The 63051-nt window shown below is 46.8% G+C and overlaps 1 protein-coding gene across 1 annotated transcript; it reads left to right on the top strand.

Annotated features, from left to right (window-relative positions):
- The first annotated feature begins 13013 nt into the window (after positions 1-13013).
- On the top strand, positions 13014-43478 carry bloc1s3 (biogenesis of lysosomal organelles complex-1, subunit 3). Its single transcript, XM_084318701.1, has 5 exons — positions 13014-13048; positions 13399-13517; positions 20128-20311; positions 28126-28226; positions 42840-43478. The coding sequence occupies exons 2-5, from the start codon at positions 13401-13403 to the stop codon at positions 43053-43055; spliced, it is 618 nt and encodes a 205-aa protein (XP_084174827.1). The 5' UTR covers positions 13014-13048; positions 13399-13400; the 3' UTR covers positions 43056-43478.
- The last annotated feature ends 19573 nt before the right edge of the window (positions 43479-63051 follow it).

The following is a 63051-nucleotide window of genomic DNA, read 5'->3' as shown; positions in this document are numbered from 1 at the left end:
AAAAAAGAAACAGCGCGACTCCCGACATCATCACAACAACACGCGTTAGGTTACAGGTTGTTTCTGTTTCGGCATTATATTTTCGGTGAAAAAACTCTTTCGGCCGAAAACTTTCGGTAGCCGAAATTTCGGTGCATCCCTAATTTTTTTATCATTCCATTTGGGCTGTGGGGGGTGCTTAACACTTTAACTGCCACACACGAGATATCTCGGGTTTATTTTTATGTGGTTGAAAGCCACTCACGAGATTTCTGATTTTTTTTTTTTTTTTGCGATCTGAAATCATATTGCATCACGCGAGCCTACCCAAGTATACACGAGCTCCGCCGGAGATCGTATGTGGAAAAAAGCGCCCCCTATCGTCTTTCAGATGACATAAGGGATTTTGGAATGGACTCAATGAAAATGGATGGGGAAAAAAATCCGGTACTCCACATTTTCCAGTCCACTGATCCAGCCGGGGTTACCACAGTTCATTCTGGAGACTCTGAGCCCCGCTGATCATGGAGTTCTACTGTATCGCGTTGGATCTATACACTTATCGATTTTTTCGAATGGTGATCGGGAATTGGAATATACCAGTTGGATACCATCTGATGTCAGGTAAGGACTCTATGTTATCAGTGTTAGGATAATCAGAATAATTTTGATGAAGTTATAAGCTGTTTTGTAAAATGTCCTCTTTCGGTTTCACTGTAAAAGTCCGAGAGGAAATCAACGCGGCGATTATCCGTGCACGGCCCGAATGTGCTTGCGTGCACGTATAATATTGATCATCTAGCGTTTATTTGAAAACGATTCATAAAAAGGCAGACGAATATCAACGTTGTGGAATATTCCAGTAAAAGACGATTTTCATAGAATGGTCCAGAATGGGCTGTTTTTTTATCTCAAAACGGGTGCTCTTCTAAATGCTCTGAAACGGAAATGACGCGATAAAAAAACAATCTGCCTTGACAGCACTGACTGGAAAATAGTCTTTGATAATGCGATGGGCAGATTAGACACATAGCCATAATTTAAAACATAGATTAGGCGATATTAACGTTAACATTGGCGCCGATGGTGGCATTCAGGGGGTAAAAAGGAAAACCCGGCGTGGCGCTCAAAGTGTTAATGTCTGAAGGAGTCAACTGAAGGCTTCTTGTCCTCTGCAAAAGCATGCAATTAGTCCACTGATGGATACATCTTGATATTTGTCTAGTCTAGTGTGTTCATTAGACGGGTGAAATCCTCTTTCAGTGCCTCTGTGCCTGTTTTTGTAGGCAGTTAACCTCTGGTATGCGTGCCATTAGCGTTAGCCACGCTTCTAGGCCTCTTTTCTTTTGGAAAGAATGATAAATTTTTTTTTAACTCTTGTATTCGACTAAGAGGTTGGCAGTGGACTACGGCTCCAGGGGAGGAAATTAGGCCACTTTACTGGCCAAATGCTAGTATTTTTTACGTTTGGCTGGTAAAAAAAATCAGATACCCGCCAGTTGGCTGGTAAGCCAAAAAGTTAGTTTCCTCCCCTGCTGGCGAGTATACAAAAAAATAAAACATTCTGCAATCACTGCACTGGCAAACGGTGCGCGTCTTCTGAGTGTTCGCTTTAGTTGACAGTGCCACGAGAGCACTGCACAAGACCACCCGCGGACATATAATGTTTAATAAAAGTTCGCGCAGTACTGGCCAACCCGCGGACATATAATAATAAAAGTCCTGCGGTACTAGGCTAGCCATCAGGAGCACTCGCAAACAGATAACGTTAAACACAGCAGAAGATGGAAAACAGACAGACTGACCAACGGGGAACTGCATCCAACCCTAGTACAACCCTCGAGTATAAGTTACTAAGGACACATTTAAATCACAGAGGTGTAATGTTAGTCTACTGGAACTGTATACAGTGGTTAGCTTCTAGTTAGCGTTTTAGCTATAGCTGCTTGCTAGCTAACGTTAGCCCCGTGTGCTCAAAGCAGCCAGCTAGGTGTATCTGTTATGACTATAATGTTTCTAAAAAAGCACCGGACTACGACGTAAGGTTAGACAATTCATTTCATGCTCAAAAGCCCCTGGCTTGCACATCGCAGTCACGAAAGGGGCTAGCTCAACCAGTGCACTGTGCACAACAACCCAACTGACGTTACCACAACACTTGACGGTACTTCACAGCACTGTCGTAAGACCACCGTGCTGTCTTAAAGGCACAGTGTGCCTACCCAGATACATACACAACATTGACGCGGCTTGACATACAAAGAAGTAATTATCACAATTAGCGATTTTTTTTGTCTGGTAAAAAATCTGTTTGGCTGGTAAAAAAAATCAGATACTCGCCAGTTGGCTGGTAAGCCAAAAAGTTAGTTTCCTCCCCTGTACGGCTCCTTTCGACCGATTAGTCGACTATTCGACTAATAGGGGTCAGCCCTAATTTGGAGTCTGTTGATGAGTTTGGTGGGAAGGCCGGTGAGGAGAGTGTTACAGTAATCGATCCGGGATGTGACAAATGAGTGGACCAGGGTTTCTGTATTTGATTGGGACAGGGATGGGCGGAGTCTGGAGATATTACGGAGGTGAAAGAAGGCAGACCGGGTGGTATTATCCTTTGTCATGCACGCATGCAATGTGATTTAGACCTGCGCCCCCCCCCCCCCCCCCTCCTGCAACCCTCAGCCAGACACATAAAACCACATATAGCTTCAATCGCAGTAGAAATAAATATCAGATCAACGCAAGCTTTCATATATGGTGTCCTTACCTGGTCTCTGAAGTAATGCAAAAAAAAGAATCCAATAATCTCATTGCCATTCCAGTTATCCACAGCGATCCTGCCTCCAACGTTGTTGGGCATTGCACTTCAACGGGCGGGCGGGGTCAGTAGTCCAAACCATCCCTACAAGCGTGTGTTTTGCCGGAGTGTTTAGGACCCGCCCCCATGCCGCAGCTCGGTAGAGAAAATAAACTAACCCGTTTCTAACGGGGTGCAATAATGCCGGAGGGCGGTATAAGACCGTCTGCCAGCTCAGACACACTCAGAACAGTATGCACAAGGTGTCCCGCTGAATTATGAATGGCAATAGATAATAAAAGAAATACCGTGACTGAAACGTAGATCTACGTTTCCGGCACTCAACGATCGGGCGACAGAAACGTAGATCTACGTGAACGGCAATCAAAGTGTTATTTTTTTTTGCTGTTTTCAAGGAATTGTCAAAAATCAAGCACTTTTAACACTTTGGTCGCCAGGCTTATATTCATAATAAACCATCCCACGCCAGCTCTATTTGTCTATGGAGAAGTTCCCCTTCTTTGCAGGGCTATAACTTTTTAAATTGTATTGCTAAATTGACATTACTATGGCCCATTCAACGTCAAGTATCTATTGTTCAGGGTGTAGCAACGTTATAGTTTTTCATTCACATATTCATACTAAAATACGGTCTAAAGTATAAGTATGTTTTTATCGTTTTCTGCAGCTTTCTCCAGAACGTGATTTATAGCCCTAAATGCATTATATTGATGATCAAATACAGTTTGATAGCGATCTGCGCGAGATAAAAAATGTCAAATGGACGTGCTTCTAGAAGTAACTACTATCATCTGATGTTGACCGGATGGGGGGGGGGTCGTTTATAATTCCGTGGCCAACGTTAGATGATTCATCTAGTGTGGGTGATATGATCATTAGAGTTTGTATCGAACACGTTAAAAAAAAACGCTGAAACTCACCGTAGCTTCCTCGTAGCGTTGGCCGATGAGCGTGGAGCAGAAATATTCCTATTATGGGATGTTGAAATATGCGATCCATCTCCAGGTTGTATAATAGTATATACGTCCAAATCATGTTGTTTATCGAGTTATTGGTAACGGATTGCTATCCATTGTGTCTTAGCGAGTGATCGGACCGAATTGGAATGAGCACCAGCTTCCGTTTCCGGTTTCCGGTTTGAGCGATCCGCCAATCCGCCACCAGATGGCGCTCTTGAACCGTTGGAGAGTTGAGAGGGGATCAACAGTAGATCTCAAGTCTCCGGGGGAGAAATATGATTGCGATCACAGATTTTTGAAATATTGATCTCAATGACGTGGTACGGCGTCTTTGGCAGAATGAGCATGGCGGGGAATGACGTGGTAAGGCGTTTTTGGCGACCAAAGTGTTAAGCACTTCAAGGACCTTGTGTGAACCTTGCCTACAGGATAACCGTGCAGGCCTGAACTGTTACCTGAATGAGCCCCTGGTCAGTCGGTTACTTTGCTTAATGAGAGATGTGGACTTTACAGCCAACAATGTCTTCATAGTCAGTAATGACTTTGAGCTCAGAAGGCCTGTGCAACACGGCCCAACTCCCGGAACTGTCCAAGGTGCAGACGACCTTCTCCGACTTTCCCTTGCATTAGACTAATACGTCATTAGTTTGCGTTGCCAAGCTTGTTGATTATAGCCTGCTCCATTTGAAACTCCATAGCAACGAGACATCTTTAGGAACTATTTTTCTACACCAAGTTCACTGAAATCGATATAAAATACCCTAGATTTGTCTGTATTCATCCTATATTTTTTTCCAGACGGTGCAACCGGCTGTATAAAAGCAATAACACACGAGAAGTTGTGGTATGTTCGCTCTCGTGCCTGCCGGCGCATCACAGCCGTGGCAATATTCAGGACATACCACAGCTTCTCGTGTGTTATTGCTTAACCCTTTCACTGCCACACGACAGAAGGTTAGCCCTTTACTATCACTATCACGCATCCGCGGAGCTAATGACTAATGATGGAGCATCGCCGTCGGTTGTGTGATAGTAAAGGGCTAACGTTCTGTATTGTCACAGTGTGAAAGGGTTAACCTTCTGTCGTGTGGCAGTGAAAGGGTTAGTTGTACCTGGTGGTTGGTCCTGAGGTTGTCAATCTGTTTCCTGAAGACCAGCGTCCAGAAGTCCTTACAGATGAATTTCATTACATCCAGCTCATCCTTAAAGCTGGAGAGTCCTTGGTACATCTAGAGAGGGGGGAGAGAGAGAGAGAGGGGGGGGGAGAGGGGGGGAGAGAGAGGGGGGGAGAGAGAGAGGGGGGGGAGAGAGAGGGAGAGAGAGAGAGAGAGAGGGGGGGAGAGAGAGAGAGAGAGGGGGAGAGAGGGGGGGAGAGAGAGAGGGGGGGAGAGAGAGAGAGGGAGAGAGAGAGAGAGATGGAGAGAGAGACAGAGAGAGAGATGGAGATGGAGAGGGATGGAGAGAGAGATAAAGAGAGAGATGGAGAGAGAGAGAGAGAGGGGGGGAGAGGGAGAGAGAGAGGGGGGGGAGAGAGGGAGAGAGAGAGAGAGGGGGGGGAGAGAGAGGGGGGGAGAGAGAGAGAGAGAGAGAGAGAGAGAGAGAGAGAGAGAGAGAGAGAGAGAGGGGGGGGAGAGGGGGGAAGAGAGAGAGAGGGGGGAGAGAGAGGGGGGGAGAGAGAGAGAGGGGGGAGAGAGAGGGGGGGAGAGAGGGGGGGGGAGAGAGATAGTGAGAGTGGAAAGAGAGAGAGCGAGAAGGGGGGAGAGAGAGAGGACAGGGAGAGAGAGGGGGGAAGAGAGAGATACAGGGAGAGAGAGAGAAAGAAAGAGAGAGGGTGGGGGGGGGGAAGAGATAAAGAAAATAGTATTTTATATTTCAATATTATGTCCCTATGCAAACTGAACGCATAGAAAGAAAGATTTTCTGCAAAAAAAATACCCATCTTAACAAGTACGCTTATGCTGTGTTCGCTTCCGTGTGTAATGGCCGGATTGCTATGAAATTTGTTGTGCGCATTCATGACTCCCAAGAGGAAGAATGCGAGCAGAACGAGTTTTGACCCCATGACCTTTACTCTAGCGTCACCATCAGACCAAACCTTCCGTTTTCAAATTAACGTGTCTCCTGACCTGTTAGTCATACAGTCACAATCGATTCTCTTATTTCCTCATCAGCGATCGCGCACAAACAGACACATCACACATAGGGCAAACGCTGAGATCTCAGCGAATACAACTCTGATTATCCCAAGACTGGTAAAATAGATTCCTTACCTCAGATCAGATGTTCTCCAAAAAGATCATTCCAATTCCTGATCGCCATTCCAAAAATCGATCACTACTGTCTACTATCGATTGGCTACTGTGAATATATATTCCAGGCTGATTCCCGTCCCGCGATGACTTCCATGTTGAGCAGACAGCTTGCCAGCTCAATGAGCCAGCTGGCTCCGCCTCTACATATCACTGATCCCAGGTCAGTCTAAGCGACTGACGTGCAGTTTTCAGGGATAGACGATAGGGGGCGCTTTTTTCCATTCTGAGCTGCTGGAGGAGCTGTTGTACCAACGGGAGACTCGGTTGATGAAATATGAATTCAGATCGCTAATAAAAAAATAAAGCGATAATAGTCGTCGTGGGCATTCAGGGGGGGGGGGCTGATAAAACGTCATATGGGCATTGAAAGTGTTAACATGAAATGTTTTCAGACAAACATTTTCTCTTTATTTGCCCATAATGGTAAATTGCAGGGACATAACTGTATACAAGACATCAATAATGTTACACTTCAAATTAGCGGTGAAAATCTGTTTAAATTTGTCATACAATGTTTTTTTATTGAGTGTGTAAATCACTAATGGAACAAAAACTACAAACTGTGTGTGTGTGTGCGACTGTAGTGCTCCTTGAATGAGATCATCACACAGACCATTGCATTAATCAGGAGTACAAGGAACTCTGCATACCTTTGTTTCACAATGAAAAGTGCTTTATAAATCAAATGAATTATTATTATTATTGTAAATAACCCCATGAAAGGTTTACTCTTTTTATGGGTAATTACCTGCTTCATATGCGTGATGTTACTGGTTTCAGTGTGTGCCTAAAGTGATCAATGTGTTGGGCCGTTTATAGAGATCTATGCCAATTAATTAATTAAACTGCAAACCATCCAGAATAGCGCTGCTAGGATTCTGATGAGGGTGCGCAAATATGATCACATCACCCCCACCCTCAGATCACTTCACTGGCTCCCCGTGGAACACAGGATCGAGTACAAGGTCTCCCTCCTCACTCACCAGTGCGTACACGGTGGTGCCCCTGCCTACCTCAAGGAACTCCTCACCCCCCAGTCCTCCTCACGTTCCCTCCGCTCCGGCACAGCCTACCTCCTCAAAGCCCCCAGGACTAAGCTGCACACCATGGGCGATCGAGCCTTCTGCTCTGCCGCACCCAGACTGTGGAATGCTCTCCCCATCCACCTGAGAGCACCACAGTCCGTCGAGGCTTTTAAAAGGGGCCTAAAAACATTTATTTTTAACAAGGCTTTTGCCTGAATTTCTCTTTTACTTTCATTTTTACTTCTATTCATTTTTTTTCATTATTTTAATCTATTTTATTTTTTATGTTCTTCCATTTCATTCGTTGTTTTATTCATTTGAATTGTTTTATTCATTTAACTTTTTGTTTTTATCTCCTGTAGCACGTTGAGATTTTTACAAATGTAAAGTGCGGTACAAATTGAATTTATTATTATTATTATGTATATCCGGGGCTTTTATTATAATAATTGATAGAGGCCTACTACGGTATGTGTATATGTGACCTTTATTTTGAAAACCGTGTCGCCGTGTTGTGACGCAACCGTGTTTACGTTCAACTTAGCTGGAAGGAAAGGCGCTACTCAAAAAGGTTTAATCAAAAAGGTTTAATCGACCCTTATGAGGCCATAGCTCTTACGGTGGGACTGATTGTTTATAGAAGAGGAATGTAATACTATGCAAAACGAGAAATAAACAGTGATTTTACCAGCAGTAAGTTACAAGCCACTTTCATATACGGGGAACCGTGACAATTATTAGTATTACCTTATTTGCATATTGTCTCATTATTAGATAGAGATAGAGATAGATAGAGATAGATATAGATAGATAGATATCTATATACTTTATTGATCCCCGGGGGGGAATTTAAGTAGACAGTATTTAAGTATTGAAAAACGTCCTAATAGTGTCTACTCACCTAATGCATGGCTGTGCTCTAGTTCCTGTTGCCCGATCAGCTTGTACGTTGGCTTACCATTTATAAATAAATAAATTATAAATGGAAAGCCAAGCTGATTGTAAATTGTAATGATTAGAACGTAGACCATTTCACATCATTTGTTAGAAGTGTCCGTGTCCCCGTCAATCATCACTGCCAGGTCCGACTTAATTTCATCGGCTATGGTCTCTTATCATCTCTCCACATCGGACGTGGTTGTCATAAGATGGACCGATATCCGCTCCGTTCTTCTTGCAGAGCAAAATTAGCAGCTTAAACTTATTGAAAGGAAGTTCTTCTTTGGCCACATTCATTTTCATCTTCAGAGTTTCGTTTCGATTGTTCGCTAGGAATGATGGGATTTGGTGTTGGATGTATGGACTCTACGCAGACGGGGACATGGTCTTTAATCGCACGATAGACTACAACTACCAAGTAGAATAGCGTGGCCCAAGCCCATCGATTCACTTCACATGCAAATTCTTTTCACACACACACACACACACACACACAGTCAGGCCATCGCACGGGTGCTACGCAGTAAATTCATTCATCGCACAGACAGATTTTTGTTATATATGTCACACTGTACAGCCCTGCCCCTACTAGTCAGTGAATATCCATGACCCCTACTAGTCAGTGAATATCCATGACCCCTACTAGTCAGTGAATATCCATGACCCCTACTAGTCAGTGAATATCCATGACCCCTACTAGTCAGTGAATATCCATGACCCCTACTAGTCAGTGAATATCCATGACCCCTACTAGTCAGTGAATATCCTTGACCCCTACTAGTCAGTGAATATCCATGACCCCTACTAGTCAGTGAATATCCATGACCCCTACTAGTCAGTGAATATCCATGACCCCTACTAGTCAGTGAATATCCATGACCCCTACTAGTCAGTGAATATCCTTGACCCCTACTAGTCAGTGAATATCCATGACCCCTACTAGTCAGTGAATATCCTTGACCCCTACTAGTCAGTGAATATCCATGACCCCTACTAGTCAGTGAATATCCATGACCCCTACTAGTCAGTGAATATCCATGACCCCTACTAGTCAGTGAATATCCATGACCCCTACTAGTCAGTGAATATCCTTGACCCCTACTAGTCAGTGAATATCCTTGACCCCTACTAGTGATAGTGAATATCCATGACCCCTACTAGTGATAGTGAATATCCATGACCCCTACTAGTGATAGTGAATATCCATGACCCCTACTAGTGATAGTGAATATCCATGACCCCTACTAGTGATAGTGAATATCCTTGACCCCTAGAGGGAGAAACCTGTTGATGTTGGTGACCCTATGACCTTTCTTCTAGCACCACCATATGGCCATATCGTGAACTCTTGTTTGCATGTGAAGGTAAGTTAAGAGAGAACGTGTTGGGCCTTGGTGGAGGGCTGCTCTCTACCGAGCGCACTCTTCTAGTATTGAGTCTTAAAATCCTATTTTCAGTAAACAAACAACAGGCTGAGAGAAATTTTATTACAATGTTCAAAGTTAGGCAGGTGACTCCTTATGTCTCCCGACATGAGACATTGGTCATAGTAGTAATGGAATAACAAAAGCCCCCCTACCTCTCAATGAGGCCCTGTCCGACCCTGAAGCCCATGCTCTCCAGGATGGAGACACAGGTGGCTCTGTCCTGCAGGAACAAACAACACATCAACACCAGACGACCTGTGGGATCTGCCCGGCAACATGTGATGCTGTTTTCTGTTCTCGAAATAAAATGATGATGATGAAAATCAATGGACTGATGATGATTAACATGAACGTCAGACGGATGGGGTTAAATCAGTGGTTCTCAGCGTGGGGTTCTGGGGGGGTCCTTGAGGGGATTCCAGGGGGTCCCCAGAAAAATGGAGAGTAGTTTAATTTCACTATTTCAATGGACGTGAGAGAATAACGTGTTGTCTCCGTACTGACAGTTATGGAGTTCTGGACTGCATCATATCTAATAGAGCCTGATAGACTGATTAATAGACTGATTAATAGGCTGATAGGTGCCAGGCCATGTGAGCGGATCGGAGCGTGAGCGGCGCAGGGCGCGGAGCGGGCGGTTTTGACGTGAGCGAGGAGTGGGTTTTAAAATGAGTCGGCGCGACGTCCGGAGCGAGAGTTCTCCTCCGCTCCAATCCACTCCAGGCCGCTCACAGTGGTTTAACACTGTTGATGTAATATATACATGCAGTACAATGCCAAAGCAACAGATGGCGATGTACAAACATGAAGGCCATTTTCAACCAATGAGAAGGGTTCAGGCTTCGTCACTGTAGAGACGGCGCCCACCATAGATATCTATGACGCCCACACTCACTCCTGTTAGAAAAAGTATCGACGCCATTGTTGTTGACGTTAGCTTACATGCTAACGTTAATGGCAGCGACCATAGCATTGTGGCTCGGCTAGCCTATCATCGCTTAATAGAGCTAGTGAATGGATAAACAACGTTATTTAACATTGCAGAATGGCTACAATTACAATGCGGCTCAATACAAACAATTGTTAAGGGGCCCAGGGGGTGTAGACTGTTGTAGTTTGAGCTCATTTACACCATGCTCCAAAAAAGAAAAAGAAAAACTGCCGAGCGATCTGGCGCGGGGAGCGGGGAGCGCTCGATTCAAGGTGAGTGGGGAGCGAGCGGAGAGCGACTTGGGGGCGGGGTCAACATGAGCGATTAGCGGAGCGGACCAAGCTTTAAAGAGCGAAGAGCGGATTTCTCGGCCGCGCCGATCCGCTCACGTGGCCTGATAGGTGCCAATATTGCTTGGGGTAATTTAGAAATGGTGTCATCACCATTTGTCCAATAGAGCGTGCTCTGACTGTTGTTTACAATTTTACATATAACTCAGTCATAATACTCAGTTATTGTTTACATATAACTCAGTCATAATACTCAGTTATTGTTTACATATAACTCAGTCATAATACTCAGTTATTGTTTACAATACTCTTAGCAGACTCAGCAGCACTGTCTGCATACATCTCATAGCTACTGTAGCTTGATAGAAGAGAATACATGGTTTAAAGTTAGTAGAGAACATCACATCAGATACATCTATCAGTGAAGATTAAGCTATTTAGAATAGAATAGAACATGCAATGCAAACTAGTTCCAGCTCAAACATAATTCACTTAATGTCTTACACTTTTTATTTATATATCTTTTACAGGTGGAAGAAGTAAGGTGAGGGACTACATTAAGAAATATATATATATAAATGAACTGCATTTATATAAACTCCTTTATCCAAAGCGCTTTACAACTTTTGCCTCACATTCACTCACACATTCATGTGTTGGAAATGGGGGACCCTGATGTAAACAAGACGAAAGTCTTTCTCTGGTCTGCGTGTATTGAGCCGTACTGTATTGTACCCATTCTGCAATCTGTTAAATAAAGTTTTCATTTATTCATTCACACACCGACGGCAGAGGCTGCCGGGTGGAGCCTCCAGGCGACCACCACTCCTGAGCCACTGTCGCCCCATAATATACAGTAAATATATATATGAAGAATATCTCCCAATATATATATCAGAATATTTTACTCCCTAATATAGGAATCGGTCAGGCTCTAATATCCAGCAACAAAAATCCTCCCAGATTATCCAAAATCGTATCAAGTTGGGGCTTGACATGAATGAATGAAATTAATGAAAACTTTATTCAACAGATTGTAGAATGGGTACAATACAGTACGGCTCAATACACACAATTGTTAAGGGGATGCAGACCAGAGAAAGACGTTTGTCTTGTTTACATCAGGTTCCCCATCTCATAACTGTGTCACTGAAATATCCACTCTCTGTCCCTCTCCGAGTTTATCATTAGTTTATGTCTTGAAACTCCCTGCTGGTTAATGAAGACATACAGTAATAATCACCTTGCTCTCCATCTGTCCCCTGCTGGTTAATGAAGACATAATAATTACCTTGCTCTCCATCTGTCCCCTGCTGTTAATGAAGACATAATAATTACCTTGCTGTCCATCTGTCCCCTACTGGTTAATGAAGACATAATAATAATAATTACCTTGCTCTCCATCTGTCCCCTGCTGGTTAATGAAGACATAATAATAATTACCTTGCTCTCCATCTGTCCCCTGCTGGTTAATGAAGACATAATAATAATTACCTTGCTCTCCATCTGTCCCCTGCTGGTTAATGAAGACATAATAATAATTACCTTGCTGTCCATCTGTCCCCTGCTGGTTAATGAAGACATAATAATAATTACCTTGCTCTCCATCTGTCCCCTGCTGGTTAATGAAGACATAATAATGCTCTCCATCTGTCCCCTGCTGGTTAATGAAGACATAATAATAATAATCACCTTGCTCTCCATCTGTCCCCTGCTGGTTAATGAAGACATAATAATAATCACCTTGCTCTCCATCTGTCCCCTGCTGGTTAATGAAGACATAATAATAATAATAATCACCTTGCTCTCCATCCCTCCCCTGCTGCTCTGCTCCTTGTGGACATGGGACACCATCTCCATGTGGAGGAACTCGAACAGAACCTCGTCCGCCATGATACCTAACAACACAACCACCACACAGTTGTTATTATCACACCATATATAAAGTGTTTTAGTAGTTTAGTCACCAGGTAGCTGGTCGGTGTTCGCTGCTTCAAACAGTGACAGCAGCTCGACGTGCAGCTAGCAGCGAGCTACAGGCAGTTAACACGTTAATATTAGCGCTCTCCTGGTCTTCTAGCCGAGCCGTGAGGCTCTACGTTATAATGCATGTTTAAACTGTACACGACACATTACGAAACAATGATTATTTAAGACCTTGTGGTGAGTTCTTCTCGCTGGTTAGCACCTGTTTGTCCGAGACGTCTCTCCACACAGAGGTAAACAAGCCGTCTGCTTCCGGGGAGGGGGGCGGGCCCAGGCGCTGCACCAATCAGCACGAGACGCGTCACCCCCCAGAGGCGTTCTGATTGGAGACCGTAAAACAAGCAACTTCCTGACTGATCACGTGATTTGTTTTTTGTTTACGGTTCAGGTAAGTACACATATACGTTACTGTGAAGCCTCGACTTAATACTTAATACTGACGACTAGCGTTCATAGTTTATCATAAGTTAGTAACACTGTCAAGTCGTAGACCCATTGCTCTATTGATGTAGTTGTCTTCTTAAGCCTCCATTCGTTGGTTGTAGCTTGGCTGCTAACGTGTGTCTGTGTGTCTGTGTGTGTGTCTGTGTGTGTGCGTGTGTCTGTCTCTGTGTGTGTGTCTGTGTCTCTCTGTGTGTGTGTGTGTCTGTGTCTCTCTGTGTGTGTGTGTGTGTGTGTCTGTGTGTGTGTGTCTGTGTGCGTGTGTCTGTGTGTGTGTCTCTGTGTGTGTGTGTGTAGTGATGTCCAGCAGGTACCAGATGGTGGTGCAGGGCGAGGCCTCAGAGACGGACTCGGATGATGAAGTTTACATCACCTCGCTGTCCTCCACTCCACAGCCAGCCTCAGTGGGAGTCAAGGTGAGGGGGAGTGTGAGAGAGAGAGAGGGAGAGAGAGAGGGAGAGAGGGGGGAGAGAGAGGGGCAGAGTGCACATGAGAGAGTGAAAGAGAGAGAGGTAGTGTGCACATGAGAGAGTGAAAGAGAGAGAGGTAGTGTGCACATGAGAGAGTTGCTTATCAATGACTTGTTTGCAGTCAACATTGTCGAAACGGATTGTTTTTTAATCGGTTCATATCCTTTTTTTAGCATTTCGAAAAGCTATCGTTTTCTCAAAATTTTTCGGAAAATAGAAAGATTGACACGTTGTCATTTGTCGGCCTATTTATGAATCGTTTTCAAATAAACGCTAGATTATCGATAGTATATGTGTACTTATGCACGCTATAGAAGCGGGCTGAGAAATCGTTTCTCTTATTTCCTCAACATCACACACATACACACGCACACACACATATACACATACGGGACACGCTGTTATCTCAGACAGCTCTGATTATCCTAAAACTGGTAACATAGACTCCTTACCTTAGATCAGATGTTCTCCAAAAAGATTATTCCAATTCCTGATCGCCATTCCAAATATCGATCGCGTTTATTGATTGATTATTGGCTGCTGTAAATATATAGTCCAGGCTGCTTTCCAACTCGCGATCACTTCCATGTTCATCAGACGGATCTAAGGTAAGGAGTCTATGTTACCAGTCTTGGGGTAATCAGAGCTGTATTCACTGAGATATCAGCATGTGCCGTGTGTGTGTGTGATCTTGAGGAAATGGATAATAGATTTTTCAGCCCGCCTCTATAGCGTGCATAAGTACACATATACTATCGATAATCTAGCGTTTATTTGAAAACTATTCATAAATAGGCCGACAAATGACAACGTGACTAGTGTATTCGAGAATATTCCAATAAATGCCGTTTATGGGGGAATTTTTTTTTTTTTATTATTATTTTTTAAACAAACACATAAACAAACATGACAACACAAGATTAGATATACAAGCATTAATTAACAGTGCACATCCAATGAATCACCATTTAGATAAATGTCGTATACAAGATATACCCCTAATACCTGCTATCTAATACCCTACACACATATGCTCTTGCTCGCACCCCCCCCCCCCCCCCCCCTGGACCCCCCATTGGATAATCCATCCATTATCATTCGCTCCTAACCAGACACTACCATTATATGCTAGCTTTTATTCTCTCCACCACTTCTAACCACATTGTCATTTTGGATTCATTGAGACCCAAAATTCTTGCTGTCGATATTTCTAGATAAATCACATCGAGATATGTAAGAATCCAGACCTTCCGGCACATTTTTTCCGGTTGAAACCATCGTGATGCTATCAGCTTTTTAGCCACTGTGATACCAGATAAAACCAATCTCTTTAGCTGTGGATGTACTGCACACTCAAAAACATCATTCAGCAGTAATACAGAGGGGTGTACAGGTATATGTAAGGGATAATGTATGGCTACGAGGTCATTGTCGCAAAATAATTGACCGACACGGAGTTTAAAATACCGAGGCGCCGCGCCGAGGTGTTTTAAACGTAGTGAAGGTCAATTATTTTGCGACAATGACCGAGTAGGCTATACATTATCCCGCTTATTACATGGCTAACTTACTAACAATATACCTAATTCATTTTACATCGACTCGCAACACTAGTTAACTTCTGGCTGCGTTCTGGCTCCGCTCGTCGCTCCGCCCCCTGTCATCGCCGGCAGCAGAACACCGAGTGTCTAATTGCACTGAAACTGTGTGTGTCAGTGGGCTTGATTGCGAACAGCTGCGCACTGCGGTCATTATTGAAAAAACAGCGGTCATTATTTTTCGGGGGGCTATTGACCAATCACAAGCAAGCATTTCGGCGAATGTGAAAACGCCATGTAATAATCAGAGTTAAGAGATTTGATAATTGCTGGGTCACTTCTTTCCAGAATATCTTAACTGGTGGGCAGTCCCAGTACATGTGCATAAATGTCCCCTCGTCCCCATTTGTACATAAGGAGCATTTGGAGTCTTGTTTAAGACCCATTCTGTTCAGTCTTATAGGAGTCAAGTATGTCCTATGAATTAGGGCTGGGCGATATGACGATATTATATAAATATCGGGTACAGTTCATTAACGATACACTTTTTAAACGTATCGTGGATATCGTGATGTTTTGCCCAAGAGGCTTGTGTCGCGTCAATCTGGTCCACACGTTGACACTTTTGAACAGCGCCGCCCCACACACACACTACTGCATCAAAAGTTACTACTTATGATAACAAAGGCATTAGTTTTGTGGCATTAACGTTATATAGTTACACTTTCAATAACATCAGCGTATTTACATAGCAACGACCGAGGTCGACCTAGATATAGCAAGCATTAGTCGTTCATATCTCAGCCCGTGCTGACTCAGTTGTGCCCATTCTGCGGTCTGTTAATAAAGTTTTCAATCAGACAGATGTATGGAAAGGCTTTTATTATAACATCCGTTGCAGTAAAATCATTATGCCTCCAGTCGTTTAGTCCTTCTGCGGAGCTAAAAGCTAAACGTCGGCCGCGGCGAGCTACCGCTGCCATTGTTATTGTCATTGAGCTCTCCAATGGCGGAAGTAAAAAATGAATACGCGCTTGCCGATTGGTGCTAAGAACAGCAGGGCGGGTGCAAGCGATGTGACGTAATTGGCAGACGCGACTGTCAATCAAAATGATTCTGTTTGCCGACTGAATGAATGAGAACGTTATTAACAGATTGCAGCATGGGTACAATACAGTACAGCTCAATACAACAACAGTCAACAGCGGACTGGAGGATGCAGACCAGAGAAAGACTTTCGTCTTGTTTACATCAGGGTCCCCCATTTTCAATTCATCATATTTCATATCTAAATCATATAATATCTCATTGCTAAATATATGCAATATATAATCTAATAATCCAAGAATCTAAATCTAATATATAATATAAAAATGCTAAATGCATGGGTATTTTATTTTGTCTTTAATGTTAGCTTGCAAACTCAAATACTGTCTTGGTAAGCCTCATAATGAATTTTGGGGAAAAAAAGAAAAACATCGTGATGTGTATCGTGTATCGCCGAAAGGTCAGAAAATATCGTGATATCATATTTAGGCCATATCGCCCAGCCCTACTATGAATATAGTTAAGATTGATTTGTTGATGGTCCGGGTTCCTTGATGCAAGTCGAACATTTGCCCAGGCTTCAGCCACTCAAAGTCTGTCTCCAGGTCTGGTATATCCCTCCTCCAGACTGAGTCTAGATGGAGGGTTTCATACGAGGCCGTTAGTAATTGATGATAAAGATCTGATACAAAACCTCTCGATGTCTCTCTTTCGTAGAAAAATGTGTGGTATCTGTGGTGTACAATTGGTATCCTTAATGGAACACCGTGAGCCTTCAAACATAACAATAACTGTGCGTAAAAATAATATGTGGAACCGGTGAGATACATTTTTTGTGTATTTCATCATAACTACAAAAACCCTGTTTGTTGAAAACATCTCCTAATGTGTTATGGGGAATCTTCATTAAAAATTTCAGAAAATTTTCGAGAAAATGATAGCTTTTCTAAATGTTATAAAAAGGATATGAACCGATTATAAAAAAAAAATACGTTTCGACAATGTTGACTGCAAACAAGTCATTGATAAGCGACGGGCAGATTAGACACATAGCCATAATTTAAAACATAGATTATGCGTTTTTAACGCTAACATTGAAGTGGATGATGGCATTCAACGGGGTAAAAAGGTAAACAAGGCCAGCACTGATAGTGTTAATGTATCGCATAATTTCAATGTGGAATTAAGGAATATCAAAATAAAAGCACACGTTGAACTTGATCATGCATATTTATTTGAAAATGTTATTACAGCAGTATGTTATCAATACACATTTATAAAACGAGGCATATTTAGCCAAAATATGTTGCCAGAACATTGCATGTTTTTTACTTGCCAATGCGCGAACCCACTGTCACCTACCCACGACCCCACTTTGTGTCGCGACCCGTACTTTGAGAACCGCTGGTGTAAAGAAAGCTTTACGTTTGAAGTATTCTTTGGTGTGATATCTCCTCTGCTTGGCGAGGGCAGGTGTGTTCTCTCAGTTTAAACTGTGATATCTCCTCTGCTTGGCGAGGGCAGGTGTGTTCTCTCAGTTTAAACTGTGATATCTCCGCTGCTTGGAGAGGGGCAGGTGTGTTCTCATAGTTTAAACTGTGATATCTCCACGCTGCTTGGAGAGGGCAGGTGTGTTCTCATAGTTTAAACTGTGATATCTCCTCTGCTTGGAGAGGGGCAGGTGTGTTCTCATAGTTTAAACTGTGATATCTCCTCTGCTTGGTGAGCGGCAGGTGTGTTCTCTCAGTTTAAACTGTGATATCTCCTCTGCTTGGTGAGCGGCAGGTGTGTTCTCTCAGTTTAAACTGTGATATCTCCTCTGCTTGGCGAGGGGCAGGTGTGTTCTCATAGTTTAAACTGTGATATCTCCTCTGCTTGGCGAGGGCAGGTGTGTTCTCTCAGTTTAAACTGTGATATCTCCACGCTGCTTGATGAGGGGCAGGTGTGTTCTCTCAGTTTAAACTGTGATATCTCCTCTGCTTGGCGAGGGGCAGGTGTGTTCTCATAGTTTAAACTGTGATATCTCCTCTGCTTGATGAGGGGCAGGTGTGTTCTCATAGTTTAAACTGTGATATCTCCTCTGCTTGATGAGGGCAGGTGTGTTCTCATAGTTTAAACTGTGATATCTCCTCTGCTTGGCGAGGGCAGGTGTGTTCTCATAGTTTAAACTGTGATATCTCCTCTGCTTGGTGAGGGCAGGTGTGTTCTCATAGTTTAAACTGTTATATCTCCACGCTGCTTGGTGAGGGCAGGTGTGTTCTCTCAGTTTAAACTGTGATATCTCCTCTGCTTGGCGAGGGGCAGGTGTGTTCTCATAGTTTAAACTGTGATATCTCCTCTGCTTGGTGAGGGGCAGGTGTGTTCTCATAGTTTAAACTGTGATATCTCCTCTGCTTGATGAGGGCAGGTGTGTTCTCATAGTTTAAACTGTGATATCTCCTCTGCTTGGCGAGGGGCAGGTGTGTTCTCTCAGTTTAAACTGTGATATCTCCTCTGCTTGGTGAGGGCAGGTGTGTTCTCTCAGTTTAAACTGTGATATCTCCTCTGCTTGGTGAGGGCAGGTGTGTTCTCTCAGTTTAAACTGTGATATCTCCTCTGCTTGGTGAGCGGCAGGTGTGTTCTCTCAGTTTAAACTGTGATATCTCCTCTGCTTGATGAGGGGCAGGTGTGTTCTCATAGTTTAAACTGTGATATCTCCTCTGCTTGGTGAGCGGCAGGTGTGTTCTCTCAGTTTAAACTGTGATATCTCCACGCTGCTTGGTGAGCGGCAGGTGTGTTCTCTCAGTTTAAACTGTGATATCTCCACGCTGCTTGGAGAGGGGCAGGTGTGTTCTCATAGTTTAAACTGTGATATCTCCTCTGCTTGGCGAGGGCAGGTGTGTTCTCATAGTTTAAACTGTGATATCTCCACGCTGCTTGGTGAGGGCAGGTGTGTTCTCTCAGTTTAAACTGTGATATCTCCTCTGCTTGGCGAGGGGCAGGTGTGTTCTCTCAGTTTAAACTGTGATATCTCCTCTGCTTGATGAGGGGCAGGTGTGTTCTCTCAGTTTAAACTGTGATATCTCCACGCTGCTTGGAGAGGGGCAGGTGTGTTCTCATAGTTTAAACTGTGATATCTCCTCTGCTTGGCGAGGGCAGGTGTGTTCTCATAGTTTAAACTGTGATATCTCCTCTGCTTGGTGAGGGCAGGTGTGTTCTCATAGTTTAAACTGTGATATCTCCTCTGCTTGGTGAGGGCAGGTGTGTTCTCATAGTTTAAACTGTGATATCTCCTCTGCTTGGTGAGGGCAGGTGTGTTCTCATAGTTTAAACTGTGATATCTCCACGCTGCTTGGCGAGGGGCAGGTGTGTTCTCATAGTTTAAACTGTGATATCTCCTCTGCTTGGCGAGGGGCAGGTGTGTTCTCTCAGTTTAAACTGTGATATCTCCTCTGCTTGGTGAGGGCAGGTGTGTTCTCATAGTTTAAACTGTGATATCTCCTCTGCTTGGTGAGGGCAGGTGTGTTCTCTCAGTTTAAACTGTGATATCTCCTCTGCTTGGTGAGGGCAGGTGTGTTCTCTCAGTTTAAACTGTGATATCTCCTCTGCTTGGCGAGGGGCAGGTGTGTTCTCTCAGTTTAAACTGTGATATCTCCTCTGCTTGGCGAGGGCAGGTGTGTTCTCTCAGTTTAAACTGTGATATCTCCTCTGCTTGGTGAGCGGCAGGTGTGTTCTCTCAGTTTAAACTGTGATATCTCCTCTGCTTGGCGAGGGGCAGGTGTGTTCTCATAGTTTAAACTGTGATATCTCCTCTGCTTGGTGAGCGGCAGGTGTGTTCTCTCAGTTTAAACTGTGATATCTCCTCTGCTTGGTGAGGGCAGGTGTGTTCTCATAGTTTAAACTGTGATATCTCCTCTGCTTGGTGAGCGGCATGATGCCCACGGTGAGGGGCAGGTGTGCGAGCTGATGGCGTGCTCCTCTCCTCCCCCCAGGTCCCAGGGGAGGCGTCGGAGACGGACAGCGAGGGCGAGCTGGAGCGGGTGGACCGAGCGAGGAGGAACGTCATGGCGGCAGCGTCGAGCCCGGAGGACCTGCCACCTCTCATCGTGGTCAGAGACCACCCGGACATACAGTCTGTAGTGGAGGACCGGCCCAGTCCCACTCACAGGGGACACGGTGAGACCCTCACAGAGAGACCACCCTCACAGAGAGAGACCACCCTCACACAGAGACCACCCTCACAGAGAGACCACCCTCACAGAGAGACCACCCTCACAGAGAGACCACCCTCACAGAGAGACCACCCTCACAGAGAGAGACCACCCTCACAGAGAGACCACCCTCACAGAGAGACCACCCTCACAGAGAGACCACCCTCACAGAGAGAGACCACCCTCACAGAGAGAGACCACCCTCAGAGAGAGAGAGAGACCACCCTCACAGAGAGAGACCACCCTCAGAGAGAGAGAGACCACCCTCACACAGAGAGACCACCCTCACACAGAGACCACCCTCACAGAGAGAGACCACCCTCACAGAGAGAGACCACCCTCACAGAGAGACCACCCTCACAGAGAGAGAGACCACCCTCACAGAGAGAGACCACCCTCACAGAGAGAGACCACCCTCACAGAGAGAGAGACCACCCTCACAGAGAGACCACCCTCACAGAGAGACCACCCTCACAGAGAGACCACACTCACAGAGAGAGACCACCCTCACAGAGAGAGAGACCACCCTCACAGAGAGAGAGACCACCCTCACAGAGAGACCACCCTCACAGAGAGAGACCACCCTCACAGAGAGAGACCACCCTCACAGAGAGACCACCCTCACAGAGAGAGACCACCCTCACAGAGAGAGACCACCCTCACACAGAGACCACCCTCACAGAGAGACCACCCTCACAGAGAGACCACCCTCACAGAGAGAGAGACCACACTCGCAGAGAGAGACCACCCTCACACAGAGACCACCCTCACAGAGAGAGACCACCCTCACAGAGAGAGACCACCCTCACTCAGAGACCACCCTCACAGAGAGACCACCCTCACAGAGAGACCACCCTCACAGAGAGAGACCACCCTCACAGAGAGAGACCACCCTCAGAGAGAGAGACCACCCTCACACAGAGACCACCCTCAGAGAGAGAGACCACCCTCACACAGAGACCACCCTCACACAGAGAGACCACCCTCACAGAGAGAGACCACCCTCACAGAGAGAGACCACCCTCACAGAGAGAGACCACCCTCACAGAGAGAGAGACTACCCTCACAGAGAGAGACCACCCTCAGAGAGAGAGACCACCCTCACAGAGAGAGACCACCCTCACAGAGAGAGACCACCCTCAGAGAGAGAGAGAGACCACCCTCACAGAGAGAGACCACCCTCAGAGAGAGAGAGACCACCCTCAGAGAGAGAGACCACCCTCAGAGAGAGAGAGACCACCCTCAGAGAGAGAGACCACCCTCACAGAGAGACCACCCTCAGAGAGAGAGAGACCACCCTCACAGAGAGAGACCACCCTCAGAGAGAGAGACCACCCTCACAGAGAGAGAGACCACCCTCACAGAGAGAGACCACCCTCACAGAGAGACCACCCTCACAGAGAGAGACCACCCTCACAGAGAGAGACCACCCTCACAGAGAGAGAGACCACCCTCACAGAGAGAGACCACCCTCACAGAGAGACCACCCTCACAGAGAGAGACCACCCTCAGAGAGAGAGACCACCCTCACAGAGAGACCACCCTCACAGAGAGAGACCACCCTCACACAGAGAGACCACCCTCACAGAGAGAGACCACCCTCACAGAGAGAGACCACCCTCACAGAGAGAGACCACCCTCACAGAGAGAGACTACCCTCAGAGAGAGAGACCACCCTCACAGAGAGAGAGAGACCACCCTCACAGAGAGAGACCACCCTCACAGAGAGACCACCCTCACAGAGAGAGACCACCCTCACAGAGAGAGACCACCCTCACAGAGAGACCACCCTCACAGAGAGAGAGACCACCCTCACAGAGAGACCACCCTCACACAGAGAGACCACCCTCACAGAGAGAGACCACCCACACAGAGAGAGACCACCCTCACAGAGAGAGCCACCCTCACAGAGAGAGACCACCCTCACAGAGAGACCACCCTCACAGAGAGAGACCACCCTCAAGAGAGAGACCACCCACACAGAGAGACCACCCTCACAGAGAGAGACCACCCTCACGAGAGAGACCACCCACACAGAGAGAGACCACCCTCACAGAGAGAGACCACCCTCACAGAGAGAGACCACCCACACAGAGAGAGACCACCCTCACAGAGAGAGACCACCCTCGAGAGAGACCACCCACACAGAGAGAGACCACCCTCACAGAGAGAGAGACCACCCTCACAGAGAGAGACCACCCCACAGAGAGACCACCCTCACAGAGAGAGACCACCCTCAGAGAGAGACCACCCACACAGAGAGAGACCACCCTCACAGAGAGAGAGACCACCTCACAGAGAGAGACCACCCACACAGAGAGAGACCACCCTCAGAGAGAGACCACCCACACAGAGAGAGACCACCCTCACAGAGAGAGACCACCCACACAGAGAGAGAGACCACCCTCACAGAGAGAGACCACCCTCACAGAGAGAGACCACCTCACAGAGAGAGACCACCACACAGAGAGAGAGAGAGACCACACAGAGAGAGAGACCACCCTCACAGAGAGAGACCACCCTCACGGAGAGACCACCCTCACAGAGAGACCACCCTCACACAGAGAGAGACCACCCTCACAGAGAGAGAGACCACCCTCACAGAGAGACCACCCTCACAGAGAGAGACCACCCTCACAGAGAGAGAGAGACCACAGAGAGAGAGACCACCCTCACAGAGAGAGACCACCCTCACAGAGAGAGACCACCCTCACACACAGAGAGAGACCACAGAGAGAGAGACCACCCTCACAGAGAGAGACCACCCTCACAGAGAGAGACCACCCTCACAGAGAGAGAGACCACAACAGAGAGAGACCACCCTCACAGAGAGAGACCACCCTCACAGAGAGAGACCACCCTCAGAGAGAGAGAGACCACCCTCACACAGAGAGACCACCCTCACACGAGAGAGACCACCCTCACACAGAGAGACCACGCCTCACAGAGAGAGACCAACCTCAGAGAGAGAGAGACCACCCTCAGAGAGAGAGACCACCCTCAGAGAGAGAGAGAGACCACCCTCAGAGAGAGAGACCACCCTCACAGAGAGACCACCCTCAGAGAGAGAGAGACCACCCTCAGAGAGAGAGACCACCCTCAGAGAGAGAGACCACCCTCAGAGAGAGAGAGACCACTCTCAGAGAGAGACCACCCTCACAGAGAGAGACCACCCTCACAGAGAGAGACCACCCTCAGAGAGAGAGACCACCCTCAGAGAGAGAGACCACCCTCAGAGAGAGAGAGACCACTCTCAGAGAGAGACCACCCTCACAGAGAGAGACCACCCTCACAGAGAGACCACCCTCACAGAGAGAGACCACCCCTCACAGAGAGAAGAGAGAGACCACCCTCACAGAGAGAGACCACCCTCAGAGAGAGACCACCCTCACAGAGAGACCACCCTCACAGAGAGAGACCACCCTCACAGAGAGAGAGACCACCCGCACAGAGAGAGACCACCCACACACAGAGAGAGACCACCCTCACAGAGAGACCACCCTCACAGAGAGAGACCACCCTCACAGAGAGAGACCACCCTCACACAGAGACCACCCTCACAGAGAGAGACCACCCTCACAGAGAGACCACCCTCACAGAGAGAGACCACCCTCACAGAGAGACCACCCTCACAGAGAGACCACCCTCACAGAGAGAGACCACCCTCACAGAGAGAGACCACCCTCACAGAGAGAGACCACCCTCACACAGAGACCACCCTCACAGAGAGAGACCACCCTCACAGAGAGAGACCACCCTCACAGAGAGAGAGACCACCCTCACAGAGAGAGACCACCCCCTCACAGAGAGACCACCCTCACAGAGAGAGACCACCCTCACAGAGAGAGACCACCCTCACAGAGAGAGACCACCCTCACAGAGAGACCACCCTCCCAGAGAGAGACCACCCTCACAGAGAGACCACCCTCACAGAGAGAGACCACCCTCACAGAGAGAGACCACCCTCACAGAGAGACCACCCTCACAGAGAGAGACCACCCTCACAGAGAGAGACCACCCTCACAGAGAGACCACCCTCACAGAGAGAGATACCACCCTCAGAGAGAGACCACCCTCACAGAGAGAGACCACCCTCACAGAGAGACCACCCTCACAGAGAGAGAGACCACCCAGAGAGAGACCACCCTCACAGAGAGAGACCACCCTCACAGAGAGAGACCACCCTCACAGAGAGAGACCACCCTCAGAGAGAGAGAGACCACCCTCAGAGAGAGAGACCACCCTCAGAGAGAGAGAGACCACCCTCAGAGAGAGAGACCACCCTCACAGAGAGACCACCCTCAGAGAGAGAGAGACCACCCTCACAGAGAGAGACCACCCTCAGAGAGAGAGACCACCCTCACAGAGAGACCACCCTCACACAGAGAGACCACCCTCACAGAGAGAGACCACCCTCACAGAGAGAGACCACCCTCACAGAGAGAGACCACCCTCACAGAGAGAGACCACCCTCACAGAGAGACCACCCTCACAGAGAGACCACCCTCCCAGAGAGAGACCACCCTCACAGAGAGACCACCCTCACATAGAGAGACCACCCTCACAGAGAGAGACCACCCTCACAGAGAGACCACCCTCACAGAGAGAGAGACCACCCTCACAGAGAGAGACCACCCTCACAGAGAGACCACCCTCACAGAGAGAGACCACCCACACAGAGAGAGACCACCCTCAGAGAGAGACTACCCTCACAGAGAGAGACCACCCTCACGGAGAGACCACCCTCACAGAGAGAGAGACCACACAGAGAGACCACCCTCACAGAGAGAGACCACCCTCACAGAGAGAGACCACCCTCACAGAGAGAGACCACCCTCACAGAGAGAGAGACTACCCTCACAGAGAGACCACCCTCAGAGAGAGACCACCCTCACAGAGAGACCACCCTCACAGAGAGAGACCACAGAGAGAGAGACCACACAGAGAGAGACCACCCTCACAGAGAGAGACCACCCTCACAGAGAGAGACCACCCTCACACAGAGAGACCACCCTCACACAGAGAGAGACCACCCTCACAGAGAGAGAGAGACCACCCTCAGAGAGAGAGACCACCCTCAGAGAGAGACCACCCTCACACAGAGAGACCACCCTCACAGAGAGAGAGACCACCCTCACAGAGAGAGACCACCCTCAGAGAGAGACCACCCTCACACAGAGAGACCACCCTCACAGAGAGACCACCCTCAGAGAGAGAGACCACCCTCACACAGAGAGACCACCCTCACAGAGAGAGACCACCATCACAGAGAGAGACCACCCTCAGAGAGAGAGACCACCCTCACAGAGAGAGACCACCCTCAGAGAGAGAGAGACCACCCTCACAGAGAGAGACCACCCTCAGAGAGAGAGAGACCACCCTCAGAGAGAGAGACCACCCTCAGAGAGAGAGAGACCACCCTCAGAGAGAGAGACCACCCTCACAGAGAGACCACCCTCAGAGAGAGAGAGACCACCCTCACAGAGAGAGACCACCCTCAGAGAGAGAGACCACCCTCAGAGAGAGAGACCACCCTCAGAGAGAGAGAGACCACCCTCAGAGAGAGACCACCCTCACAGAGAGAGACCACCCTCACAGAGAGACCACCCTCACAGAGAGAGACCACCCTCACAGAGAGAAGAGAGAGACCACCCTCACAGAGAGAGACCACCCTCAGAGAGAGACCACCCTCACAGAGAGACCACCCTCACAGAGAGAGAGACCACCCGCACAGAGAGAGACCACCCTCACAGAGAGACCACCCACACACAGAGAGAGACCACCCTCACAGAGAGAGACCACCCACACACAGAGAGAGACCACCCTCACAGAGAGAGACCACCCTCAGAGAGAGAGACCACCCTCACACAGAGAGAGACCACCCTCACACAGAGAGAGACCACCCTCACAGAGAGAGACCACCCTCACAGAGAGACCACCCTCACAGAGAGACCACCCTCACAGAGAGAGACCACACAGAGAGAGACCACCCTCACAGAGAGAGACCACCCTCAGAGAGAGAGACCACCCTCACAGAGAGAGACCACCCTCACAGAGAGACCACCCTCACAGAGAGAGACCACCCTCACAGAGAGAGACCACCCTCACAGACCACCCTCACAGAGAGAGACCACCCTCACAGAGAGAGACCACCCTCACAGAGAGACCACCCTCACAGAGAGAGACCACCCTCACAGACCACCCTCACAGAGAGAGACCACCCTCACAGAGAGAGACCACCCTCACAGAGAGACCACCCACACACAGAGAGAGACCACCCTCACAGAGAGAGACCACCCTCACAGAGAGACCACCCACACACAGAGAGAGACCACCCTCACAGAGAGAGACCACCCACACACAGAGAGAGACCACCCTCACAGAGAGAGACCACCCTCACAGAGAGAGACCACCCTCAAACCACCCTCACAGAGAGAGACCACCCTCACAGAGAGAGACCACCCTCACAGAGAGAGAGACCACCCTCACAGAGAGAGACCACCCTCACAGAGAGACCACCCACACACAGAGAGAGACCACCCTCACAGAGAGAGACCACCCTCACAGAGAGAGACCACCCACACACAGAGAGAGACCACCCTCACAGAGAGAGACCACCCTCAGAGAGAGAGACCACCCTCACAGAGAGAGATACCACCCTCACAGAGAGAGACCACCCTCACAGAGAGAGACCACCCTCACAGAGAGACCACCCTCACAGAGAGACCACCCTCACAGAGAGAGACCACACAGAGAGAGACCACCCTCACAGAGAGAGACCACCCTCAGAGAGAGAGACCACCCTCACAGAGAGAGACCACCCTCACAGAGAGACCACCCTCACAGAGAGAGACCACCCTCACAGAGAGAGACCACCCTCACAGACCACCCTCACAGAGAGAGACCACCCTCACAGAGAGAGACCACCCTGAGAGACCACCCTCACAGAGAGAGACCACCCTCACAGAGAGACCACCCTCACAGAGAGAGACCACCCTCACAGACCACCCTCACAGAGAGAGACCACCCTCACAGAGAGACCACCCACACACAGAGAGAGACCACCCTCACAGAGAGAGACCACCCTCACAGAGAGAGACCACCCTCACAGAGAGACCACCCACACACAGAGAGAGACCACCCTCACAGAGAGAGACCACCCACACACAGAGAGAGACCACCCTCACAGAGAGAGACCACCCTCAGAGAGAGAGACCACCCTCACAGAGAGAGACCACCCTCACAGAGAGAGACCACCCTCACAGAGAGAGAGACCACCCTCACAGAGAGAGACCACCCTCACAGAGAGACCACCCTCACAGAGAGAGACCACCCTCACAGAGAGAGACCACCCTCACAGAGAGAGAGACTACCCTCACAGAGAGAGAGACCACCCTCACAGAGAGAGAGACCACCCTCACAGAGAGAGACCACCCTCACAGAGAGAGACCACCCTCACACAGAGACCACCCTCACAGAGAGACCACCCTCACAGAGAGACCACCCTCACAGAGAGACCACCCTCACAGAGAGAGAGACCACCCTCACAGAGAGAGAGACCACCCTCACACAGAGACCACCCTCACAGAGAGACCACCCTCACAGAGAGACCACCCTCACAGAGAGAGACCACCCTCAGAGAGAGACCACCCTCACACAGAGAGACCACCCTCACAGAGAGACCACACACAGACCACACACAGAGACCACAACAACTGGTAATAATAACTGGTAATAATAACTGGTAATAATAACTGGTAATAATTACATGTGTTGCAGGCGAGACGCTGCTTCAGCAGAAGCTGCAGGAGTCGAACGGCCGGCTGTGTTCTGATGTGGGACAGACGCTACGACAGGTCTACAGCCAGGCCAGCCGAGAGGTAGGACTACAACATCCATCTATAGACAGGCTTACAGCTGAGAGGTAGGACTACAACATCCATCTATAGACAGACTTACAGCTGAGAGGTAGGACTACAACATCCATCTATAGACAGGCTTACAGCTGAGAGGTAGGACTACAACATCCATCTATAGACTTACAGCTGAGAGGTAGGACTACAACATCCATCTATAGACAGGCCTACAGCTGAGAGGTAGGACTACAACATCCATCTATAGACTTACAGCTGAGAGGTAGGACTACAACATCCATCTATAGACAGGCCTACAGCCGAGAGGTAGGACTACAACATCCATCTATAGACAGACTTACAGCTGAGAGGTAGGACTACAACATCCATCTATAGACAGGCTTACAGCCGAGAGGTAGGACTACAACATCCATCTATAGACTTACAGCTGAGAGGTAGGACTACAACATCCATCTATAGACAGGCTTACAGCCGAGAGGTAGGACTACAACATCCATCTATAGACAGGCTTACAGCTGAGAGGTAGGACTACAACATCCATCTTTAGACAGGTTTACAGCTGAGAGGTAGGACTACAACATCCATCTATAGACAGGCTTACAGCTGAGAGGTAGGACTACAACATCCATCTATAGACTTACAGCTGAGAGGTAGGACTACAACATCCATCTATAGACAGGCTTACAGCCGAGAGGTAGGACTACAACATCCATCTATAGACAGGCTTACAGCTGAGAGGTAGGACTACAACATCCATCTATAGACAGGCTTACAGCCGAGAGGTAGGACTACAACATCCATCTATAGACAGGCTTACAGCCGAGAGGTAGGACTACAACATCCATCTATAGACTTACAGCTGAGAGGTAGGACTACAACATCCATCTATAGACTTACAGCTCAGAGGTAGGACTACAACATCCATCTATAGACTTACAGCCGAGAGGTAGGACTACAACATCCATCTATAGACAGGCTTACAGCCGAGAGGTAGGACTACAACATCCATCTATAGACAGGCCTACAGCCGAGAGGTAGGACTACAACATCCATCTATAGACTTACAGCTGAGAGGTAGGACTACAACATCCATCTATAGACTTACAGCTGAGAGGTAGGACTACAACATCCATCTATAGACTTACAGCTGAGAGGTAGGACTACAACATCCATCTATAGACTTACAGCTGAGAGGTAGGACTACAACATCCATCTATAGACTTACAGCTGAGAGGTAGGACTACAACATCCATCTATAGACTTACAGCTGAGAGGTAGGACTACAACATCCATCTATAGACTTACAGCTGAGAGGTAGGACTACAACATCCATCTATAGACTTACAGCTGAGAGGTAGGACTACAACATCCATCTATAGACAGGCTTACAGCCGAGAGGTAGGACTACAACATCCATCTATAGACTTACAGCTGAGAGGTAGGACTACAACATCCATCTATAGACTTACAGCTGAGAGGTAGGACTACAACATCCATCTATAGACAGGCTTACAGCCGAGAGGTAGGACTACAACATCCATCTATAGACAGGCTTACAGCAGAGAGGTAGGACTACAACATCCATCTATAGACAGGCTTACAGCCGAGAGGTAGGACTACAACATCCATCTATAGACAGGCTTACAGCCGAGAGGTAGGACTACAACATCCATCTATAGACAGGCCTACAGCCGAGAGGTAGGACTACAACATCCATCTATAGACAGGCCTACAGCCGAGAGGTAGGACTACAACATCCATCTATAGACAGACTTACAGCTGAGAGGTAGGACTACAACATCCATCTATAGACAGGCTTACAGCCGAGAGGTAGGACTACAACATCCATCTATAGACTTACAGCTGAGAGGTAGGACTACAACATCCATCTATAGACAGGCTTACAGCCGAGAGGTAGGACTACAACATCCATCTATAGACAGGCTTACAGCTGAGAGGTAGGACTACAACATCCATCTTTAGACAGGTTTACAGCTGAGAGGTAGGACTACAACATCCATCTATAGACAGGCTTACAGCTGAGAGGTAGGACTACAACATCCATCTATAGACTTACAGCTGAGAGGTAGGACTACAACATCCATCTATAGACAGGCTTACAGCCGAGAGGTAGGACTACAACATCCATCTATAGACAGGCTTACAGCTGAGAGGTAGGACTACAACATCCATCTATAGACAGGCTTACAGCCGAGAGGTAGGACTACAACATCCATCTATAGACAGGCTTACAGCCGAGAGGTAGGACTACAACATCCATCTATAGACTTACAGCTGAGAGGTAGGACTACAACATCCATCTATAGACTTACAGCTCAGAGGTAGGACTACAACATCCATCTATAGACTTACAGCCGAGAGGTAGGACTACAACATCCATCTATAGACAGGCTTACAGACGAGAGGTAGGACTACAACATCCATCTATAGACAGGCCTACAGCCGAGAGGTAGGACTACAACATCCATCTATAGACTTACAGCTGAGAGGTAGGACTACAACATCCATCTATAGACTTACAGCTGAGAGGTAGGACTACAACATCCATCTATAGACTTACAGCTGAGAGGTAGGACTACAACATCCATCTATAGACTTACAGCTGAGAGGTAGGACTACAACATCCATCTATAGACTTACAGCTGAGAGGTAGGACTACAACATCCATCTATAGACTTACAGCTGAGAGGTAGGACTACAACATCCATCTATAGACTTACAGCTGAGAGGTAGGACTACAACATCCATCTATAGACTTACAGCTGAGAGGTAGGACTACAACATCCATCTATAGACAGGCTTACAGCCGAGAGGTAGGACTACAACATCCATCTATAGACTTACAGCTGAGAGGTAGGACTACAACATCCATCTATAGACTTACAGCTGAGAGGTAGGACTACAACATCCATCTATAGACAGGCTTACAGCCGAGAGGTAGGACTACAACATCCATCTATAGACAGGCTTACAGCAGAGAGGTAGGACTACAACATCCATCTATAGACAGGCTTACAGCCGAGAGGTAGGACTACAACATCCATCTATAGACAGGCTTACAGCCGAGAGGTAGGACTACAACATCCATCTATAGACAGGCCTACAGCCGAGAGGTAGGACTACAACATCCATCTATAGACAGGCCTACAGCCGAGAGGTAGGACTACAACATCCATCTATAGACAGACTTACAGCTGAGAGGTAGGACTACAACATCCATCTATAGACAGGCTTACAGCCGAGAGGTAGGACTACAACATCCATCTATAGACTTACAGCTGAGAGGTAGGACTACAACATCCATCTATAGACAGGCTTACAGCCGAGAGGTAGGACTACAACATCCATCTATAGACAGGCTTACAGCTGAGAGGTAGGACTACAACATCCATCTTTAGACAGGTTTACAGCTGAGAGGTAGGACTACAACATCCATCTATAGACAGGCTTACAGCTGAGAGGTAGGACTACAACATCCATCTATAGACTTACAGCTGAGAGGTAGGACTACAACATCCATCTATAGACAGGCTTACAGCCGAGAGGTAGGACTACAACATCCATCTATAGACAGGCTTACAGCTGAGAGGTAGGACTACAACATCCATCTATAGACAGGCTTACAGCCGAGAGGTAGGACTACAACATCCATCTATAGACAGGCTTACAGCCGAGAGGTAGGACTACAACATCCATCTATAGACTTACAGCTGAGAGGTAGGACTACAACATCCATCTATAGACTTACAGCTCAGAGGTAGGACTACAACATCCATCTATAGACTTACAGCCGAGAGGTAGGACTACAACATCCATCTATAGACAGGCTTACAGCCGAGAGGTAGGACTACAACATCCATCTATAGACAGGCCTACAGCCGAGAGGTAGGACTACAACATCCATCTATAGACTTACAGCTGAGAGGTAGGACTACAACATCCATCTATAGACTTACAGCTGAGAGGTAGGACTACAACATCCATCTATAGACTTACAGCTGAGAGGTAGGACTACAACATCCATCTATAGACTTACAGCTGAGAGGTAGGACTACAACATCCATCTATAGACAGGCCTACAGCCGAGAGGTAGGACTACAACATCCATCTATAGACTTACAGCTGAGAGGTAGGACTACAACATCCATCTATAGACAGACTTACAGCTGAGAGGTAGGACTACAACATCCATCTATAGACTTACAGCTGAGAGGTAGGACTACAACATCCATCTATAGACTTACAGCTGAGAGGTAGGACTACAACATCCATCTATAGACTTACAGCTGAGAGGTAGGACTACAACATCCATCTATAGACAGGCTTACAGCCGAGAGGTAGGACTACAACATCCATCTATAGACTTACAGCTGAGAGGTAGGACTACAACATCCATCTATAGACAGGCTTACAGCAGAGAGGTAGGACTACAACATCCATCTATAGACAGGCTTACAGCCGAGAGGTAGGACTACAACATCCATCTATAGACAGGCCTACAGCCGAGAGGTAGGACTACAACATCCATCTATAGACAGGCCTACAGCCGAGAGGTAGGACTACAACATCCATCTATAGACAGGCCTACAGCCGAGAGGTAGGACTACAACATCCATCTATAGACAGGCTTACAGCTGAGAGGTAGGACTACAACATCCATCTATAGACAGGCTTACAGCCGAGAGGTAGGACTACAACATCCATCTATAGACAGGCTTACAGCTGAGAGGTAGGACTACAACATCCATCTATAGACAGGCTTACAGCCGAGAGGTAGGACTACAACATCCATCTATAGACAGGCTTACAGCCGAGAGGTAGGACTACAACATCCATCTATAGACAGGCTTACAGCCGAGAGGTAGGACTACAACATCCATCTATAGACAGGCTTACAGCCGAGAGGTAGGACTACAACATCCATCTATAGACAGGCTTACAGCCGAGAGGTAGGACTACAACATCCATCTATAGACAGGCTTACAGCCGAGAGGTAGGACTACAACATCCATCTATAGACAGGCTTACAGCCGAGAGGTAGGACTACAACATCCATCTATAGACAGGCTTACAGCTGAGAGGTAGGACTACAACATCCATCTATAGACAGGCTTACAGCCGAGAGGTAGGACTACAACATCCATCTATAGACAGGCCTACAGCGTGTTTTCAGCCTTTTGTTGATTGGTATCAGCATTCATCTGCCCTTCCATGAAATCTCTGCGTTGTGTTTAATTATTTACTGCTATCAACATGTGAAATGTCTTAATACTGATGTAGTCTAAGAGGCCAAACCACACTTTGCCTTAATTAAAAGGTGTTATGGCACTATAGGTATAATATCTAATCTGTCCTGATCAATGAAAACACCCAAATCCTCCCCACCGCTTGTGAGTGATAGACGCAATAGTAGGGAGTGGTGTACCGGGAGGGGACCATGTGTGGGGCCCCTAAACAAACACCTTGTCTCTGGTCTGCTTTGCTTTTCCTGCAGAAAACTCAGGCCTTTCATGGAATATGTAGACGCCCATTCGTCCTCCATGTTGGAAGAGACAACAGTTGCTATATTATTACAAACATTTTATAATGTGGTGTTTTATTACTGGATCCTGTAAACTAAGGCTGAGACCACTTATCGATTTATTGATCATTATCAATAACTGCGTGAAATCGATAAGTGGCATCACACAGGTGATTGATTGAATGAAATTTTTATTAACAGATTGCAGAATGGGTACAATACAGTACGGCTCAATACACACAATTGTTAAGGGAATGCAGACCAGAGAAAGACTTTCGTCTTGTTTACATCAGGATCCCCCATTTTCAATTCATAGTGACATACATAATAATAATAATAATAATAATAACTTTATTTGTATAGCACTTTTCATACAGAGGTTGCAGTTCAAAGTGCTTCACAACAGTAAAAAATACAGGCATAAGCGAGCATAAAAAGATAGACAGGTAGAATCACAGTGTTTCACATTAGGATCTAGTATCCCAATAGGCTCTCCGCTTACAGTTTTCATTAACACAAATAGTAAAAATAGTTTAAAATGATTCAGTTTAAAAATAGTAAAATAAAAATAAAATAAAATAAAATGAAATAAAAATTATAAAATAGAACGGACATAAAAAATACAGGCATGAGCGAGCATAGTAAGATATGGCTACTACAGCCAGGACACAGTTAACCTGGTTCTACAATGCTACAGCCAGGACACAGTTAACCTGGTTCTACAATGCTACAGCCAGGACACAGTTAACCTGGTTCTACTACAGCCAGGACACAGTTAACCTGGTTCTACTACAATGCTACAGCAATGCTACAGCCAGGACACAGTTAACCTGGTTCTACAATGCTACTACAGCCAGGACACAGTTAACCTGGTTCTACAATGCAAGTGACAACAATGCATAGAGTTTACAGACAATCCATGCTGATTGATCTGCCATAAGCAAGTGAAAGTTTACAGACAATCCATGCTGATTGATCTGCCATAAGCAAGTGAAGATTACAGTCTGTTCTAACAAACCAAACTGCCATGTATTAAAGTTTACAGACAATCCATGCTGATTGATCTGCCATAAGCATAAGATTACAGTCTGTTCTAACAAACCAAACTGCCATGTATTAAAGTTTACAGACAATCCATGCTGATTGATCTGCCATAAGCATAGTGTTTCACATTAGGATCTAGCATCCTAATAGGCTCTCTATTCAGTAATTAAAAAGTGCAATAACCGACGGACATAAAAAATACAGGCATGAGCGAGCATAGCAAATAATAAGAATAGTTTAAAATGATTCAGTTTAAAAATAGTCATCAGTAAGAAGTAAAAAGTGCAATAACCGACACATGAATTTGATAGGCAGTGTAAAAGAGTAGGCAGGGTAAGAATAAATACAAGTTGTGTCAGGATATCCCTGATGTTTCCTCTTGCCACTAGGTGGTAGCAGATATCTATCAGTGAAATGCCTGAGCAAAGAGATAGGTTTTAAGCTGTCTTTTAAAGATGTCTAGCGAGTTGGCTTCCCTGATGTTTTGGGGTAGTTTGTTCCATAGTTTTGGGGCATAGTTGATAAAGGCTGCATTACCGATCCTCTTTTGACTGCTTCTGGGAGCCTCTAGTAGTCCAGCAGCTGATGATCGCAGTGTTCTTGCTGGTGTGTAATTTATTAGAGTGTTGGCGATGTAGCTAGGTCCCTGTCCATTTAGAGCTTTGTATGTAAGGAGAAGGACCTTAAAGTAGGGCTGGGCGATATGGCCTAAATATGATATCACGATATTTTCTGACCTTTCGGCGATACACGATACACATCACGATGTTTTTCTTTTTTTCCCCAAACAATTCATTATGAGGCTTACCAAGACAGTATTTGAGTTTGCAAGCTAACATTAAAGACTAAATAAAATACCCATGCATTTAGCATTTTTATATTATATATTAGATTTAGATTATTGGATTATTAGATTATATATTGCATATATTTAGCAATGAGATATTATATGATTTAGATATGAAATATGATTAATTGAAAATGGGGGACCCTGATGTAAACAAGACGAAAGACTTTCTCTGGTCTGCATCCCCTTAACAATTGTATGTATTGAGCTGTACTGTACCCATTCTGCAATATGTTAATAAAGTTTTAAATCAATCAATCAATCAATAAATAGCATTTTAGCATTTTTATGAAACTACTGTATATTTGTATGTCTCTAAATGTTTTGATGAATTGAAAATGGAGGACCCTTATGTAAAAAAGCCGAAAGTCTTTTTCTGGTCTTCATCCCCCAGTCCACTGTTGTTGTATTGAGCTGTACTGTATTGTACCCATTCTGCAATCGTTAATAACGTTTTCATTCATTCGATCATTCAGCCGGCAACAGAATAATTTTGATTGACAGTCGAGTCTGCCAATTACGTCACACCGATTGAACCCGCCCTGCTGTTCTTAGCACCAATCGGCAAGCTCTATGCGTTTTTTACTTCCGCAATTGATTTTGACGAGAGCTGAGCTCAGCTCAACGACAACAACAGCTCCCTGCGGCAGACGAGTGATTACCAGCGCACCGCAGCATGACTAAACAAGCCATAATGATTTTATTGCAACGAATGTTATAATAAAAGCCTTTCCATACACCTGTCTGATTGAAAACTTTATTAACAGACCGCAGAATGGGCATGCACAACTCTGCACGGGCTGAGATATGAACAGTAACGCTTGCTATCTATGTCGTCATCGGACATTGCTATGTTTGGGTAAATACGCTAATGTTATTGAACGTGTAACTATATAACGTTAATGCCACAAAACGAATGCCTTTGTTAATAATAATTAGTAACTTTGATGCAGTAGTGTGTGTGGGGGCGGCGTTGTTCAAAAGTTTGAACGGGTGTGGACCAGATTGACGCGACACAATCCTCTTGGGCAAAACATCACGATATCCACAATACGTTAAAAAAGTGTATCGTTAATGAACTGTACCCGATATTTATATAATATCGTCATATCGCCCAGCCCTACCTTAAAGTAAATTCTAAATGTTACAGGAAGCCAGTGTAAAGCGGCTAAGACTGGACTAATGTGCTCTCTCCTTTTGGTTCTAGTTAGCAGTTGGGCTGCAGCGTTTTGGATTAGCTGAAGCCTCTCTGTGGTTTTCTTAGGGAGACCTGTGAAAAGTGCATTACAGTAGTCTAACCGGCTAGATATGAATGCATGAATTAGCTTCTCAGCATCGTTCTGATTAATAAATGGTCGTACTTTTGCTATATTTCTGAGATGGAAGAACGATGTTTTCGTCACTTTGCTAATATGAGAATTGAAGTTCAGTTCTGAATCTATGACAACCCCAAGACTAGTGACCTCAGATTTGATCCAAGGGGTTAGTCCCCCCAGGTTCTTTATTAATGTTTCTTTTTTAGTTTTGGAGCCGATAATTAGAATTTCAGTTTTGTTCTCGTTTAGTTTCAGGAAGTTCTTACTCATCCATTTATTTATTGCCAGTAAGCAGTCTGTAATGGAGCTAATCGCTGTATCATTTGGTTCAGCAGATATGTACAGTTGTGTATCATCCGCATAGCTATGGAAATCTACATTATGTTCTCTGATGATATCACCCAGCGGTAACATGTAAAGGGAGAAGAGTAAAGGACCTAAGCAACTCCCTTGTGCAACTCCATAGTTGTTGTCGTATATATCAGACATGTGATCTCCTAGTTTAACATAGAATTTCCTCCCTCTGATGTATGTTTTAAACCAGCCTAGCACATGGTCTGAGAAACCGACATGGTTTTCAAGACGATCGATTAGAATATCGTGATCGATTGTATCAAATGCTGCACTGAGATCTAACAGGATAAGGATGGAGATCTTATTCTCGTCAGAGTTTAGTCTGAGGTCACTGATTATTTTGGTGAGGGCAGTTTCAGTGCTATGATATTTTCTGAATCCTGACTGAAATTCTTCTAAGATGTTGTTTTCTTCAAGAAAGGAATTTATTTGAACTGAGACTATCTTTTCAAGTACTTTACTAATGAATGGTAGGTTGGATATTGGACGATAATTTGCCATTTCATTACTATCCAAGTTAGGTTTTTTTAGTAATGGCTTTACAACTGCTGTTTTAAAGGCATCCGGGAAAATACCAGTCCTAAGGGAAGTGTTTATGATATCTAGCACAGGGCTTGAAACACTATTAAATACCCGTTTGAAGAAAGCTGTAGGTATAGGGTCAATGTATGAGGTGGAGGAGTTACATTCTGAGACAGTTTTGCAGAGTACATCTAATGTGATGCATGTGAAACTTATCATGGTTACATTGCACGGTTTGCCGCAATCAACTTTATTTCCATCATGAGTAATGCTGGCCCTGATCAAGGTTATTTTGTTGTTAAAGAATAGTGCAAGTTCTTCACACTTAACCGTTGATGACTGAGGAGGTGTAGGGGCAGTGTTGAGTAGTACATTAATAGTGGAAAAGAGGATTCTGGAGTTTCCAGCATTTTCTGTAATGATTTTAGAGAAGTAATCTTTCCTTGCTAAGCGGATGGTTTTATTATAAGCAGTTAGAGCATCTTTGTATATATCACAGCATATGGTGGTTTTTGTTTTTCTCCATTTTCGCTCCGCTGCACAACATTTCCTTTTTTTCTTCGTTGACCGTATTATAGTTTAACCAGGGCGAGGCTCTAGTTTTCTTCTTTTTCGTTTTTAATGGGGCGACAGAATTTACATGGCAGTGAGATTCATTGTTCTTGTATATGCTCTCGTATTATTGTTTATATAGGCTACCCAATATACACTGTGTGTGTGTGTGTGTGTGTGACTACTAGTCTCCTAGTAGAGACTCCCCCCCCCCCCCCTCTGGACCACCTCCTAGTAGAGACCCCCCCCCCCCCTCTGGACCACCTCCTAGTAGAGACTCCCCCCCCCCCCCCCCCTCTGGACCACCTCCTAGTAGAGACCCCCCCCCCTCTGGACCACCTCCTAGTAGAGACTCACCCCCCCCCCCCCCCCCCCTCTGGACCACCTCCTAGTAGAGACTCACCCCCCCCCCCCCCCCCCTCTGGACCACCTCCTAGTAGAGACTCACCCCCCCCCCCCCCCCTCTGGACCACCTCCTAGTAGAGACCCCCCCCCCCCCCCCCCCCCCTCTGGACCACCTCCTAGTAGAGACCCCCCCCCCTCTGGACCACCTCCTAGTAGAGACTCACCCCCCCCCCCTCTGGACCACCTCCTAGTAGAGACTCACCCCCCCCCCCCCCCCCCTCTGGACCACCTCCTAGTAGAGACCCCCCCCCCTCTGGACCACCTCCTAGTAGAGACTCACCCCCCCCCCCCTCTGGACCACCTCCTAGTAGAGACCCCCCCCCTCTGGACCACCTCCTAGTAGAGACTCACCCCCCCCCCCCCCCCCCCCCTCTGGACCACCTCCTAGTAGAGACTCACCCCCCCCCCCCCCCCCCCCTCTGGACCACCTCCTAGTAGAGACTCACCCCCCCCCCCCCCCCTCTGGACCACTTCCTAGTAGAGACCCCCCCCCCCCCCCCCCTCTGGACCACCTCCTAGTAGAGACTCACCCCCCCCCCCCCCCCTCTGGACCACCTCCTAGTAGAGACCCCCCCCCCCCCCCCCCCCTCTGGACCACCTCCTAGTAGAGACTCACCCCCCCCCCTCTGGACCACCTCCTAGTAGAGACTCACCCCCCCCCCCCCCCCCCTCTGGACCACCTCCTAGTAGAGACTCCCCCCCCCCCCCCCCCCCCTCTGGACCACCTCCTAGTAGAGACTCACCCCCCCCCCCCCCCCCCCCCCTCTGGACCACCTCCTAGTAGAGACTCACCCCCCCCCCCCCCCCCCCCCCTCTGGACCACCTCCTAGTAGAGACTCACCCCCCCCCCTCTGGACCACCTCCTAGTAGAGACCCCCCCCCCTCTGGACCACCTCCTAGTAGAGACCCCCCCCCCCCCTGGACCACCTCCTAGTAGAGACTCACCCCCCCCTCTGGACCACCTCCTAGTAGAGACTCACCCCCCCCCCTCTGGACCACCTCCTAGTAGAGACTCACCCCCCCCCCTCTGGACCACCTCCTAGTAGAGACCCCCCCCCCCTGGACCACCTCCTAGTAGAGACCCCCCCCCCTCTGGACCACCTCCTAGTAGAGACTCCCCCCCCCCCCCTCTGGACCACCTCCTAGTAGAGACTCACCCCCCCCCCTCTGGACCACCTCCTAGTAGAGACTCACCCCCCCCCTCTGGACCACCTCCTAGTAGAGACTCCCCCCCCCCTCTGGACCACCTCCTAGTAGAGACCCCCCCCCCCCCTCTGGACCACCTCCTAGTAGAGACCCCCCCCCCCCCTCTGGACCACCTCCTAGTAGAGACTCACCCCCCCCCCTCTGGACCACCTCCTAGTAGAGACCCCCCCCCCCCCTCTGGACCACCTCCTAGTAGAGACTCACCCCCCCCCCTCTGGACCACCTCCTAGTAGAGACCCCCCCCCCCCCTCTGGACCACCTCCTAGTAGAGACTCACCCCCCCCCCTCTGGACCACCTCCTAGTAGAGACTCACCCCCCCCCCCCCTCTGGACCACCTCCTAGTAGAGACCCCCCCCCCTCTGGACCACCTCCTAGTAGAGACTCACCCCCCCCCTCTGGACCACCTCCTAGTAGAGACCCCCCCCCCCCCTGGACCACCTCCTAGTAGAGACTCACCCCCCCCCCCCTCTGGACCACCTCCTAGTAGAGACCCCCCCCCCTCTGGACCACCTCCTAGTAGAGACCCCCCCCCCCCCTCTGGACCACCTCCTAGTAGAGACCCCCCCCCCCCTGGACCACCTCCTAGTAGAGACTCACCCCCCCCCTCTGGACCACCTCCTAGTAGAGACCCCCCCCCCCCTGGACCACCTCCTAGTAGAGACTCACCCCCCCCTCTGGACCACCTCCTAGTAGAGACCCCCCCCCCCCTGGACCACCTCCTAGTAGAGACTCACCCCCCCCCTCTGGACCACCTCCTAGTAGAGACCCCCCCCCCCCTGGACCACCTCCTAGTAGAGACTCACCCCCCCCCCCCCTGGACCACCTCCTAGTAGAGACTGTACGAGCGGCTGCGATGAGGAGGGGGCGTTGCAACCACCGCAAGCAAAACTTAACCCTTTCACTGCAGTACACGGCTGTAACCAGAAAAGTCAAGTCATTAATCCTCATCTTCTTCCTAGAGAAGTCTCTACTAGGAGGTGGTCCAGGGGGGGGGGGGGGGGGGGAGTCTCTACTAGGAGGTGGTCCAGAGGGGGGGGGGGCTGAGTCTCTAAGACGTCACACACACGCACGCACACACACACACACACACATCTGTGGAACAGTGTCTGTCAAATCAAATCAAATTTATTTATAAGGTCTGTCTGTCTGTCTCTCTGCTGTCTTTCTCAAAATAGTATAAGTGCTATCTTGGCCTGAACCTTTATTTCAGCGGGGACTGTACGTATTTTTTTGACGTTACTGTACAATATATGTGTGTATTAAAAGACGGAGCTGTCTTTTATTGTAATATAATAATTATTAATATTAAAAATAAATGAAGAAAGGCATTCTTATTCCAGCATGCATTGATTAATAACACCAACGGGCAACGGCAAAACAGTGGTTAATGGTCTTTATTAGTGTTTGCGGTGTCCAGGCAGCAATGGTCTTTTAGGAAGTTAATAGATATAATATCCGATGTCACCATGTACAACACGCTTCCCTCGGCTTAGTCCACTTTTCCACATTTCATGGGGGTGGCCCATTACCGTATATGGTTAATCGGGGCGGTTCTGGTATGCAAATACTTAAAACAGTGCACAAGCTCCAGCTTAGGAGCAAGGTGATATTTATCAAGACAGGTGTGCATAGGACCTGTGTACGCACGTGTGATAAATCCAGTTTTTTTTGTGCGTACACACATTCTAAATTATGTGCTTAAGAACAAAGATAGAACACTTTCTAAGAATGTTGATAAATGAGGGCCCTGGACTCTATTGTCTTGCTCCTGATTAATGTCTCTCACCTGGACTCTATTGTCTTGCTCCTGATTAATGTCTCTCACCTGGACTCTATTGTCTCGCTCCTGATTAATGTCTCTCACCTGGGCCCTCATTTATCAACGTGGCGTACGCACAGATATGTGCATAACCCGTGCGTATGATCATTTCTAAGCAAAGTGTGGGATTTCTCAATTTGAACTTGTGCTTGACTTTGTGCGTATATTTAAGCTCAGGTCGGACCATGCGTACCGGCGCCCAGCGGTAGAATATGGGGACTGCAGACGGACGGCATAGCTCTCATCAGTTGCATGCATTAGTTTCAACGCGGAAATAAGCTTGACTGACGTGTTCTGTATGACCCCTGTAATTCATTATAGTTCATTGTGAAATAGCGATAGTAGTGTAATTATTGTCAAACCCTAAATATTGTCTCGCTCCTGATTAATGTCTCTCACCTGGACTCTATTGTCTCGCTCCTGATTAATGCCTCTCACCTGGACTCTATTGTCTCGCTCCTGATTAATGCCTCTCACCTGGACTCTATTGTCTCGCTCCTGATTAATGTCTATCACCTGGACTCTATTGTCTCGCTCCTGATTAATGTCTCTCACCTGGACTCTATTGTCTCGCTCCTGATTAATGCCTCTCACCTGGACTCTATTGTCTCGCTCCTGATTAATGTCTCTCACCTGGACTCTATTGTCTTGCTCCTGATTAATGTCTCTCACCTGGACTCTATTGTCTCGCTCCTGATTAATGTCTCTCACCTGGACTCTATTGTCTCGCTCCTGATTAATGCCTCTCACCTGGACTCTATTGTCTCGCTCCTGATTAATGCCTCTCACCTGGACTCTATTGTCTCGCTCCTGATTAATGTCTCTCACCTGGACTCTATTGTCTCGCTCCTGATTAATGTCTCTCACCTGGACTCTATTGTCTCGCTCCTGATTAATGTCTCTCACCTGGACTCTATTGTCTCGCTCCTGATTAATGCCTCTCACCTGGACTCTATTGTCTCGCTCCTGATGAATGTCTCTCACCTGGACTCTATTGTCTCGCTCTCCCAGGTGCGCAGTGCCACGGCGCAGCTCAACACATCGCAGAGCGCCATCATCAACGCTTCTCACAGCATCCGGCTGATACTGGACGACCTGAAGGCCGTCTCCGAGAAGATAGACATCATCACCAGCTGTCATCTGCTGCCTGATATCCACATCAATAACACTCTTAATGAAACCACGTCTGTACCTTCTAACAAACCGGGTGCCATTAATGTTCAGTGAGATGAAATGTCACGGAAGGAGTTTCTAAATATTTCAGTTTTCTTCTTTCCCAGAGCCTCCTCAGCACCTTAGTGTGTTGTAAGCTCTGCCTTAAAGGTGCTATAGATCACTGGTTCCCAAACGTTTTGTTTATGATTGTTATAGATTGTTACTAATTGTTATAGATATAGTATAGATAACATTCAGCCACTAGATGGTGCTATAGATAACATTCAGCCACTAGATGGTGCTATAGATAACATTTAGCCACTAGATGGTGCTATAGATAACATTCAGCCACTAGATGGTGCTATAGATAACATTCAGCTACTAGATATTACACTAGAGCAGTGGTTCCCAAAGTCGGGGTCGCGACCCAAAGGTGGGCCGCGAGCAGCCACGGATGGGCCGCGAGATGATTAAAAAAAACAAAAAAAAAAAAAACATTTTTTATTTTTTTATTTTAATTTTTTTTGTCAGGCCACTGAACTTAGAAGCAGGCCAGGACAGTGTTTCTAGTTGTATTCTAAAATTATTTTCTATTGTATTCTAAAATGTGACTATATGGTTTTATATTAACTTAATAAATAAACAAAAACGAAAAATCTACTTATTTCAACGAACATTTCAAACTAAATAACAGATTATGCACATAAAACGCTGAAAACAACCGAAGCAACAATAGTATTTTAATGAGGCTATTATTATTATCATTATTATTTTGCAACAAGTTAGCCCTCTCATAAATAGCACATATAAATGAATAACTAACTTGAACTAACTTAATAGGATTGAAGTGATATTTGGCTAAAAAAATCGGTCGCCTGGCAAAAAAAAAAGAAAATGACGCCTTATTTTCTGGGCCCCGGCCTGAAAAGTTTGGGAACCCCTGCACTAGAGCACCAGCATGTAATTTATCCAATCGGGTGCATTTCACGTGGGGAGATGGGAAGTGGGGAGGGGCTACATGCCTGCAACATTCATTTTGTAAACAACAACATTCATTTTGGACCTGCAATTCTTTTTTATTATTATAAATTCATTAATCAATAATGGGAAAAACAATACTTACAGTATGTTGCACCCTTCTAAAAGCTTTGTGGATGTATTGTTTAAAAAATAAAAGATTACATAAAATGTTTATCTATGTCTTCCTTTAGTTGCTGAGCTGTTTCCCAGAACCTCCTTAGCTAAGGTTTACCTTCTGAAAGGTACCTTTAGCAGTGGTGGAAGAAGTACACGGTTCCTTTACACCAACTGGGTGTTGAGGGCACAGCACTTGACTGGTTCTCCTCCTACCTCACAGACAGACACCAGTTCATCTCCCTCTCCGGCCACACCTCCTCCCCCTCCCCAGTCACACAGGGGGTCCCCCAAGGCTCAGTCCTTGGCCCCCTGCTCTTCATTTGCTACATTCTCCCCCTCGGTCACATCATCCGTAAATACCACCTCAACTTCCACTGCTACGCTGATGACACCCAAATCTACATCAGTACAAAATCCCCCCACAACACACCCCTCAGTCACATCGAATCCTGCATCACTGAACTCCAAACCTGGATGACTCACAACTTTATCAAATTAAACAGTGACAAGACGGAACTTCTCATCATCGGCCCCAAAACCACCCTGTTACATCCCAATGTATATATTCCCCAGTGTGTGTCTCCATGTGTGTGTGTTCTCCATTTTGTTTCCTCCCTCCAGCCATTGTTCCCTTCACCATTGGTCCCTGCCAGGCCAATCCTTCCATTATTGCAACACAGCACCGATTGGTGGATGGCTTTCCAGACTCCAACACTCAATCCACACCACCCAATCATGGATCACCCCACACCTGTTAAAACATGGCTTCTCACTTCAGTCTTTCTCTCTCTCTGGCATGAGGCTAGGCTTGTTGTGATTTTGGTAAACCTGTAACTTTGACAGTATTGCATTTCGTTTATTGGCCTTTGGTGCTTAGTAGTAATTTCCTTGTGTGTGTATGGCCACAGAGAGAGCATTGTTAGTTATAGTTTGTTTTTGTATATATTCTGCTTTTGTTTCTGTATAATTAATGTGTTTTTCTCTCTTTCTCAGGAAGCACAGATGGGGTGAGCTGCCATTTCCTTTGGACATTGTTTTCTCCTGTTTTGGTTAGGTAAGAGTAGTTTAGGTAATGTAATCTCTTTTACCATAGATTAGATTGTGTTTATTTGGAGTATAGTGGTGTTTGTTTGTTGTTTTGGCCTGGGCTCACCCCTGAGCTACATGTGCTTCCTTTGCATCTACCAATAAATATCATTGTTGTTTACAAACGTGGTCCATCTTTTCTGTCAACCAACTGTTATGTTACAGCCCTTTACCCTTAGACTCACAGGGGTCGTAACATAAATGGGGGCTCTGCCTGGATCTTGTAACCCGTGTTCAATTGTTGGTTGATGGATTTGGTGAACTGTGTTTGTTTACACTTGTATAGTTATTAATTAATTTGTGTAAAAATGGCATTTGTGTAAAAAAAATTATGGCAGTTAGTACTTTTGATCTGGGGAAATTCTTGAGCAATCCTACTTGGGAAGTGCTAGATAGCTGCCGCAAGGCAGACTTAGTGGAGATTGCCACACATCTTAAACTCTCGGTTCAACAAAAGCATCTTAAGCAGGATATCGGGTGTCTTGTGGTAGATAAGCTGTTGGAGCAGGGGACGCTTGTTTTACCTGCGGTCTCTGATGAACATGCAAGTCCTCCTGGTGAACCTACGGAAGCACAGCCTTCTGAGGAGCAAGCCCATGGTGCTGAAAAGGCAGGTGTGAACGTCACATTGCCACATTTTCACTTGACCTCTCCTGTGTCAACTGGGTCTCGAGAAGGGGCCCAGGTCAAGGTTAGAATAGCACGTCTCCAGATGGAGGCTCAGGAGAAGGCACAAGCACGTGAGGCGGAGTATCGGCTTCGTAAAATGGAGCTTGAAGCAGAAAATGAAAGGGCTGTTAACATTCGTAGGTTGGAGCTTGAGCATGAAGTGGAAAAAGAGCTCAGACTGCGGAGGTTGGAGCTGGAAGTCCTAAGGAGTGAATCCAACTCTGCTACACCGACTCCTCCACAAGGCCCGGGTATGTCCTCCTCCACAGCTTATTCATCACACACTTTTGATATAAGTAAACACATTGCTTTGGTGCCTCCGTTCCGAGAGACAGAAGTTGATACTTATTTTAATGTGTTTGAGCGTATTGCTGCTTCATTGCGCTGGCCAAGAGAGGTCTGGCCTTTGTTGCTTCAATGCAAATTGACTGGTAAAGCCCAAGAGGTTTGTTCAACACTTTCCCTAGAAGATAGTCTATTGTATGATACTGTGAAGGCTGCCATCCTTCGTGCATATGAGCTTGTGCCCGAAGCTTATAGGCAGAGGTTTCGCAGTCACAAGAGAGCTGTCAACCAGACCTTTGTAGAGTTTGCTAGAGAGAAGGGAACTCTCTTTGATAAATGGTGTGCAGCAAGCAAGGCCTCAGATCTTAACTCTCTCAGAGAACTCATTCTATTAGAAGAGTTTAAGAATCGTTTGCCAGAGCGTATTGTAATTTACCTGAGTGAGCAGAAAGTGTCCACTCTGCAGCAAGCTGCTGTATTAGCTGATGAGTTTGCGCTAACCCATAAAACTGTGTTTGTAGATAGGCGTGACTCGTTTCTCCCCCATGATTTCTCTCAGAAACATTCTGTCCCCAACCATTCAGAATTCACACACCCCCGACCAAGAATGTCACCTCCACGCTCAAAAGAGGAGCGGACATGTTACTACTGTCATAAATCTGGTCATGTTATTTCTGACTGTTTAACATTGAAACGTAAGCAGCAACCGTCCTCTCAGAACTTTAGACAACCCAAAGGGGTTGGTCTGATTAAAATGGCACCTGATTCCGATCAACAGATGCACAATGATCAGGATGTTCTCGATCCTTGTTTCAGGCCATTTACTTCCAAGGGTTTAGTTTCCTTGACAGGGGATCCAAAAGATCAGTGTACAGTTCAGATCTTACGAGATACTGGAGCCTCACAATCCTTTATCCTCTCTGATGTACTACCTCTGTCTGAGAAATCTTCCTGTGGTTCTAGTGTCCTAGTTCAAGGTATTGGGATGGGTTTCGTGCCAGCCCCGTTACACTGTATTCATGTACAATCTGATTTGGTCACTGGTTTCTTTAAAATAGGGGTGAGACCTTCCTTGCCAGTTAAAGGCATTTCCTTTATCATGGGAAATGATTTAGCTGGAGGACAGGTGAACGCTGTGCTGGAAGTGTTGGATCACCCAGACACAGATTCTCTGCCTGATGACTTGTCACAGAACTTCCCTGAAGTTTTTTCTGCAAGTGTTGTCACTCGGGCTCAATTGAAAAAGAGAGGTGATGAAATTAATTTGTCTGACTCTGTTTTTGCTTCAGCTTTTGTCAGGGAGGAGTTGCTGGCTCCAACTTCTGATACCGCTGACAAACCACCGACTCATAGTAAGGTACCCCCACAGACAACTGTAACTAGTTCCGACGCATTGAAGTTACCCGTTACTCGTGAAATGCTAATTACTGCCCAGAAGGCTGACCCTTCTCTTGCAAAATGTTTCTCTTCTCTTGAAACAGAACAGAGGAGAGAGTTGCATTCTTATTTTGTGGATGAAGGAGTTTTGATGCGTACCTGGAGGTCCCATGGTACTAGACTGGCAGAGCATGCACAATCGGAGATAGGGCTACCAGATCAGGTACCAGACTGGAGCACTGTTTATCAGATTGTTGTCCCTGCAGTTTATCGTCAGCATGTACTGTTCTTGGCCCATGACCACCCTTGGTCTGGACACTTGGGAGTCACTAAAACATACAACAGAATACTTCAACATTTCTTTTGGCCCGGTTTGAAGTCCGATGTAGCACAGTACTGTCGTACCTGTAGTACTTGTCAGATCACCGGAAAGCCAAACCAGGTAATTCCACCTGCTCCCCTCTGTCCTATACCAGCGGTCGGTGAACCATTTGAACATGTCATAGTTGACTGTGTTGGTCCGTTGCCAAGGACCAAAGCCGGCAATCAGTTTTTGTTGACAATAATGTGTACCGCCACCCGTTTCCCTGAGGCTATCCCTCTTCGCAGAATTACAGCGCCTGTAATAATTAAGGCTTTGACGAAGTTCTTCTCCACGTTTGGACTGCCTAAGGTAGTACAAACGGACCAAGGCACCAACTTCCTGTCTAGGTTATTTGAGCAAGTGTTACAGTCCCTGGGTATCCGACATATAGTGTCCAGTGCCTACCACCCTGAAACTCAGGGGGCTCTAGAACGTTGGCATCAGACCTTAAAGTCCATGCTGCGTAAATATTGCTTACACACAGAGAAAGATTGGGATGAGGGTGTCCCCCTTGTTCTATTTGCTGCACGAGAGACCATACAGGAGTCTCTTGGTTTCAGTCCTGCTGAGCTCGTTTTTGGGCACACTGTTAGAGGGCCTCTGAAAGTTCTTAAAGAGCGGTTCATGTCAAAGGGTGCCAGCACACCCACTAATGTTCTAGATTTTGTTAGCCAGTTTCGAGAGCGACTGCATCAGGCGTGCTCTCTCGCAAAAGAAGCGCTCTCTTCTTCCCAGAGAACTATGAAACGGCACTATGACGAGAAAGCTGTTTCTCGATCTTTCCAGCCAGGTGATAAGGTTCTAGTCCTGTTACCTATCCTTGGTTCTGCTCTTTCCGCTCGTTTTTCCGGACCGTATGCAATAGACAAGAAGATAAGTGATACAGACTATGTGGTTCGCACCCCTGATCGTAAACGTCACTCTCGTGTTTGCCACATCAATATGCTTAAACCATATTTTTCCAGAGATAGTGTGCAGGTGAAGACCTCAGACCAGACAGCCGGACTGGCCGTCTCTGCTGTTGCCTCAACTCCAATAGTTCCGGATTCTCCTGACGTTAGTGGTGAGGATGTAGATGGCTTGGAGTTGCGCAATGCAGCCCATCAGGGTGCTAGATTGTCCAACACTGAGATGTTATTGAACCTGCCCACTCACTTAGCACACTTACCTGAGGAGCAGCGAGAGGACATCACAAATATGATTCAGGCCTACATGGCTCTGTTTGGTGATGTTCCCTCCTGTACTTCTGTATTGGCCCATGATATTAAAGTTAACAATGCTGTGCCTATCAAGCAACATGCATACCGTGTTAACATCACCAAGAGGGCCATGATGCAACAGGAGGTTGACTATTTGTTAAAACATGGTTTAGCCAAGCCAAGTTGCAGTCCCTGGAGTTCACCTTGCTTGTTATCTCCCAAATCGGATGGAACTCCTAGATTTTGTACTGATTTCCGAAAGGTAAATGCTGTCACCGTGCCTGATTCCTTCCCACTGCCCCGCATGGAAGATTGTATTGACAACCTTGGATCTGCCACCTATGTTAGCAAACTAGATTTGTTAAAGGGTTACTGGCAGGTCCCTTTGACCCCCCGTGCCTCGGAAATCTCGGCGTTTGTTACTCCTGACAATTTTTTTCAATATACTGTAATGCCTTTTGGAATGCGTAATGCCCCGGCCGCGTCTACCTTAATGATAAGCAAGCAGTGCAAAAATGCGGAAGCATTCGTCACCGCACGCCACTACGGTAAAGCGCCTTTCTTTTCAGGCCCGCTTTGGGAGCTGTCGCGCGGAAATAGGCTGTCTATTGCCATTCTCTTTGACAAACTCTAACCTTAACCAGCTCCTTAACAGCGCCTAAACTTAACCGTTCTAACCTTAACCAACTCCGAAACAATGCCTAACCTTAACCTTAACCTTAACCATGCCTAACCTTAACCATAGAAATTATATTGCCATTCTCTTTGACAAACTCTAACCTTAACCAGCTCCTTAACAGCGCCTAAACTTAACCGTTCTAACCTTAACCAACTCCGAAACAATGCCTAACCTTAACCTTAACCTTAACCATGCCTAACCTTAACCGGCGAAAGAATACACGTTAAAAAAAAAATCACGTTAAAAAAAAAATATTCGATGGGATTCGAACTCGCCAGCAAACGAGCCATAGGATCCACAGCCATGTAGTCTTGCCAATTGAGCTATTTCTAGATACTGAATAAGGGGCGGTGACTTATATATATTGAGCTCCGCTCGTGTCGAACCAAGGCGGGATCTCATGCGCGGGCACCTCGCGCGAGCACGCCGGCGCACGCACGCACCTGAGCGCGCACGCCGCCGCCGGTACGGGCGCTGGGCGGCGGAAAATGAAAGGCGCATTACCGCACGCCACTACGGTAGAATGCTTCCGCATTCTTGCACTGCTTGCTTATCATTAAGGAAAAGGCGCCCCGGCCACTTTCCAGCGACTGGTGACCCTAGTCCTGGCTGGTGTTCCAAATTGTAATGCCTATCTCGATGACCTGGTTGTCTATTCGACCAACTGGCGTGACCACATGACAACCTTGCAAACTGTCTTTGACCGCTTAGCTGGAGCCTCCCTGACCCTTAACCTTGCCAAGTGTGAGTTCGGCAAGGCTACGGTTACCTATCTTGGTAAGCAGGTAGGACAAGGCCAAGTGCGTCCGGTGGATGCAAAAATATCTGCAATCACAACTTTTCCAGTGCCTACTACTAGGCGGGAATTGCGTAGATTCCTTGGGATGGCTGGGTATTACCGTGGTTTTTGCCGAAACTTTTCTTCTGTCGTCACTTCTCTCACTAGCCTGTGTAGCCCGTCCAAACCATTCATTTGGACAGCTGATTGCCAAAATGCATTTGATAGTGTTAAAGCTCTCTTATGCAGTTCCCCTGTTCTCTCTGCTCCAGATTTCTCCCTGCCGTTCCAGCTGGAGGTGGATGCCAGCGGGGTGGGAGCTGCAGGAGTGTTATTACAGGAAGATCACGATGGTGTCAGTCACCCGGTTTGTTATTTCTCCCGGAAATTTAACAAACATCAACTAAACTATTCCACTATTGAAAAGGAGACTTTGGCTATGTTGTATGCGTTGCAACATTTTGAGGTGTATGTCGGTTCGAGCGTATTACCAGTGGTAGTATACACCGACCACAACCCATTGGTTTTTCTGTCGCGGATGTACAACCACAATCAGCGCCTCATGCGTTGGGCGCTCATAGTGCAAAATTATAACCTCAGCATAAAGCATAAGAAGGGGTCTGAGAATGTGTTGGCGGATGCTCTATCTCGGAGTTAAATCTCTGTTGCTGTCGACTCGTTGTCTGTTGCTGTCGACTCGTTCTACTGTATATTGCTGTCGACTTGTTCTATTTTGCTGTCGACTCAGTCTCTCTTGCCGTCAACTCGTTCTGTCATTGTTGACCCGTGTGGTTGTACCAACTGCTAGTTTTTTCATAGCTCTTTGTTTTTGGAGTACATGTTATCTCGGGGATGTTATCTCGTTGTTAGAAAAAGAAAGAAAAAAAAACATGTTTAGTTGGTGTTAGGTGTCACACATGTTTTTGTCTTATGTATGGGGGTGTTACATCCCAATGTATATATTCCCCAGTGTGTGTCTCCATGTGTGTGTGTTCTCCATTTTGTTTCCTCCCTCCAGCCATTGTTCCCTTCACCATTGGTCCCTGCCAGGCCAATCCTTCCATTATTGCAACACAGCACCGATTGGTGGATGGCTTTCCAGACTCCAACACTCAATCCACACCACCCAATCATGGATCACCCCACACCTGTTAAAACATGGCTTCTCACTTCAGTCTTTCTCTCTCTCTGGCATGAGGCTAGGCTTGTTGTGATTTTGGTAAACCTGTAACTTTGACAGTATTGCATTTCGTTTATTGGCCTTTGGTGCTTAGTAGTAATTTCCTTGTGTGTGTATGGCCACAGAGAGAGCATTGTTAGTTATAGTTTGTTTTTGTATATATTCTGCTTTTGTTTCTGTATAATTAATGTGTTTTTCTCTCTTTCTCAGGAAGCACAGATGGGGTGAGCTGCCATTTCCTTTGGACATTGTTTTCTCCTGTTTTGGTTAGGTAAGAGTAGTTTAGGTAATGTAATCTCTTTTACCATAGATTAGATTGTGTTTATTTGGAGTATAGTGGTGTTTGTTTGTTGTTTTGGCCTGGGCTCACCCCTGAGCTACATGTGCTTCCTTTGCATCTACCAATAAATATCATTGTTGTTTACAAACGTGGTCCATCTTTTCTGTCAACCAACTGTTATGTTACAGCCCTTTACCCTTAGACTCACAGGGGTCGTAACACACCCTCACCAGATCCGGACCCATCACACTCACCATCAATGACTCCACCATCACCCCCTCCCCCCTAGTCCGAAACCTTGGTGTCCTCTTTGACCCCACCTTCTCATTTGACCCCCACGTCCGCTCCATTGTAAAAACATCATACTTTCACCTCCGCAACATTGCTCAAATCCGTCACTGCCTCTCCCCCCCTGCTGCTGAATCCCTCATACATGCCTTCATTTCCTCCCGCCTGGACTATTGCAACTCCCTCCTCACTGGCATCACCTCCCGCTCCCTCCATAAACTGCAAATGGTCCAAAACTCAGCCGCCCGCCTCCTTACTAACACCCGGTCCCGTGAACACATCACTCCTGTCCTCCACTCTCTCCACTGGCTCCCGATCAAACTTCAAAACACTACTACTATGTGGTCCAGTTATGTTGCTCTGATTAAAGGTTATGTTAAAGTGGTATGTGGTCCAGTTATGTTGCTCTGATTAAAGGTTATGTTAAAGTGGTATGTGGTCCAGTTATGTTGCTCTGATTAAAGGTTATGTTAAAGTGGTATGTGGTCCAGTTATGTTGCTCTGATTAAAGGTTATGTTAAAGTGGTATGTGGTCCAGTTATGCTGCGCTGATTAAAGGTTATGTTAAAGTGGTATGTGGTCCAGTTATGTTGCTCTGATTAAAGGTTATGTTAAAGTGGTATGTGGTCCAGTTATGTTGCTCTGATTAAAGGTTATGTTAAAGTGGTATGTGGTCCAGTTATGTTGCTCTGATTAAAGGTTATGTTAAAGTGGTATGTGGTCCAGTGATGTTGCTCTGATTAAAGGTTGTGTTAAAGTGGTATGTGGTCCAGTTGTGCTGCTCTGATTAAAGGTGTTAAAGTGGTATGTGGTCCAGTTATGTTGCTCTGATTAAAGGTTGTGTTAAAGTGGTATGTGGTCCAGTTATGCTGCTCTGATTAAAGGTTCTGTTAAAGTGGTATGTGGTCCAGTTATGCTGCTCTGATTAAAGGTTGTGTTAAAGTGGTATGTGGTCCAGTTATGCTGCTCTGATTAAAGGTTGTGTTAAAGTGGTATGTGGTCCAGTTGTGCTGCTCTGATTAAAGGTTATGTTAAAGTGGTATGTGGTTATGTTGCTCTGATTAAAGGTTATGTTAAAGTGGTATGTGGTCCAGTTGTGCTGCTCTGATTAAAGGTTGTGTTAAAGTGGTATGTGGTCCAGTTATGTTGCTCTGATTAAAGGTTGTGTTAAAGTGGTATGTGGTCCAGTTGTGCTGCTCTGATTAAAGGTTATGTTAAAGTGGTATGTGGTCCAGTTATGTTGCTCTGATTAAAGGTTATGTTAAAGTGGTATGTGGTCCAGTTATGTTGCTCTGATTAAAGGTTATGTTAAAGTGGTATGTGGTCCAGTTATGCTGCTCTGATTAAAGGTTGTGTTAAAGTGGTATGTGGTCCAGTTATGTTGCTCTGATTAAAGGTGTTAAAGTGGTATGTGGTCCAGTTATGTTGCTCTGATTAAAGGTTATGTTAAAGTGGTATGTGGTCCAGTTGTGCTGCTCTGATTAAAGGTTGTGTTAAAGTGGTATGTGGTCCAGTTGTGCTGCTCTGATTAAAGGTGTTAAAGTGGTATGTGGTCCAGTTATGTTGCTCTGATTAAAGGTTGTGTTAAAGTGGTATGTTATGTTAAAGTGGCATGTGGTCCAGTTGTGCTGCTCTGATTGCGTCATCTTGAATACTATAAAATACATCTATGTTAGGCAGGGCCTACAGATGAAAACTAGCACATTAGCTCATTCTGGCACATTTACATTGATGTGGAAACTGAAGATGTTGATTAATGTGCACTGTCCCTGGGGGAAAAATAAATAAACTTACAAAACGTACAAATGTGAAGTTGGCAGGCATAGAATTATTCTTGCCATGTTTTCTATGCGACATGCTTTTTTTTTGAGTAAAGTAGTAACTGATGGGTTCAGATAATGTAGTGGAGTAAAAAGTACAAAGTCCCATAAATGAACTTAACTGAATGAATTATCAAAACAACACGTCTGTGCAGAGCACATCGTGAGAATGTTGAGGTTGTATCTTCTAGACGTCTAGTTTGATAATAGTATTACTGTCTTGAGTAACGTGCATCGCTTGTCCCAATTAGCTCATGGAAATGACACCACCCTCCATGTCTGTCTAGAACTGAACTAATGAACTCTGCTGCCGCTTGCCACTGTTAGCAAGCAGACAAACTAGGCTGTGTTCTGTTCACATAGTATCCTCCCCTTCTTTTCCTGACGTCCTTTAAGTGAGCTCTATAGTATTCATATAAAGCCTTGTGTTGCTCTGAGCAGCCAGGGGGCGAGGGGTTTGATTGATTGATTGATTGAAAAGTTTATTAACAGATTGCAGAATGGGTACAGTACAGTACAGCTCAATACATACAATTGTTAAGGGGATGCAGACCAGAGAAAGACTTTCGTCTTGTTTACATCAGGGTCCCCCATTTTCAATTCATCATAACATATATGACATACATGACATACAGATAGACAGTACTGCTACATCTATACATTTATGACATATCAGATTTGCAAATACAGTACTGTTTGTGATGCAAAAGTGTCCAGAAAAGGAGTGTATATACATTTGGCGTAGAAACTGTACATTGGAGGAGGTTGGTTGGGTGGGGTGGGGTTGGGTGAGGGCTGTACATTGGAGGGGGGGGGGGGGGGGGTTGGGTAGGGGACACACACACATTTTACACTGTACATTGGAATATTGACAAAGCCTTACTTGGTCATTTACTGTACAACTAGGTTAGGACATTTGTAGGGGCCAGTTTCGAATTGCAGTCTCACGTAGGTGTTTTTTGAGAGTGTTTTTGAAAGTGGGTAGTGATTCACATTCCTTTACAGGGCGTTCCACATTGATGTGGCATAATTGCGAAACGTGTTTAGTCCCTTGTTTGAGCCGAATCTGGGTTTTACATGATTTGTGGAGCTCCCTCTGGTGTTGTGATCGTGGTATTCACTGACCTTTGGGAAGTATTTTGACATGTACATGGGTACCTTGGTCGCGTAGTGTATCTTGTAGACCAGGCCCATTGCAAGTTGCTGTACTCTGTCGTCTACTCTAAGCCATCCTAGGTTGTCAAAGTGGGCAGGGGTGAGGTGAGTTCTAGGAGTCAGGTCAAGTAGTAGTCTGACTAGCTTGTTTTGAGATGTTTGTAATTTGTTTTTTAGTGCCTTTGAGGTGCTTTGGTACCATGAGGTGCAAGCATAGTCGTAGTACCCTTGAATGAGTGCTCCTGCTAGAGTCTTCAGGGTATTCTTGTTTACCAGAGAGGAGATCCGGTACAAGAATCGCGTTCGTTGGTTGACTTTTTTTATTACATTGGATGCCATTTTGTCACAGGAAAGATTAGCCTCTAGGATGGAACCCAGGTAGGTAATTTCATCTTTCCTTGTGATAATATTGTCACCCACTGTAACCGAGAAGCCGTCGGTCTTGCTGAGTTTGTTATTTGAACCGAAGAGAATGGACTCTGTTTTGCCCATGTGTAATGATAGTTTGTTGTCGGCGAGCCATATGCAGATTTTGCCTAGTTCCGAGCTGAGGGCTTTTTCAACCTGTAACTTGTTCTTGTCAGAGATCAGCAGGGCTGAGTCGTCCGCAAACAGGAACAAGTTGCAGTCACAAGCTGACGACATGTCATTTGCATAAATTAGGAACAGTAGCGGACCTAGTATGCTTCCTTGTGGAACACCACAGTTTACTGTGAGGGGGGGGGATAGGGTACCGTTTACCTCCACCATCTGCTCTCTCCCCTCCAGGTAGGATTGTATCCAGCTCACTGATAAACTATCAAAACCAATTGCTTTTAGCTTGTCAATCAGAATGGTGTGATTGACAGTGTCGAAGGCCTTTTGTAGGTCCAGCATGACCATGCCGCAGTATTTGCCCGCGTCCACCTCTTGTTTGATGTGGTCGTTCAAGTAGAGAAGGCATGTGTCAGTGGAGTGGGATGTTCTGAAGCCAGATTGGAATTCGTAGATTAGATTTTTTTCCGCGAGGTACTTTTCGATCTGTTCGTATACTATTTTTTCCATGACTTTCGAGATGGATGTAAGGATAGAAACAGGGCGGTAGTTACCCGGGTCTAATTTGCTGCCCTTTTTGTGCAGGGGTGTTACTCTCGCAATTTTGAAGTCCTTGGGGACGTGTCCCTGTTTTATGGAGAGGTTTATTATGTGTGTGATGACTGGGGTGATGGCTGCTGCTGAGTCTCTGAGGAATTTGGAGGGGATGTTGTCATGGCCAGTGGCCTTGTTTGGTTGGAGGGCGCTCAGTTTTTTGAGTACCTCATCTGTAGTTACCATTTCCAGTTTGAAGTCGTCTTTGTGGACGCCTAGGTTCTTGTAGTATGCTACTATGTGTTCTACCCCATACTGCCCTGAGTGGGAGGGTAGTTTGTTTACCAGTGTTGTGGCTATGTTTGTGAAGAAAGTGTTTAAGTAATTGGCTACATCCAGCTTGTCTGTGATGAGCGTGTTGTCCGTCTTTATGTTTATGTTTGAGAACCTGGTTTTGAGTTTTTTTACTGCAGCCTAGTTGATTGTTGAGTAATTTCCAAAGTTCACATGGTTTATTTTTGTTTTCCTCGGTTTTGTCATTGATGAAATTTTTTTAGCAGTTTTGATCATGGAGTTTACGTCATTTCTTAGTCTGTTTCTTTCTAGTTTGAGTTCAGTCACGTGGTCTTGGAGTTCACTGCTCGTGCTTTTGGTAAGCTTTGACTGACTTTTACGAAACTCAGAGCAATTTTTGTCTCTGGCTTTCATAGCGGTCAGTATTTCAGTGTGCATCCATGGCTCAGCGCGATTTTTTACCCTGGTGGTTCTTAGGGGGGCCATGTTGTTTAGTATTGATGAAAATTTGGTTTTGAAGCCAAGCCAAGTTTCTTCAATCAGTGTACCATTGAGTTCATCTGACCAGTCCAGACTCTCCAGTTCAAGGTTAAAGGCCTCGCTAGAGTAGGTTTTGAGGTCTCTAGATGTGACTGTTTTGTGACAGCCAGCCTTTAGTTTTAGCTTTTTGCGAATACAGAATATCATATAATGATCACTTAACCCACATGCTATAACCCCTTTATTGGAGATCTTGGACTTGTCGGAGGTCAGTATGAGGTCAATGGTAGTCTGAGTTGATTCACATATCCTTGTGGGTTGGGTGATTAGTTGGCTGAGGCCGTGCAGATCACAAAACCTATTGAAGGATTTGAAGACGGGTGCATCTTTTTGTTGCATATCCGTGTTCCAATCCCCAATAAGAATTTTTTCCGCATCCTCAGCTCCAGCTAAGCACACATCCAGAGTATCATAAAAGCCAGTTTGATCTGGCGGTCTGTATATTGTGCCGACTAGAACAGATTTTGCCCTTTCAAATAAAATTTCCACCCATACGGTTTCAATTGTCTCATGATGAAGGTCAGTACGGGTAATGAATTTGGTGTCCTTATGTATATACATACAAACACCACCTCCATACTGGTTTCTGTCATTACGGACTATAGTATAGTTCTCTAATTCTATTTCAGGGTCTGTTACAGATGGATCAAGTTTAGTTTCAGTAAAGCATATTAAGTCTACCTTACCGCTCATAAACAGGTTTCTTATTTCGTCCAGCTTATGCTTAATGCTGTTTACATTAAGGTGAAAGATGTGTAGTCCGTTTTTATTAGCTGTGTTATTGATGTCTTCAAGTTCCAGGTAATTGTCTTCTGGTGCTGCTGTGGGGGAGGGAGGGGGGGGGCTTTGTTGTTGTCTCCGTGAGGTCTGTGTGTTGGTGTGTGGGGAGGGGGAGGGGGGGTCCTTTGTCCTGTGTCTTCTCTGGCGGCAACCCTTTGTTCTCCTGGGCTGGTAAACCTAGCCAGCCTGGCTAGGTTGGCTAATTTATCAGGCGATTTGTCCGTGGGGTTGCCGGTTGGGGGGGCTTTGTTGTCGTGGGTGGGAAGGGGGGAGGGGGGGGTCGGGTCCCGCGCCGTGCTGGTACAACAAAGGACTCGGTCCAGAGTCCTTTGTTCCTGGATGTTTTCGCCGTTAGCTCCGCTGGCTAGCCGGCTATCGGGCGTTGAGATGTTTAAATCCCGCGTCGAGATGGTCGTCATGGTTTCGACCCTCGGTTCACCTCCTCTCGTCTCTGCCTCACGTGTGCTCGTCTGCTGCGGTGTCATTTGGGAAGAGTTGCCGTCCGCGCAGTGGATGTAGCCACAGGTTGAGTTGTTGATGTTGTTGTTAGTCGCGATGGTAACCTCCCTCGCTTCTTGCGCTGCCAGACCAAGTCTTCTCGCCTGAGTTCTGGTCAAGACCGGGCCTGGGTTTAGATGAATGTCTCCCGAGAGTAGCAGGATAAGGGACAAAAAGGTCTTTCGGTCCATTCTGCCATTCGGGGGTCTGTTCTTTCTTTCAGGATTTGCCGTTAATGTTGCGTGAACGGTCGCTGTCCCCACGGCCAGGTGCTTATGCTCCGTGCCGTTTTGGAAATAAAAGTCGCTGTGTACCTCCTTTTCTATTTTTGCTCTTCTCTCCTCTTCTGTCTGGTTGTGCTTCATCGTTGAGTAGAGGTACGAATCCGTTATCCAAAACATAACGAGGAGAAAATGTGCGCAAAATCTCTTTTGCTTGCTGTATTGACGAGGGCTCCGGGAGCTCAGGAATTTGCGACCGCTCATGGCTGTGTCCTGCAAGCTAGCTGGGTTGTGTTGCTCTGAGCAGCCAGGGGGCGAGGGGTTGTGTTGCTCTGAGCAGCCAGGGGGCGAGGGGTTGTGTTGCTCTGAGCAGCCAGGGGGCGAGGGGTTGTGTTGCTCTGAGCAGCCAGGGGGCGAGGGGTTGTGTTGCTCTGAGCAGCCAGGGGGCGAGGGGTTGTGTTGCTCTGAGCAGCCAGGGGGCGAGGGGTTGTGTTGCTCTGAGCAGCCAGGGGGCGAGGGGTTGTGTTGCTCTGAGCAGCCAGGGGGCGAGGGGTTGTGTTGCTCTGAGCAGCCAGGGGGCGAGGGGTTGTGTTGCTCTGAGCAGCCAGGGGGCGAGGGGTTGTGTTGCTCTGAGCAGCCAGGGGGCGAGGGGTTGTGTTGCTCTGAGCAGCCAGGGGGCGAGGGGTTGTGTTGCTCTGAGCAGCCAGGGGGCGAGGGGTTGTGTTGCTCTGAGCAGCCAGGGGGCGAGGGGTTGTGTTGCTCTGAGCAGCCAGGGGGCGAGGGGTTGTGTTGCTCTGAGCAGCCAGGGGGCGAGGGGTTGTGTTGCTCTGAGCAGCCAGGGGGCGAGGGGTTGTGTTGCTCTGAGCAGCCAGGGGGCGAGGGGTTGTGTTGCTCTGAGCAGCCAGGGGGCGAGGGGTTGTGTTGCTCTGAGCAGCCAGGGGGCGAGGGGTTGTGTTGCTCTGAGCAGCCAGGGGGCGAGGGGTTGTGTTGCTCTGAGCAGCCAGGGGGCGAGGGGTTGTGTTGCTCTGAGCAGCCAGGGGGCGAGGGGTTGTGTTGCTCTGAGCAGCCAGGGGGCGAGGGGTTGTGTTGCTCTGAGCAGCCAGGGGGCGAGGGGTTGTGTTGCTCTGAGCAGCCAGGGGGCGAGGGGTTGTGTTGGGGTTGTGTTGCTCTGAGCAGCCAGGGGGCGAGGGGTTGTGTTGCTCTGAGCAGCCAGGGGGCGAGGGGTTGAGGGAAGGAGAGCAGTAGACATGTGACACACCTCAGTCTGTTGCTGAGTATGGCAAATCTTTCCTGTGACAAAATGGCATCCAATGTAATAAAAAAAAGTCAACCAACGAACTCGATTCTTGTACCGGATCTCCTCTCTGGTAAACAAGAATACCCTGAAGACTCTGGCAGGAGCACTCATTCAAGGGTACTAAGACTATGCTTGCACCTCATGGTACCAAAGCACCTCAAAGGCGCTAAAAACAAAATTACAAACATCTCAAAACAAACTGGTCAGACTACTGCTTGACCTTACTCCTAGAACCCACCTCACCCCTGCCCACTTTGACAACCTAGGATGGCTTAGAGTAGACGACAGAGTACAGCAACTTGCAATGGGCCTGGTCTACAAGGTACACTACACCACACAGGTACCCATGTACATGTCGAAATACTTCCCAAAGGTCAGTGAATACCACGACCACAACACCAGAGTGAGCTCCACAAATCATGTCAAACCCAGATTCGACTCAAACAAGGGACTAAACACGTTTCGCAATTATGCCACAACAATGTGGAACGCCCTACCCAAAGCTGTAAAGGCATGTGAATCCCTACCCTCCTTCAAAACCGCTCTCAAAGAGCACCTACGGGAGGCTGCAATTCGAAACTGGCCCCGGTAAATGTCCAAACCCCCCCAATGTACAGTTTCCTCCCCCTCAAATGTATATATTCTCTTTTAGAAACTCTGTAAATAAACAGTACTGTATATTTGTATATCTTGTATGTCATAAATGTCTGGATGTAACTACTGTATATCTGTATGTCGTGCATGTCAATGTCATGAGTTGAAAATGGGGGACCCTGATGTAAACAAGACAAAAGTCTTTCTCTGGTCTGCATCCCCTTAACAATTGTGTGTATTGAGTCGTACTGTATTGTACCCATTCTGCAATCTGTTAATAACATTTTCAATCAATCAATCAATCAGTCAGTAGCAAGGGGGTGAGGGAAGGAGAGCAGCAGACGTGTGACACCTCAGTCTGTTGCTGAGTGGAGGATGTTTGTGTCGTAAATTAATTAAATTTGCATACCGCCCCAACAGGTCCACGGAGGACGCCATATCCCATGTGCTGCACACAGCAGCATCACACCTGGACAAGAGGCAGGGGAACTATGTGAGAATGCTATTCATCGACTACAGCTCGGCATTCAATACCATAGTCCCCTCCATACTCATAGCCAAGCTCAGGGACCTGGGCTTGGGCTATGACCTCTGCCAGTGGGTCTTGGACTTCCTGACTGGCAGACCCCAGGTGGTGAGAGCAGGCAACTGCACCTCCTCATCCATCACCCTCAATATAGGGGCCCCCCAGGGCTGTGTTCTGAGTCCCCTCCTCTACTCCCTGTACACACACGACTGTGTGGCTCAGCGGAGTAGCAATACAATCGTCAAATTTGCTGACGACACAGTGGTGGTGGGCCTGATCTCTGCCAACGACGAGAGGGCCTACCTGGAAGAGGTCAAGGTCCTGGCGGGATGGTGCCAGGAAAACAGCCTCTCCCTGAACGTCAGCAAAACAAAGGAGATGATTGTGGACTTCAGGAGGTCGGGGGTCAAGGACTACAGCCCCCTCAGCATCGACGGGGCACCGGTTGAGAGAGTCAACAGCTTCAAGTACCTCGGGGCCTACATATCCGAGGACTTGACATGGACCACACACATTAACAGTGTTGTGAAGAAGGCACGACAACGCCTCTACTTCCTCAGGCGCCTAAGGAAGTTCCAAGTCAGCCAGAAGATCCTTAAGAACTTCTACTCATGTACAATAGAGAGCATCTTGACCGGCAACATCACCTCCTGGTTTGGGAATAGCACTGCACAAGACCAAAGCAGACTACAAAGAGTGACACGTTCAGCCGAACGCACAATTGGAGGGGGGCTCCCCACCCTCCAGAACATTTACTACAAGCGTTGCAAGGGCAAGGCTAAGAGAATCATTAAAGACTCCAGTCACCCGAACAACTGCCTCTTTGAACTGCTGCGGTCAGGCAAGCGATACCGGAGTCTCAAGGCGAGCACAGAAAGACTCAGAAGAAGCTTCTATCCCCAGGCCATCAGGCTGCTAAACGAACAATGAATGAACACTACACAACAACAACCACCAAACGCACATAGCACACACATCCACACGCACACACCCACTTTAAACAAACACACTGTAGCACCCACTCCACACACTTTATAGCACACACCCACTTTAAACAAACACACTGTAGCACCCACTCCCCACACTTTATATTTATATTTATGGATGAAGGATTGCACTACAACTCGTACACCTTACTGTAAATTGTACCTAAAATTGTACCTCATCCCATTTCTGCTTTGCACTAGATAGTACTGTACATTAGTACACTGCATAGTATTGTGTATTGTATATTATATGGTAACTCAGAACATTGTACATATGTCTATACCGAACACTGTGACCTCATTTTCTTCTTCTAAATTCATGCTATATTATGTTATTATGTTATTTGATACTATCTTGTCTAGCACAGTCTCTGGAGCGTAACAGTAAGAAGCATTTTGTATGAAAGTATTCTGTACTTCTGTATGACAACTATTAAAGAACTTGAACTATAATCTAGTGCTAAGTAATGAATTTAAAAAACAGGATCTCAAAGAAAACAGGTCCCAGCGTGTAAGCAGTAAATACCCTGGCTCGTTAATAATAGACCTTGGATGAGTAGCAGACATTCTTGTGACACCCAACAAAGTGGGTTGCTAAGGTCATAAAACTGATCCCTCCACTATATGCTAATGATCAAACAGGAGGTTGTGTGTATTATTAGGGTCAAAGTAGACCAGACCATTGTGCAACCCCCCCCTGTTTCAGTTTAAACCTTCTGTCAGGAAGAAGATAAGGTGGTCAAAGCGTCACATAACTTAGGAAAGACAGTAAAAGACAGGAGGTGGTAGATTGAGTAGAGATAAACCCTGAGGCGGAGGAGGAAATGACATGCACCTGGTCCAAACAGATTATGTCTTACACAAATGCAGAAAGTTAAAACTCTAAATAAGAAAGTTATTAACCAAAAGATAATGTAGAGAAAACAGCAAGGAAATGCAAGCAAAATAACACTAAGAATGAGACCAT

The sequence above is a fragment of the Notolepis coatsorum genome (genome assembly GCF_963971535.1).
Source record: "Notolepis coatsorum genome assembly, chromosome: 1".
Taxonomy (NCBI): Eukaryota; Metazoa; Chordata; class Actinopteri; order Aulopiformes; family Paralepididae; genus Notolepis; species Notolepis coatsorum.
The sequence above is the reverse complement of the archived record's forward strand: the minus strand, read 5'-3'. Positions and strand labels throughout refer to the sequence as shown.

What these genes read in the sequence shown, in the direction of transcription:
- bloc1s3 (XM_084318701.1), top strand. Translation starts at nt 13,401, where the DNA reads ATGTCCAGCAGGTACCAGATGGTGGTGCAGGGCGAGGCCTCAGAGACG. An exon ending in CAGCCTCAGTGGGAGTCAAG is followed by an intron (nt 13,518 to 20,127) that starts GTGAGGGGGAGT and finishes TCCTCCCCCCAG; the next exon opens with GTCCCAGGGGAGGCGTCGGA. An exon ending in TCCCACTCACAGGGGACACG is followed by an intron (nt 20,312 to 28,125) that starts GTGAGACCCTCA and finishes CATGTGTTGCAG; the next exon opens with GCGAGACGCTGCTTCAGCAG.